Genomic DNA, 72,089 nt, shown 5'->3' on the forward strand with positions numbered 1-72,089 from the left:
AATTACAGTAATGTATTTACTGTGAGCATCCAGCAAGTGACGGCTTAATTCTCAAAATAGTTTTGTTCATTCATCATATTCAGGTCAACTTAATTTTCTTGAAGCTACAGCTTGAAAACTGAGTCTGGTTAACTTAATTCGTTTGTATGTTAGCATGCATTTACAGTGTACAGAGAGAGTGCGGCTCAAACCAAAGTCAAATTCCGTGTATTCTGTGGATACTTGGCCATTAAAAGCTGTTCTGATTCAGATTCTGATAAACCAGAAAATGCTGATGAACCCTGTTTTATTTGAAACTTCAAAGTTGTTGCTTCAGTTCTCCGTCATTCAGTTATCTGTGATTTTCAGGGAACACTTGACATAAAATGCTGATGGCTGATTTTCATATTAAAAGAATAGATGTCTCCCTTTTGGAAAGTCTCCCAAGAAATCTGATCAGAGAATCTTGATGTCTTCAGGGTGTATTAAAAACTAACCTGGAGAAAGCTGCTTTCAAGAACAGTTTCAGTTATTTTTTGACCCACTTCAGATGTTTCTTGGTCAGAATGAGGTGGTAAAGCAGGAACTTGCAGCAATACAAGTGAGCAAAGAAAATGTTTAGATTTAGGACTTAACATCCAAGCTGCTGGCATGTGAACGTTGAATCCCAAAATGTGTAAAATATAATAAGTTGACTTTACAAAAAAAATATGCGAACTTGTTGCCTTAAAAAAGTGGCTTTGAGCAGACTCGCCATAGGGGAGTTGAGTTTATTATACGCAGCTGGAGACACAATAATCATCTATCAGCTAATTTACTGCGACAGCCTGATGGTTACCCTTTAATAAACATGGACGTATGCTTTTTTCTTCATGTAAGTGGACCAAATTTGTGTTTAATAACCATGAATATATGCTTTTTTCTTCAGGTAACTGGAACAAGTACTTTTTCTTGTTTTCCTTCACGTATGCTGTGTTTAATAAACATGAACAATTGCTTTTTTCTGTGTGTGTGACTTTAATGAATGTAATAAACCACATATTCTAAACCTTATACAGCCTGTGTTCTTTCCTATAATATTGTTGAAAAGGGTAAATTGTTTTTCAAACGAGGTTTTTGTGAAAAACACTTACTGGCACCTTTTGCTCTAAAAATACCATCTGGCCTGACACCCAGCCACGCTGTCAGGAGTGACGGAGAAGAAACTTTGTTTTTTCCGCCTTCATCACCTCAGGCGGCATCTCCGATCAGCGGGTGTCCCGCAGTCCCTGATCGACCGGGTAATATCTTAAAAGAAACTGCATCTATCGTGACTAAGAATAAGCTTTGTTTTTCTGTCTTCAAACAAGCCCAGCGAACGACCTGTCATCAGGAAATCGGGTGTAATAAAACATTCAAGCTTCAACCAAAGATTCAAGCTTCTCTACTATGTTATAAAAGACCATCCGGCGTGACACCCCCGCTGCGCAGGTCACACACACACACACGCACACAGCTAGCATCTGCAACAGGTATTGCAGCCGTGGGGTCATGTTTCCGTGAGGAGCTCTATGCGTGGGTATTTGACCGTCTTGCTGCAAAGACTTACAGCCGTTACAGCCGAGAGACGGTTATTTTTAGCCCTTCTTTAAGAATTAAAAAGAGAAAAGGAGACGCATTAATTTAAAAATTAAAAAATATTAAAGGGGTATTAAAATATTCGTGTTTAATCAGTAAATTGAAGAAAACCTCCCATAATTGTGTAAAAGATACGGGTATTTTTTTAATTCTTCTTTAATTGAGGCATTAAAAACCATAAAAGGACACGCTTTAATTTAAGAATTAAAAAATATTAAAGGGGTATTAAATATTAGACACTGATTTATGTTTAATTATTTCAGAATTAGTTAATTCTTTAATACATTAAAAAAGATTTAGGTATTTTTTTAATCGTTCTTTAATTCATGAAATAAAATGACATTAAAATATTAGACCCGGGTGGGAGGGGAGGTAGGGCTTGGAGGCGGAGCTTGGGGCGGGGTTAGGGGAGGTGCTAGGGGCGGGGTTAGTGGTGGAGCTTGGGGGCAGTGTTAGGCGAGGAGCTAGGGGCGGAGCTTGGGGGTGGTGCTAGGGGAAGAGCCAGGTGCGGGGTTAGGGGAGGAGCCAGGGCGGGGCTGGGGGAGGAGCCAGGGGCGGGGCTTGGAGGCGGGACTAGGGGAGGGCTTAGGGGCAGGACATAGTGATGTAATCGATTCTGATTGGATGTGACATCATGGGGGTGGGGCTTAGTGACGTAGTCGATTCTGATTGGCTGACAGGGCCATAAATCACTTTTTGACATAAGGTCGCTCAGCTTACTCTCTTGTACACATTACTTTTCACGCTATTTTATTTTTCTAAAAAAAATGTCCAAGGTCAAACATTTTTTAAGAAATGTAATTTTTTGAAACTTCAAATTGTATTAATTACACGTTTTCGAATGTAAGAAACTTTTTTATTTTCAAAATGGAAAGTTATCAGAAATTCATCTTGAGATACAAAAAAAACATTGGTAAGGATTTTTCTTTTGAAAACTGTTGTGTATAAATTAGCAGCAGCTCTCTGATCTTCTTCTGCCACACAGTTCTGCACTCTATTGTATTCTGTGTTTTCTGCTGATGCCTCATTTCTATTGGATGTGCGAAGATACGTCACAGTACGCAGCGGTGAAAGTTACATTGGTTGACCTTTGACTGTGGTGAGCTTGACGTCAAGCTGCAGTGCGAGTTCACGGCTCAGTGTGTTCCTCCATGGTTTTTGATGCCTCACAGAGCAATGCATCATATGTGCGAAACTTCTCATTGAAACTAATGGGTTTTAGAGCGATGTGTGATGTATTTGAATGCGCGATGTTAAAGGCCCACAAGACAGCAGAGTCAATCGGCTGGAGCTAAAGCCCCCGTCATACATAGCAAGAATGTGCAGGAACCAGGCCAACACAGCAAATATGGTCATAATCTGAACGCAGCTGGGAGGAAAAAAGGTGTGGTCAGCCGTGTCAGAATGCATCCGGACTGCTTCATGCATACCTGTAGGATGCAGCCCAAACATATTTCAGACAACAGTCAGATGACACAGACTGCTGTCAGACGGTACCGACATGCGACTATGTGGCCACATGAAGTGTCCACTCAGCTGCGCACGTGTTCACAATGGCTGAACGAGCCGCTACGTGTGTGTGCACATGAGTAAAACAGGTGATCAAAGCTGTGTGTGAGTGTGTGGCCGAAATGTTTATTCAGCTGCGTGTATGTGTGCTCATAAACGCTGTGCCACCCATGCTGTGTACACATGTGGGGCGCACATGGGTGTGCGTGAGGACAGCAGGTGTCCATCAAGAGCGTGCACAAAAAGGCTGACAACTGTCAGTGATTGCCTGCTTGTGTACAATCCAGTGAAAAATCCCTTAGGTGTTCAGTATATACTTGCATTGCTAGATTTTATTTGTCCAGCTGGACTCCATAACTGCTGTTGAACTGTGCTGTCAGTGCACCAACTTCCCACATATGCACAACATTCTATAGACACAGCCAGTGAACTTTCTCTTCTCTCTTTTTTAAACTTTTATGTTGTTGTCATTTTACTTGATACACATCTTACAGCCCAGTTTCACGTTTTTTTTTTTTTTTTGGTTGTTTGTTTTGTTTATCGTGCTCCTGTCACAAAATGATTCAAATTTCCGTGACGGGGTTTTTTTTAAACTCACTATTACAAACCCTACTCCTACCCCCAACCCTAACCATAACCCCCCCCCCCCCCCCCCCAATTCACTTTTAATTTCATGCAGTGTCACAGAATGTATTTGAATGAATTTGTGCTCCTGTCCTGTTATGTCAGCAGGCTTTGCTGTGACCATCTCAGAGCTCAATCAGCTGCAATCAGATTGTTTCAGATACTGTTTTGATGTTATCAGAATATGTAAATTGCAGCCAGATGGTGCTCAGATTACACATGAACCGACGTCGGGTAGGTGTCCCATCTCGACGGCGTCCGGAGGGTTTTGAAGCTGCCGGCTGATTTTGACCAACTGTGTGGACTCTCACAGATGACTGTCAGAATGTTTTTGAACTGCAAATGGACACTTTTCGGATGAGCGGTGATTCGTCAATCTGATGCCATTCTGCGTAATTCTGGCTCTGTGTGACGGGGGAATAACAGCACATACAGCACTAATTCCCAGCAGGAAACCAATAGAGTAACACAGAGGATACTAATGCGGTCACTGGCAGCTTGATATAGACATAAAAGGAAAAACAGATGGGTCTTTAATCTGGAGTTGAATGACTCCAGAGTCAGAATGTTTTATCTCAGCGAGTAGATTGCGCCACAGAACAGGTGTACAGTAAGAGAAAGATCTGTGGCCTGATGACTTCTGTTTAACAGTAATGCTCCATCTTGATAACGCATAACAGGGGACGGTACTTAAGATTTAATTTGGTCAGCCAGACAGTGGTTGTCCATGAAGGATTTTGTAAGTTAAAAACAAAATCTTAAAATCTGACCTCACAGGGACAGGAAGCCAGTGAATGGAGGCCAAAATCAGGCTAATATGGTCAAACTTTCTGTTTCTAGTCAACATTTCAGCAACAGCATTTTGAATCAAATGCTGACCTCTAATTAAGCCAGAGCTATATTATTATAATTACCCCACAAATGATTAAACCCTGTGGAAAACTGACATTTTTTTTACATTGTGAAATAAAGCATGTTGGGTATAGATACAGGTCTGTACTGTGATGAATATCCTTCCTTAAAAACCCATCACCAATGTTTAGTTTTCTCTCTCTCTCTCTCTCTCTCTCTCTCTCTCTCTCTCTCTCTCTCTCGCTCTCTCTCCCTGAGAATCAACTCTCTGTCAATGCCCGCCATTGGGCCGCACTTCTTCATAATTCTTGACCAGCTGAGAAATCCTGATGACTCTGATGTCTTCTGGTTTCTTATCATAGTCAGACCACAGATACTCTGGAGACAGCACCTTGGTTGGTTTGTTGTATAACAGGTACCTGCATGGCAACCATATATAAAGTACACTTAGTTTCTGGTCTCAGAATCATAGTAAAATGTAAGCAAAAAAACAAAACAAAACAAAAAAAAAACAAGAAAGAGAACAGAAGCCTCATTGTGCATGCACAAAAAGGTACCTTAAAGACAAACATGACAATTTAAATGCATACGTTGTAATTCATAAAAACAAACAAGATGTCGAAATGTGCATATGCAAACTGTGACCCATGCACATGAAAATTTTGGAGAGGGTGAAGGCGCTCACAGCACCTGTGTATAGGCTATGATTTCCAGCAACTTTCTGAGGAGCCCATCAATTCTCAGAAAGTACTTGTGACTGAATCTTGTTCAGAATTATCCTTGCACATAACTTTCCTGACACAGGGAGCAGTGGAATAGTTGGTGCAGTCAGTTTCCACAGAAGGACAAGTCCTTTCTAAAAGTCAGCAGGATTGATAGAGTGCCTCTTTGTGTACCTTCACAGTCATCACACTTCACTTCCTTAGCTCCTTATACTGCCCAGAATTACCACCAAGCCATTCACTACAGCTCCATTTAATGGTATTCATAGTTGTGAACATTGGTGACTTCAATACAATCCCTGGCAACTTTCAGGGCCTGGTCATGGAAGAACTTACATTCAGGTCATTATTGTAGATGCATTCATGTCTGCAAGTCCTCCACCTAGATTGCGTGTACTGTAGAGTGTTGTGAAGCAGTGATCTTGGACTTGGACACTGAGCAGTAGGCAGTCTGTATGTCATAATCTGTGGTCATAGTTCACAAACTGGCCACTTCTATAGACCTTACAATTTGACACAACTCAAAAATCTTTTATTTGAAAACTAGTTCAGAGCCTGTAAGAAGTTTGTGTTCCGATAGAAAATTGGGAGCTTAAGTAGATTTTTCATGGATGGTTGTATGAGGCTGTGTTTGAAGGTGAGATGTACAAAGAGGTGTACTTACTCTTATATAGTTTTAACAGACAAAATGTGAGTTTGTTAATGGCCCCTTCACACATAGTGCGAAGTTTGGATGAAAACAGCACGAAACAGTTAAAATTAGCGCACAAAACATCGCGCTGACAGGCAGGCGTGCACGAACTCTCACACTGGGTTCGTGCACGCCTGCCTGTGCCGGTGTCTGTCGAGCAGGAACAGTGCCAGGTGCACCACATGGCTCCGCTTATGTGGAAGAAATAAAAACCAGCTGTGGAACCACATCGCGCCGCTTATTTGGAATAAATAAGAAATAAAAACCAGCCGGTACCTGTGGGACCACATCGCACCATTTATGTGGAATAATAAAAAAAAAAATACCACCCGGGACATGAACTCATGCCTTTCAAAACCTCTGATTCCCAGTCAGAGACTTTACCACTGAGCTACAGAGCTGTTCTTTGAAAGTTGCGCGAAGCTGCCTCATATCAGGAAGGACATGGAAGTATTACAAAAAATAATAATAAAAAAAAATTAAAATCCCACACCATACAAAAACACAGCATTTATCAAGTGAGCAATACAAATATGGTCCATCTGTTCCTCTGGTGATGACCCATGGTCACAGACATACAGTCATGAAATGACATGAATGAGAAGCAGTGTGCTCTGATCATGTCCACATCTACTGGTCAGGTGCGTCTAGTCGGCTGCGTGCGTGTTCTGCCCGACATGCATGTCTTGTGGATGGCGCACCACAGCACAGACACCGCGTCATGTGTAACAGAGCTCACGTGGGTGAACTGATGGTCAGATTGCCCGCTGTGTGTTCTGTCTGACTTGACGGTCCATTTCAACCTGGGGGGCTGTCAGTGTCCGCTCCGTGCGTATGCTCGGTTGCTGCAGCTTCTCACCACCACGGCGATATATGTTTTTATTTATGTCCATGTAAATACAGTCAGACACACTGCCTCACAGTGGACAGTTGTTAGTCCATGAGTGTCCAGACACAGTAGGTGTTGTCCAGCTGGAGTGTCCAGAATGACAGATGACCACAGCTGCTTCTGTCGGAAGCCACTCCTCCTGTGACTGGAGCGCACACACCCACGTGTCAGTGTGTGTGTTTGCAAAGTCATACTCGTGGGGAACTTAGACAGATTTCACAGCAGTACAACAGTGGTCGCCTGCAGTCTGTTGTCATGTGAAGAGTGCGACTGGCCACACATTTTCTAAGTACCATGCGAGCGGTGTTACATGTTCGTGGGTGGCATCTGGAATTTGTCATCTGGAACCCATTGCACCCCGAAAGGGTGCGATGGGTTCACACAGCCCACACTTTCTCTTTCAGGCGCTTGTGTGCGCAAATAGTTGTAGCAATGGGTGTATGAGGCATTGGAGGAAGGGACGACATTACACGGTTTGCACACGATTCCTGCAACATGTGCACTAAGTGTGCACTTTGTCCAAACTTCGCACTATGTGTGAAGAGGCCCTAAGACATGATTGGCATTGAGATACAAATTCACACAAAAATAGTTATTTTAAGAAAAAGATTGACATTCGTCCAGCATGGTCAGACATATATACACACGGATATATAGGAAGAGTTAGATTTGTGTGTTTAACTCATGTTTAGTTATTTGTTTTCTTTATTTGTTTTGGTATTAAGTAGTTTTGGTATTAAGAAGTTATTTTACTTAAGGAATGTATTCTTAGTTTCACATACTTTTAGTCTGTTACTTGTTAGAATGTACATGTCAAACTGGATTTAACCGATTTTACCACCCAGAACAAAGAGATTAAGGCTACATTATAAATCTCAGAAAGTATGTCCCGTTATCGTGCGGGTCAGTGGCAGGGGGTGGGACCTCCCTCGAATGCCCACGGGGAACAATGGTGGCCGGATCTCATGCGTGAGAGAAGTTCTTCAGAATCCAGGCATGATTTCCACTGTGACTTTGAAGCAATTTAAAAGTGCAGAATAGTTTGAGTTTGTACTTTGTGAGGGACAGCATTACAGTAAGAGCCGGGAGGGAGTAACAATTGGTGCCATGGCCCGGATGTAAAACTGTTCCCGGCGAGGTTTACATGAACCCCACTGGTAAGACGACGGACTTGATTTTTGTACAACCAACTAAAAGGCGCCTTGGTAAGGTGTGCAGAAAACCTGTTGTTGAATTTCTGCATTATTGATTAATGTAAAATTTACGTTGGTTGTATTAAAGTGAGGGTCTGTGTCTGAAATTCCTGTCCCTGTCGATCAACAAGGTTCACCAATTTAAGTGGTAATGAGATAAGTTAAAATAAAATAAAAAGTCAAATAAATTAAAAAATGCACTTGTTCGATGCAGTTGTATGCAAAGGTTTGGGCACCCCTATCATGCTGTGTGGCTGTGTCACCAGTGCAGGTCCTGGGAATCTTGTTAAAGTTGAGGGTCACGTGGATTCCAGTCAATATCAGCAGATTCTTGAGAACAATGTTCATGAATCAGCGACAAAGTTGAAGTTGCGTCGGGGCTGGATCTTTCAACAAGACAACAACCCTAAACAGTGTTCAAAATCAACCAACGCATTCATGCAGAGGAACAAGTACAACAGTCCCCAGACCTGAATATTATTGAAAATCTGTGATGTGATTTTAAGTGGGCTGCCCATGCTCAGAATCCAACAAACCTGAGATGTTTTGTAAAGAAGAATGGTCCAAAATACCTTCAACCTGAATCCAATACTCTCATTGGAAGCTATAGGAAGTGTTTAGGGGCTGTTATATTTATATTTGCCATAGGTATTAAAGGCACTGCGCTGCGGTGGTTTGACTCATATTTATCTAATAGATTACAATTTGTTCATGTAAATGGGGAATCTTCTTCACAGCCTAAGGTTAATTATGGAGTTCCACAAGGTTCTGTGCTAGGACCAATCTTATTCACTTTATACATGTTTCCCTTAGGCAGTATTATTAGACGGCATTGCTTAAATTTTCATTGTTACGCAGATGATACCCAGCTTTATCTATCCATGAAGCCAGAGGACACACACCAATTAGCTAAACTGCAGGATTGTCTTACAGACATAAAGACATGGATGACCTCTAATTTCCTGCTTTTAAACTCAGATAAAACTGAAGTTATTGTACTTGGCCCCACAAATCTTAGAAACATGGTGTCTAACCAGATCCTTACTCTGGATGGCATTACCCTGACCTCTAGTAATACTGTGAGAAATCTTGGAGTCATTTTTGATCAGGATATGTCATTCAATGCACATATTAAACAAATATGTAGGACTGCTTTTTTGCATTTGAGCAATATCTCTAAAATTAGAAAGGTCTTGTGTCAGAGTGATGCTGAAAAACTAATTCATGCATTTATTTCCTCTAGGCTGGACTATTGTAATTCATTATTATCAGGTTGTCCTAAAAGTTCCCTGAAAAGCCTTCAGTTAATTCAAAATGCTGCAGCTAGAGTACTAACAGGGACTAGAAGGAGAGAGCATATCTCACCCATATTGGCCTCTCTTCATTGGCTTCCTGTTAATTCTAGAATAGAATTTAAATTTCTTCTTCTTACTTATAAGGTTTTGAATAATCAGGTCCCATCTTATCTTAGGGACTTCATAGTACCATATCACCCCAATAGAGCGCTTCGCTCTCAGACTGCAGGCTTACTTGTAGTTCCTAGGGTTTGTAAGAGTAGAATGGGAGGCAGAGCCTTCAGCTTTCAGGCTCCTCTCCTGTGGAACCAGCTCCCAATTCAGATCAGGGAGACAGACACCCTCTCTACTTTTAAGATTAGGCTTAAAACTTTCATTTTTGCTAAAGCTTATAGTTAGGGCTGGATCAGGTGACCCTGAACCATCCCTTAGTTATGCTGCTATAGACTTAGACTTCCCATGATGCACTGAGTGTTTCTTTCTCTTTTTGCTCTGTATGCACCACTCTGCATTTAATCATTAGTGATTGATCTCTGCTCCCCTCCACAGCATGTCTTTTTCCTGGTTCTCTCCCTCAGCCCCAACCAGTCCCAGCAGAAGACTGCCCCTCCCTGAGCCTGGTTCTGCTGGAGGTTTCTTCCTGTTAAAAGGGAGTTTTTCCTTCCCACTGTCGCCAAGTGCTTGCTCACAGGGGGTCGTTTTGACCGTTGGGGTTTTTCTGTAATTATTGTATGTCCTTGCCTTACAATATAAAGCGCCTTGGGGCAACTGTTTGTTGTGATTTGGCGCTATATAAATAAAATTGATTTGATTTGATTTATTTCTGCAAACGGAGGATCTACTAAACATTGATGTATTTTTTCTGTTGGGGTGCCCAAATTTATGCACCTGCCTAATTTTGTTTAAAGAATTATTGCATACTTTCTGTAAATCCCATGAACTTCATTTCACTTCTCAAATATCACTGTGTTTGCTATATGATACATTTAACTGAAATTGCGGATCCAAACAACCAGTGATTTATAAAGGAAAATCATGGAAATCCTTAGGGGTGCCCAAACTTTTACATACCACTGTATGTACAGCTTAATGTGATATTGGTCCTGTTTAAGTTTTTACTTCTATCAGAAAAAGAGGGATATTTTCTTTCAGTGGGAGATTAGGAGGGTAAGTGCACTTTTGGTGGGTTAACATGCATATTCTATGGGGTTCCCCTACAAGGACCCAGATGGGGATCCATATGGTTATAATTTCATATGCAGTGTTAACATTGAGTTGGCGGGAACATCCTTGGACAAGTCGTCACTCCCTACATAAAAAATCGGTCCGTGAGAATTTGGTGTTAATGTATAATCAATCCACAGACACTACTTTTTTTGTTTGATCTATGTGATGTATTGGATTGTGAAAATGGGACCTATATTATCGGAGATATGAGTCTACATTGAAAGAGTCATACATAGTTCACAACAGGGCAATTGAAAAATGAACAATGGTGTTCAGGATGGAGTTACCTATGGTGGAATACTGGTCCTAATGGATGGAGATTTGAGGCAAAACAAGACCCCTGGAAACCTTTCCAACAGAATATACAATTGATTCGACTTCAGTGTAACCCCCTAACAACCTGGCAAATATAATCCTTTATCCCTTTCCATTAAAAATCTAAAGGAATCTCCTTGGAAGGAATTTAAAGGGAGTCTATGGGAATTTTCATTAATTTTATGGGTAGATATGTCAGGCAAAGATCCTATGGCTTATTTTACAGTGAAAATAAATCCACAACAAAGACAGTTAAGTGGAAATCCTATAGTTTTTTTTTCAGTTTTTGGATGTTATGATACAACTGGTCAATTTAATTGAGGATTTGGTGTTAAATTGGGAAACCGGTTTTAATTGTTGGAATTCGTGGACTGGATGAAATTGTAATGCTGCACATAGATGGGTGTGTAGTTTGTGCAGGACCGAAACCAGCATTTATAGTTTCCGTTATGGCATACCATGCCAAAATTATAGATAAGGATATCCATTGTCTACTGTGGTTACATATTACTGTGAATCCACACGGCAATTGTATGTATATGGATAAATTATTCCCTTTGGCTTTGTCCAATGTAATTCCCCCAGATTTGTATCTATCTTTAATAAGTATACCTGCATACAATGCATGAATCCTTCATGAGAAAAAATGGAGCATATAAATTTGAGATAGCGCTCATGGATTATTGACATTATTGGGATAGCCATTTCTGCCAAATTTAAATATGCTCGATAGGATGTATACTGGTTTTGTGGGGGGAAAGTGTTGAGGAATATTCTCCCATAAAATTGGGATGGATGCTGTGCTCTTGTTTCTCTTATAGCTCCCCTCGTGACCATTCACATTTCTGTGAATGAACTGACTGTCAGGTTTTGGCCCGGTTCCAGGTTTCGATTCCGTTTTTCCTCCTTTGGTTTGCTCTCCATCTGCCCCAGCTTTGTTTTATTAGTTGTCTATTTTCATCATGTGTTTATTCTATTTTCCATTTTGTTTCTTCCACTGAGCCTGGAATAAGGATCATGTTTTCTCTTACATCTAAGTCTAGTCTCGGAGTCTGCATTGTGGGTCCAGCTGCTGCGGTTGCCGGGCAGCCGGCTGTCCTGACAGTACAAACTGGCCAGTACATAGACTCCGCAGGCTCCACCTCGTCCACTGATGCTTTCTCCATGAATCAGGACATTGGGTAATTAAGAGGATTTTGGATGACCTCTCTTTTTTTTATATGTTTTCGAGACTGCTATTCTCCCAGGGAAAAATTTGATTATCTGGAGCAAACCTAGGAGCTACTTGATTCAAATCCATGGCTGTATGACACTTTCCCAGAGCTCCAGAGCCTAGATGACATTTTTGTGAGAAAAGACTGCCAGATTGGATGAGGTACCCTGAGGCGCACCTTCTGACTGCTGATGACGAGTCAGACTGGATTGACTTGGAAGAGGTTGATTTTTCTGAGTCAGAGCAGACAGCACTCCAGGACACGGCTACGTTATTGCTCAATTTCATGACTTTTTTTGAGTATCAGGACTGCCACAGTCAGCGGAGCAAACAGCACATTATCTCGACTCTCGAACAGATCTTTTTAGCTGGGCCTGAGCTGCTAGCCGCTTTCCCAGAGCTAAAGGACATAAAGACGCAGTTTAAGCAGGGCTAGGTTCCTTCCTGCATCGAGGACCCCATGGACTTTTTGTTTGAGTCTGAGATTAGCGCCACCTGCTGTGATCAACCACATGTAATCATGCTCTCAGAAGACGCCATCGCTCCACCTATGCACGCAGCAGCACAGAAGCTGGCCGCTTACCTCCTGCCTCCTGTTACAGAAATGCCGCCTCTGAGACTGGTCTTGCTCCAGATCCCTCCAAAGCCTGCTCCACAGAGGAACCAAGTGGAGCAGGCTGTAACTCATCCAGATCCAGCAGAACTGCTTATTTCAGGCACAGACTGTTGTGAAAGTGTAGTGACACGGACCCACAACAGGGGGCGCAAATGAACGGACAGTAGGAGAAGTCAAATTTGAACACTTTACTGTTGTGAATGCCACAACTACACACAGCAGATTATAGAATGTATACAAAGTCAATCAATCAAGGTGTCGTGTGGGCAGGCTCGACGATAGGAGACGTCCGTCTGGAGAAGAACCAGAACCACACGATTTCCTCTGCCACCGAACCAGGAGAATACTGGAGCCGCCAGGTTCCGAGTCCCCCAGGTGGCCACCGTCTCCGCGTGTCGAATCTGGTACTGCTGGCGAAGAGCAAAAATAGTCAGGTGTGGGTGTGTGTACACCCCGTAACAAGTATGGTGGTTATTCCACCTCCACCTCTCATCCACACTCGTGCAACTACTGTCAATCACTTATCTGGCGGGATGCAGAGCGAAGCAGTCGTGGCATACGCCGGTTCTTCAGGAAGACAGCTGCAGCAACGTATTTACTGAAAACAACGTTAGTAACACTCAGGCTGAGAAAGTTACCTCCTTGGTAGAACGATATCTCGGCGACGTGGTGGAGGTGACGTCCTGCTTTTATTAGGGGTGAGGCGCAGATGATTGGTGACAGCTGTCATAGCCGATGAGTGACAGCTGTCACCCCGGCCGCTCTTGTGGAGCGGCAGCGCCCTCTCGTGCCTGAAGCCCGCACTTCAGACAGGGCGCCCTCTGGTGGTGGGCCAGCAGTACCTCCTCTTCTGGCGGCCCACACAACAGGACCCCCCCCTCAACGGGCGCCTCCTGGCGCCCGACCAGGCTTGTCCGGGTGGCGATGGTAAAAATCGGCCAGGAGAGCCGGGTCCAGGATGAAGCTCCTCTTCACCCAGGAGCGTTCTTCGGGTCCATACCCCTCCCAGTCCACCAAATACTGGAAACCCCGGCCCATCTGACGGACGTCCAGGAGCTGGCACACAGTCCAAGCCGGCTCCCCGTCGATGATATGTGCAGGAGGCAGCACCAGGCCGGGTGTACAGAGGGGTGAGGTGTGATGTGGTTTTAGTCTCAACACATGAAATACCGGATGGATCCGCAGTGAGGCCGGGAGTTGGAGCCTCACTGCGGCGGGACTGAGCACCTTGAGGATCTTATAGGGCCCGATGTACCGGTCCTTGAGTTTGGGAGAATCGACCTGGAGGGGGATGTCCCTCATAGATAGCCACACCTCCTGCCCGGGCTGATATGCGGGGGCCGGGGACCGTCGACGGTCTGCATGGGTCTTCGCCCTCGTCTGGGCCCTCAACAAGGCCGAACGGGCGGTGCGCCACACCCGACGGGATCTCCGCAGGTGGGCCTGGACCGAGGGCACACCGATCTCTCTCTCCACCACAGGAAACAAAGGGGGCTGGTACCCCAGACACACCTCGAATGGGGAGAGGCCGGTGGCAGAGGACACTTGGCTGTTATGCGCATACTCGATCCAGGCCAGGTGTTCACTCCAAGCCGTCGGGTGCGCGGATGTAGTACAGCGCAGGGCCTGCTCCAGCTCTTGGTTAGCCCGTTCTGCCTGTCCGTTGGTCTGTGGGTGATACCCAGACGAGAGGCTCACGGTGGCCCCCAGCTCCCGGCAGAAACTCCTCCAAACCTGCGAGGAAAACTGGGAACCACGATCTGAGACGATGTCTGTTGGTATCCCATGCAGACGTACGACATGGTGGACCAGGAGGTCCGCTGTCTCCTGGGCCGACGGGAGCTTCGGGAGGGCCACGAAGTGGGCCACCTTGGAGAACCGGTCCACTATCGTGAGGATGGTGGTGTGCCCCCGGGACGACGGGAGGCCCGTGACGAAATCCAGACCAATGTGGGACCAGGGGCGATGAGGCACAGGAAGTGGCTGAAGGAGTCCCTGTGCCTTTTGGTGATCCGCCTTGCCCCTGGCGCAGGTGGTGCAAGCCTGGATGTATTCCCGGACGTCAGCCTCCAGGGACGCCCACCAGAAGCACTGCCGGACCACTGCCACAGTCCTTCGCACCCCTGGGTGGCAGGAGAGCTTGGAACTGTGCCAGAAGTCCAGGATGGCAGCCCTGGCCTCTGGTGGGACGTACAATTTGTTCTTTGGCCCTGTTCCGGGGTCCGGGCTCCGTGCCTGGGCCTCCCGGACGGTCTTCTCCATGTCCCAGGTAAGGGTGGCCACGATAGCGGACTCCGGTACGATGGGTTCCGGTGGATCCGACAGCTCGGTTTTGACTTCATTTTCATGCACCCGGGACAAGGCATCCGACCTCTGGTTCTTGGTCCCTGGGCGGTAGGTGATCTGGAAGTCAAAACGGCCGAAGAACAGTGACCAGCGGGCTTGCCTGGGGTTCAGCCGCCTGGCGGTCCTGATATACTCCAGGTTCTGGTGGTCAGTAAAAACCGTGAATGGCACTGACGCTCCCTCCAACAGATGTCTCCACTCCTCAAGAGCCTCTTTCACCGCTAGGAGTTCTCGATTGCCCACGTCATAGTTCCGTTCTGCTGGGGTCAACTTGCGGGAAAAATAGGCACACGGGTGAAGAACCTTATCGTTCTCTCCACTCTGGGATAGCACGGCTCCTATCCCTGAGTCAGAGGCGTCCACTTCAACCACAAACTGGCGACTGGGATTGGGCTGCACCAAGATGGGTGCAGTCGAGAAGCGCTGTTTCAACTCCCTGAACGTGGCATCGCACCGATCCGACCAGGTGAAGGGAATATTTGGTGAGGTCAGGGCTGTCAGGGGGCTAACTACCTGACTATAGCCCTTAATGAACCTCCTGTAAAAATTTGCGAAGCCGAGGAACTGTTGCAGCTTCCTATGGCTCTCACTGCCGCGACCTTGGCCGGATCCGGGGCGACGGAGTTGGAGGAGATGATAAACCCCAGGAAGGACAAAGAGGTGCGGTGAAACTCACACTTCTTGCCCTTCACAAACAGCCGGTTCTCCAACAACCGCTGCAGGACCTGACGTACATGCCGTACATGAGTCTCAGGGTCCGGAGAAAAAATGAGTATATCGTCCAGATATACGAAGACGAATCGGTGCAGGAAGTCCGCAAGACGTCATTTACCAAAGCTTGGAACGTCGCGGGGGCGTTAGTGAGGCCGAACGGCATGACCAGGTACTCAAAATGACCTAACGGGGTGTTGAATGCCGTCTTCCACTCGTCTCCCTTCCGGACCCGAACCAGGTGATATGCGTTTCTAAGATCCAGCTTTGTGAATATTTTGGCTCCATGGAGGGGGGTGAATACCGAATCTAACAAAGGCAACAGGTATCGGTTGCGAACCGTGATCTCGTTCAGCCCCCGATAATCAATGCATGGACGAAGACCGCCATCTTTCTTGCCCACAAAAAAGAAACCTGCTCCCATCGGGGAGGTGGAGTTCCGGATCAGACCGGCAGCTAAGGAGTCCCGGATGTAGGTCTCAGCCTTGTACAGCCTGCTGGACGGGAACTCCTCGCCTGGAATCAAATCAATGGCACAATCGTACGGACGGTGCGGGGGAAGGGTGAGTGCCAGATCCTTGCTGAAAACGTCAGCAAGATCGTGGTACTCAACCGGCACCGCCGACAGATTGGGAGGGACTTTGACCTGCTCCTTAGCCTGGGAACCGGGAGGAACCGAGGATCCTAAACACACCCGATGGCAGGTCTGAATCACACGGGAGGTAGAGGGAGTCACAAAAAACGATTCCCTGACACCACCAGAGTTACTGGTAGTGTCCTGTGTGTGATTAAAGGGAGTAGGGTGCCATCCAGTGCTCGCACCTGCAATGGCGAAGAAAGCGCCACCAGAGGGAGCCCTACCTCCCTGGCCCATCTGCTGTCTAGCAGATTCCCTTCTGACCCTGTGTCTACCAGTGCTGGGGCCTGAAGGGTTAAATCCCCGCTAAGGATTGTAACTGGGAGTCGTGTGGAAATATGTGTGTGTCCCACGTGAATGTCTTGGCCCACCCTAAGCCCAGTTTCTAGGGGCGGGCGTTGGTGTTTAACCGTTCGGGGCAGTCTCTCAATTGATGCTCAATTGAGCTGCAGACAAAGCACGCCCCGCGGGGAAGCCTCCTCTGTCTATTCGGTGGTCTGAATGTGGCCCTGCTCGTGTCCATAGCTTCGTCAGCAGGGGGAGCTGTAGCCACACGGAGCATAGAGGCCGTGGAGCGTGGGAAGGGCGGACCTTTTTCGGACCTGGAAGGAAGAGGGACGGCGCGTGCCCGGCCACGCCCCTTGTCTCGTCCCGACGGCGTTCCTCCAACCGATTGTCTAACCGTATAACGAGGTCGATAAGCCAATCTAATTCCCGCGGTTCGTCCTTGGCCACAAGGTGTTCCTTCAGGACCGACGACAGTCCGTTTACGAAGGCGGCACAGAGCGCAGCGTTATTCCAACTGGACCTCGCAGCCGCAATGCGGAAGTCGACTGCATAAGCGGCTGCGCTCCGGCGTCCCTGTCTCATTGACAGCAGCACAGTTGAAGCGGTCTCTCCCCTGTTAGGGTGGTCAAACACGGTTTTGAACTCCCTCACAAACCCAGTGTACGTATGAAGGAGCCGTGAATTTTGCTCCCAAAGCGCCGTAGCCCAAGCGCGTGCCTCTCCTCGAAGCAAATTAATCACATAAGCTACTTTACTAGCATCAGACACGTACATGACGGGACGTTGTGCAAAGACGAGCGAACACTGCATAAGAAAGTCTGCGCACGTCTCCACACAACCTCCGTACGGCTCTGGGGGGCTTATGTATGCTTCAGGGGATGGTGGGAGGTGTCGTTGAATGACCAGTGGAACGTTTATATCCTGCACAGGGTCGGCAGGAGGAGGAGCTGCAGCAGCGCCCTGAGCGCTCGCTGCCACCTGCGCGGAGAGAGCCTCCACCCTGCGGTTCAGGAGGATGTTTTGCTCGGCCATCTGATCCAACCGAGCAGTAAAGGCGGTGAGGATGTGCTGCAACTCACCAATCACGCCTCCTGCAGACGCCTGTGCACCCTGCTCTCCCATTGGTTGTTCAACTGCTGAGTGACGCCCCTCGGAGTCCATGACGCTGGCCGAGATATCCTGTTGTGAAAGTGTAGTGACACGGACCCACAACAGGGGGCGCAAATGAACGGACAATAGGAGAAGTCAAATTTGAACACTTAACTGTTGTGAATGCCACAACTACACACAGCAGATTATAGAATGTATACAAAGTCAATCAATCAAGGTGTCGTGTGGGCAGGCTCGACGATAGGAGAAGAACCAGAACCACACGATTTCCTCCGCCACCGAACCAGGAGAATACTGGAGCCGCCAGGTTCCGAGTCCCCCAGGTGGCCACCGTCTCCGCGTGTCGAATCTGGTACTGCTGGCGAAGAGCAAAAATAGTCAGGTGTGGGTGTGTGTACACCCCGTAACAAGTATGGTGGTTATTCCACCTCCACCTCACATCCACACTCATGCAGCTACTGTCAATCACTTATCTGGCGGGATGCAGAGCGAAGCAGTCGCGGCATACGCCGGTTCTTCAGGAAGACAGCTGCAACAACGTATTTACTGAAAACAATGTTAGTAACACTCAGGCTGAGAAAGTTACCTCCTTGGTAGAACGATATCTCGGCGACGTGGTGGAGGTGTCGTCCTGCTTTTATTAGGGGTGAGGCGCAGATGATTGGTGACAGCTGTCATAGCCGATGAGTGACAGCTGTCACCCCGGCCGCTCTTGTGGGGCGGCAGTGCCCTCTCGTGCCTGAAGCCCGCACTTCAGACAGGGCGCCCTCTGGTGGTGGGCCAGCAGTACCTCCTCTTCTGGCGGCCCACACAACACAGACACCCAGCGCATCTGTGCCGGGAAGCTCCGGTGCCAGAGCCCCGGAAACAACGAGCGCCTCAGCCGAAATCACAAGCTCCAGCTTCAGAGATTACTACACCAATGACACTGTTGCTGCTGTTTCACCTGACCACACTTTGGCAGCCATGCCCACCTGTCCTTCTGGGCAGTTTGTGTCCTCGATGACGCCAGTTGAGCCTTCTGGTACAAGCACGTCACCACCGGTGATCCCTTCCAAGTGAGCCTCGACACACTCCTCTGTGGGAATCCCCACCTCCATGGCTGCACCTGCCAGCTCCGCCTCAGCACGCTAAGCGATACTGGCGGCGTTTCCCAGTCCTGAATCATCTATGCCACCCAGCACAGCTCTCTCAGCAGCATCAGCTGATCCTGTCTCTGCGCACTCTACATCCGCTTCATCATCATCATCTACTAAATGATCCACAGCCTGCTCTGCCTCTCTGCTACCTGCCTCCGACCCTGCTTCCATGTGCGACGCGGCCGCACCACTGGTGATATCATGCGAAGCTGCTGCCTTTGTCCCACCGGCTGTGTGTTTACTGGTCCGCTCCGCCTCATTGTCTCCTGCTACTGACTACTTCTCCATGTGCTCCCCCACAAATTTACCCTTGGTGGCCACTGAGGAGTTCTCCTTGCACCCTGCATCATGGCTGGCAGCGGCACCTGTGAGTGCGTTTCACACGCACATGCAGCTGAACAGGGCAGCCGGCCCAGAGGTTTTCCTGGATGCTCCAGCATTCATCCCAAAGACAACTTTTGAGAATAGTAACAGCGGGACGATTAGTGACTTTTATGTTTTCATTGGGTTTTTGCTGATTTGTTTTCATGCCTGTGCATCAGTTTGGAATACATTAAAGGTACCACATCTGAACCTGAGAGGGTTTTCTTTCATATCTGTTAGAAAATTCTTAAAAGCACTATGCCAAAACCTGAGAATGTTTTCTTGTAAATCTGTTGAGAAATTGTTAAAATCATGTCAGAGCTTGAGCTGGGTAACATGTCAGCATCTTGTGAAATTAATAATTGTCATGTGTTTAATGATGAACTGCCAGCTTACTCCCTTCTTTGGGTCCCCTCAGGGGAAAGACTGTCACTTTGTGGGAATTAACTCCTCTTGTACGGTAGCTGAATCCTGTCATTGGTTCTTGACCAATTTTTCTTTGAATTTAACTAGGAAAGACTTTTGTTTTTTGCAATTTTTTGAGAGACTGCGTTTTCCATATTTGCTCATTCACTAATGAAAGTGCTTTTCTTGGGCTGTGTTCCAAATCCTGCAATAGGGTGATGAACGTTTTACGCTATTGGATAAATGACCCGTGTGCTTCATTAGGACCCTCACTGGGTGCTTACTTTTGTGCTTTAATTGCAATTTTGAGGACTTGGATTCCTGCGCTCCCTTGAGTGGGTTTGGGGTCTGGGAACCCATAGTGAATCTCCTGCTCATTGGTTATATGGAACGATCTGGGTTTTGTTACCCTATGCGTTTCTATGGCTTCCCCGCTTAGTGAGCTTCCCATTAATCAAATGGTCCAAAGGTTTCAGCCTTAAGAATGTTCCTCAATGTTCCTCTGACTCCGCCTTAAAGGCCAATGTCCCCAATAGGCGGTTCCCTGATTCAGTCATGCTCTATGATAAGCCCCATGGTCGCCCTCCTGGCCCAGCCTTCAGCCGGGTCCCTGACATATCCGTGCACCAGAGTCCACCCAGTGGCCGTCCTTCTGCTGGGGCTACATGTACTGTTTTCCGTCCTTGGATTCCAGAACCGGTTTTCGGCCATATTGTTGGTTATCCTTGGGGTTCTCGGTCTTATAGACTTTATTTGTCTCATGCCTAAGCTTATTACTTAGTCAGTTCCAGTTTAGTTCTGCTTTAGTTTTTACTTTCCATTTATTCCCTGATCAGTTCCAGGGAATAAATGTCAAGTCAATGAATAAAGGTGTCGTGTGGGCAGGCTCGACGATAGGAGACGTCCGTCTGGAGATGAACCGGAACCACATGATTTCCACCGCCACCGAACCCGAAGGATACTGGAGCCGCCAGGTCCCGAAGTCCCCAGGTGGCCACCGTCTCAGCATGTCGGATCTGGTACTGCTGGCGGAGAGCAAAGACAGTCAAGTGTGGGTGTGTGTACAACCCGTAACAATAACGGTGGGAATTCCACCTCCACCTCTAACACACACTCGTGCAGCGTCTGAGTACCACTTATCTGGTGGGAAGTAGAACGAAACAGTCGCGACCCACGCCGGTCCTCTGGGTAGACAGCTGCAACAAAGTAGCTCTTGCAATCAATCAATATAGTATGCAGGCAGAGAAAGTTACCTCTCAAAGAAGTACGATATCTCGGCGACGTGGTGGAGGTGTCATCCTGCTTTTATCCGGGGTGAAGTGCAGATGATCGGTGACAGCTGTCATAGTTGATGAGTGACAGCTGTCACCTCGGCTGTTCCTGTAAGGCGGCAGCGCCCCCTCATGCCTGAAGCCCGCATTTCAGGCAGGGCGCCCTCTGGTGGTGGGCCAGCAGTACCTCCTCTTCTGGCGGCCCACACAACATTACTTAGAAATACATATGTCATATAATATTACTTACTTCAGACTCTCTAAAACCCATGTTAATACACTGTTGTATTTCTGCTGGGGTTATGTGAGGTTAAGAGCGATAACTGTCAGCAAGTTTGCACTGGGTCAATATGTTCCTGATATCTTCACAGTAAGTTTCTGTACTTTTGTCTGCACCAAAAGTATATCTTGTAAAAGCTAAGCACCTTGCATTAACTTGTGAAAAGACGTGACCAGCAGGCAGTGGTTCCACTAACACTAGGCCCTGCTTTTCATGTCTTTAAAGTTTGACCTAGTTAGCCACATGGCCTAAACATGACATGGCATTTTTTGATCAGTTAAGCACACACATGGGAGGATCATTTCTTTATCAATGATGTCAATTGAAGTATCATTTCAAGTTGACCTGAATTGGAAACCATGCCAAGTAGGCCCAAGGCAAGCTGATAATGATGTGAAGGAGATTTTGCCTATCAAAGGAGAACAAAGGAGAGGACAGTGCAGTGGGTGGACCATGGGAGAAGACCACTGCTGGACCGTGAAGATGGATGGGACTCTGGCCAATCGACAAAGAGCAGATTCTGATTATAAAAATGTAGTGTAGTCAGAGAGTCTTCAGTCTTTTCTTCTCTCTCCCCTGCTGGTAATTTGTTAAGAATTAAATTAGGAGGAGCCAGCCAAACAAATCCACAGAATTCTGTGTCTGGTAAACTTATCTTTACTCACTCTGTTTGTTTGAATAATAATTTGTTTTTAAATTCCCGCATAAGAGGTCTGTCTTCCAGGACAATTTACATTATAAATTGAGACTGACTTCCTTATTTCGCATCAATGGACACGTGGGGTGTGTGACCTAAGGTAAGTAGTTTTGCTGTCCACATGTTGATGTTATGGTTCACAGGTATTTAACAGAAGTAAATAATTCTGTTCCAACCAGGAGGTTGATGTCTTGGGTTTTCAGTTAAGTACCGTGGTAAAAGGTCTGCTCCAACATGTGAAAAGGTAAAAACTCCACAAGTTATTAGGTTTCACACTCCAACAGTACTGTACCTGAGCCTGGAATAAAGAACGTGTTTTCTCTTACACCTACGTCTACACCGGCCATCCTGACACTGACTGATCAAGCAGCAGAATGGAGTGGTCAGAGACGCCCTGCCGGAGTATTGCCAGTTTCAAAACGCATGGCTTTCGACATGTATGCCGATTCCCCCACTTATATAGATGCGATTGGGGTACCTAGAAGGGTTCCAGGTGAATACAAATTAGTTAATCAAATTGCAGCTGGGTTCGAATCTTCATTGTGTTGGTGGTGCACTATAAACAAAAATGTAGATAGAATCAACTATATACATTTCAATGTAGAACGATTGAATAATTTAACTAGAGATGCAGTGACAGAGATTACATGAACAATTGGCCCCCACTTCCTTGATGGTCTACTAAATTCGATTGGCCTTAGATATGGTTTTGGCAGAGAAACAAGGGTGTATGCTACATGTTTAGCCAGGAGTGTTGCACATTTATACCAAACAATACTGCTCCTGATGGCTCAGTGTCAAGAGCCCTCTCAGGGCTGAAAATACTCTCAGCAGAACTGACTGAAAACTCTGGGATCCTTAATGCAATAGGTAATTGGTTTGAATGTCAATTTGGCAAGTGTAAGGGATTAGTAGCCTCGACTTTGATATCGCTTATAGTAGCAATCTCTGAATTGGTACTGTGTTATTGCTGCTGTGTCCCTTGTGTCTCAAGTGCATCACCACTGCTTCGATAAAAAGATGAGGATACCACCTCCCCCCTATCAAATGTCACAATATGTCCCTGAAGAAGTAGTTCCATTGGTCTCCTTTCCTGAGCCAGCAGGACTGGAAGACAAAGATCCAAGACTGATGGAGGAAGATGATGATGAGTTGTTAGATACTTGCGTTTAGACTGCCTAGGCAGAATGTTTAGATGTATGAAGTAGAAGAGTCCAATTAATTAGGTAGTTTTTTCTTTTTATCCTTTTCTTCTTTCTAGTATTAGTGAGTGTTTTATGAATAATGTGTCATGTAACGTCTGACTGGGGCATGGGGTACATACAGGGAACCCCTGTTAGTCCTCCCCAGTGGAGCGATGTCAGTAGACATCCATGCTGTCCAGGAGAGGCATGAGGACCCTGACATAGAATTAGATTATCATGTTTATTTGTGTGATTGTTTAGTGGGGTGGATATTGCTTGTGTAGGATCCGGGTGCTGGAGGGGAACCAGGTGTGTGAGAGGGTTTATCTCCTGTGGCCATGGTTCTCATCCAGTGGACCTTGGAGGTTTACGTTCATGAAGTGAGCATTATGGGTCCAGGTTTTCCCTCCGCTGCAACTGAGATCTCAGGGGGTTGTTTGCAGTCTATCTGGATGTTTGGGGCTGGCATCTGGGATGCCACTCTGAGGTCTTGGAGGCACCGGGATGTTGAATTGACATGACTGTGTCATGTCAAGAGGGGGAGCTGTTAGATATATTTGTGTGGTTAACTAATGTTTAGTTATTTGTTTTCTTTATTTGTTTTGATATTAAGTAGTTATTTTACTTAAAGATTGTATTCTTTGTTTCACATACTTTTAGTCTGTTACTTTTTGGAATGTGCATAGGCAGTCGGTCTGCTCTGTGTAAGTCTGATCCTGTCAGATCTCAGAAACTAAGCAGTGCGGCATCTGGTTAGTACTTGGATGGGAGACCTCTTTGGAACACCAGCGGCTGTGTGTGTTTCTCTGGGTAACAATGGAGTTGCGTCAGGAAGGGCATCTGGTGTGAAACTTGTGGCCAAGTACCAATGCAGATCTATCCGCTGTGGCGACCCCAAACAAAATGGGAGCAGCCGAATGGACAACAACAACTTGTTGGAATGTGAATGTCGAACTGGATTTAACCGGTTTTACCAAACAGAACAAAGAGATTAAGGTTACATTATAAATCATATGTCCCATTATCATGCAGTGGCAGGGGGTGGGACCTCCCTCGAATGACCACGGGGACCAATAAAGGAAGGATTTTGTGAAATAAGGTCCGCCGTTGTTACACCCATGGTGTGTTTTATAAAACTGATTGTGTCCATTGTTCGTGGTTCTGAATGGGCGGCTCTAATGCGTGAGAGAAGTTCTTCAGAATCCAGGGCTGAATTCCACTGTGACTTTGAATAAATTTAAAAGTGCGGAATAGTTTGAGTTTGTACTTTGTGAGGGGCAGCATTACAGTAAGAGCTAGGAGGGAGTAACAGAAGGAATAAACAGTTAGTGTACATGAAGCACAAACATATGGATGTGATTACAGTAGTTATTGATAATGTGAGTCAGGGACATTTAGGTTTGTTGTGAAATGTGTAGACTGATTGATTGATTGATTGATTGATTGATTGATTGATTGATTGATTGATTGATTGATTGATAACTATTGTCCTTTCATATATTTTGGCTTTTAGCAAGGACACTGTAGGGAGTTGAACTCCATTCCACAAATGTGAAAGTACCACTTCCGATGGGTTTTGTTTTTTTGGCCATTGGGGAAAAGCAAAAACAGTAATGCCTGTTGCATTATTTTTGAAAGTGCTGGTTAGATTTCTTTTTTGAGGTAAAGGGTATGTATGGTGGAATACTGTAATAAGTATAAATTTGTTTTGGTGAGCTGCAGACAGTCTGGCAACAGCATTTGTTTGAAATGTAAGCTACATTTTTATTTTTATGGACTTCTTACCAACATGGATGTGCATGTGTTGGCATGTTGTTGCAAAATTGGCAAACTTTAAGAGTGGTATCACTTGTAATGGCCACCCTCTGTGCTGACTATAGTTTACTTCTCACATTCATATACAGTCATATTTCTGCAGTACTTCACTTCCATTTGGCATGCCTTGGAATTCGCTTTGTGTTTGTCAAGCTCATTTTTGTCGTTGCCGATTATGAACCTGAAATGGTGGCCAATAGTAGCTTTAAACATTTTGGGCATTTTCCTGCTAGTGTTGCAATAGAATGGCATTACCGTATCAGGTTTGTTGTCCATTCAGTATGTGAGAGGGGAAGTGGCTGCAGAAGGCTTCTGGGTTTAAGACTGAAGATTCTAGAGGCTCAAGTTCAGGTTACTTTATTAATACTCGTATGTAGATTTGTGTTGCAGTCACAGAAAGTATCTAACTTATTAAACATAAAGGTCAACACTGACATACACAAAGACCTAACACATGCAGTCCCAACCTTGTGATAAACTTTGCCAATATTCTAAAGTGTTTCTCTACTGTAGCTTACAGTCATGTAGGTGGCGGAAGAGTAAATGGACTGCATTTATATAGCGCTTTTCCATCTGCATGAGACGCTCAAAGCGCTTTACAATTATGCCTCACATTCACCCATTCACACAAACACACTCACACACTGATGTCAGGGTGCTGTCATGCAAGGTGGTAACTAAACACCGGGAGCAACTTGGGCATTAAGGACCTTGCCCAAGGGTCCTCTGAACCGAGGATCCTCTGGTCTCAAGCCCATTGCTTAACCACTAGACTACTAGTCTGGCTCTTTTAGTGAAGCTTAGGGCTAGTGGCCAGCGATCACCTTAGTATTTCTTCTGTTTCTCTTGTTGCTTAATGCTGACAAATTATACTGTTATTTTTTTCTCTCTCTCTCTCTGTTTGAGGTGCGGCTCCATAGAGAGATGGGAGTGGTCTCTTTGTCTGCAAGCCACCTGTCCTGGAGTCCCAAAATTTCCTGTATATTTGTATAGTCAATTGTGCCAGTAGTATGGCCCAAGTAGAGGGTAGTCCATTTGAGTCTGGTCCGCTTGAGGTTTCTTCTTCAAATCATCACAGGGAGTTTTTCCTTACCACTGTCACCTGTTTGCTTGCTCTAGGGGTTAGTAAGGTTAGACCTTACTTGTGTGAAGTGCCTTGAGGCAGCTTTGCTGTGATTTGGCGCTATATAAATTAAAATAAATTGAATTGAAATTGACCAAAATTTTCTTACTAAAAGATGCACATCATCATGCTATCTGCAAGCCATATCTGAAAGCTGAGGCCAATCTGAAATGGTCAGAGAGATATGCAAGCCACATACACACAGACAGATGCATCTTGCTTGATAGACAGACAGATCGATCGATGTTAGAAAACCTGGCAGGTTGAATCTGAGTATTGCTTTTAACCTGATATACATACTTGTTGAGATGACTCTCTTCCTGCCATACAGCTTCAGTATTGTTCTTGGAATCCTCCTCTGACTGCTCATAACAGTATCTGAGCAAAGAAAGAATTCTATCTCAGTTTTAACTGAAAGAACAGTAGCAAGAGTATTTAATAAGTTACTAATTATTAATTAGATTACGTTAATGTCACAGAGTTTCTGTGTAGGCTCTCAGTTGTCCAGGTGGTTTCCATAGTAGAAAAAGCTTCAATCTTCGACTGGACTGGGTTGCTTGATGCATGGACATTTCGCTTCAAATCGCAGAAGCTTCCTCAGCTAAAATTCTTGCTCTGGTGGTCTGACTTCTGTCTTGACTCTTGTAGAGAAGAATAATCAAGAAGTCACAAAAGCTGGAGTTTTAAAGCTAACCAGACCCCTCCTACCAAGAGGCAGACTGCTATAGGCCAGTGACTAAACAATAGCTCTAATTTGCACCTACTGTGCTCTAGTTAGCACCCTCCTAATGACAGGGCAGCGGTCCCTCATAATGATGGGAGGGACCCTCTCCTGATGGCTCCCTTGACGACTCTGCTGATGACGTGAATGACTCTACCATGAACAAAAGACTGAAACTGCTTTGACCTGAGTACCCCATTGTAAACAGGGGATAAAGCGTGTCTCAGACCCCCTCCCCGGTTAAGGCTGGGTTTCAAACATTTCACAAAGAATGCCTCCTTGACCCCTCTCTCAAACCATTTCTTCTCTCTGGCTAATATTTTAACTTGCTTGTCCTCAAAAGTTTGAGGACAAGGAAGTTAAAACATCATCAACAGAGTTGTCAAGGGAGCCATCAGGAGAGGGTCCCTCCCATCATTATGAGGGACAGCTGCCCTGTCATTAGGAGGGTGCTAACTAGAGCACAATAGGTGCTAATTAGAGCTATTGTTTAGTCACTGGCCTATAGCAGTCTGCATCTCGGTAGGAGGGGTCTGGTTAGGTTTAAAACTCCAGCTTTTGTGACTTCTTGATTATTCTTCTCTACAAGATTCAAGACAGAAGTCAGACCACCAGAGCAAGAATTTTAGCTGAGGAAGCTTCTGCGATTTGAAGCGAAACGTCCTTGCATCAAGCAACCCAGTCCAGTCGAAGATTCAAGCTTTTTCTACTATAATGTCACAGAGGTTCAAAAATGAATGTGCACGGTCAAACAGAAAAACATGCTAAAGTTCTGGTCATACCAAACAGCTGCTTCAAATAAACACCAAAATGAAAGAAATAACATAACATAGAAGACGTTATTCTTACTTGATTAGTTTGTACATGTCCTCCAAGTATCCACTCCAGACAGCTGCAGTGTAGTAGTAATCTCCTTGTCCAGCTGGAATGTAGGCTCTGGACTCAGGACGACGCTCATATGGAAAGGCATCCCTATTTGTGTTCTGAGTAATAGAAATAATAAATATATAAATAAAACAAGCCATCGTTGGCCACCAAGATCCTCTGATGAGGAACAAAGCTTCATGGGCAAAATGGACTTCCATGTCTTTATTTCATTATTTTTGTTTTATCATGTTAAAATATGCCAATATTTACCAAAACTGAAGGTTCACTGGTCCTCACTTATATCAGTCCGAAGCCAAAATTTCTGAGCTGAATATGTAGTATTTTTTGCTGAATTACCTAGTTATAAAAATGCTGGTAATTTTGTAGACCCACTCACTCACTTGACTCGTTGACTGACAGATTCCTTTATTATGATACTTGCCCTGGTATTCGAACTGAAAAAAAACTGATTAAAGTCAGACCAGAAAATGAGATGATAGAGTAAATATAAAAGCACTGTCATAATCACAATAGTTCATTCATATCATGTATTTTGCCTGTGTACCAACAGGGAAGATACACATGTGATCACCCCATCGGTTTGATTTCAGACACTAAACACAGACGAGGCCGTACAAATTAGTTTGGTCAGGCAATATTAGTTTTATTTAACAAATATAAGTTTGTAACACTGGATTTTAATCCAAAGTTAGGAAGCAGCAAACATCAGCATTATGTAAACAGTCGACAATGTAATTCAGGACCACTGATTGCAAGAAAGTGAAGTGTTTTAAATTTTTGAGTCATTGCAACAATAGGAGTGAGGCAGGCAGACAATATGTTCAACTAATGTTAGAAAATACTGTGGTCCAGTTTAGGGGTATCTCAAATCATATTTCAAGATTCTTTCAGGCATAAATATGGAAATTATGTAATATTTACAATTACTGGTAAGGAGGACATATAAATGTTTTAACTCCAAAACCATTATGTTGAGGAGTGGTAGTGGGGCTTTTAAATAAGTTTTAATTAGTGGGTCAGACCCTCTCCAGTACCCTATGTCATTCTTGTCATGGCTAAAAATACAAAGCTCAGAAAATAGTTTTGGACATTTTGGACAATTTATGGGAATGTCTCAAGTTCAAGAATTTGGATGTTCAGGCAATCCTTTTTTATGGAGATGACACATGAGCACTAGGCAGGAGTGGTGGTCAAGTGGTTAATGCGCTTCGTTTCAGTGCAGAAGGTTCCGGGTTCAAATCCCACCCCTGCCACATTTCTCCATGTATTGTGGAGTTGCATCAGGAAGGGCATCGGGCGTCAAACCTGTGCCAACTCAACATGCAGATCCACCTTGGATTTGCTGTGGCGACCCCGAGTGCAAACAAGGGAGCAGCCGAAGGGACTTACTTTTACACATGAGCACAAGAGTACCTTAATTGAGAGAGTGCCGACATGACAAAGGTAAAAAAAAACAAAAAAAAACAAATGGGCACATGACTCATGGTGCAAAACTCATGGTGAGATTCTGTGGTTCTCAAACCAGATCCCCTCTACACCCTGGCTGCGCCTAGAAATTCTGTCCATAAAGATAATGAACAGAACCATTGACAAAGGGCAGCCCTGGCAGAGGCCAACGTGCACTGGAAAAAGGTTTGACTTACTACCGGCAATGTGAACCAAGCTCCTGCTACAGTCATACAGGGACTGGAGAGCCCTTAACAAAGGACCCCGGATCCCGTACTCCCAGAGCACCCCCCACAAGGTGCCCTGAGGGACACGGTCAAACACCTTCTCCAGATCTACAAAGCACATGTGGACTGGTTGGGCGGACTCCCATGAACCCTCGAGCACCCGATGGAGTGTGTAGAGCTGGTCCAGTGTGCCGCGACCAGGACAAAAACCACACTGCTCCTCCTGAATCCAAGGGTCGACTATCGGTCAAATTCTCCTCTCCAGTACTCTGGAATAGACCTTACTGGGGAGGCCCCCCGCTCCAAAGCCAGAGCGCTCCACGTGACAAGAGCTCCCCCTGCTGACGAAGCTATGGACACGAGCAGGGCCGAAATGAGATCTGATAACAGACAAAGGAGGCTGGCCCGTGGAGAGTGTTTTTACTGCGGCTCGAGTGAGCACATACAGAAAAACTGCCCCAAGCGGTTAAATGCCAACGCTCGCCCCTAGAGACTGGGCTAAGGGTGAGCCATAATACACACGCGGGAACACCACGTAAATCCGCACGACTCCCAGTCACAATCCTCTGTGGGGATTTAACCCTTAATGCCCCAGCACTGATGGACACGGGGTCATAGGGGAATCTACTGGACAGTAGATGGGCTAAGGAGGTAGGGCTCCCCCTGGGGGTCCTTCCTTCACCATTGAGAGTACAGGCACTAGATGGCACCCTTCTTCCAGTAATCACACACCGTGTTCTTAGTAGCACCTTCTACCTCCAGAGTTATTTTGGGTTATCCCTGGATGGTGAAGCACAATCCCCGGATCGATTGGCTGTCTGGGGTTGTGGCTCAATGGAGCGAAACCACCGGGAGTGTCTAAGATCCTTGGTGCCACTCAGTGAGGCGGTTAAAGAGGAGGTCCGAGTCCCCCCCCAATCTTACAACGGTGCTGGCTGAGTACCATGATCTTGCTGACGTTTTCAGCAAAGATCTGGCACTCATGCTACCCCCACACTGACCGTATGATTGTGCCATTGATTTGGTTCCAGGCGCTGAGTATCCGTCCAGCAGGCTGTACAATCTCTCACGTCCTGAGCGCGAATCAATGGAGACCTACATCTGGGACTCTTTAGCTGCCGGGTTAATCCGGAACTCTTCCTCCCCGTTGGGTGAGGGTTTCTTTTTTGTGGGCAAGAAGGACGGCGGACTCCGTCCATGCATTGATTTTAGAGGGCTGAATGCGATCACGGTTCGCAACCGATACCCGTTGCTCTTATTAGATTCAGTGTTCACGCCCTTGCATGGAGCTAAAATCTTCACCAAACTTGATCTATGTAATACTTATCACCTGGTTCGGATCCAGAAGGGAGACGAATGGAAGACGGCATTTAACACCCCCTTAGGTCACTTCGAGTACCTGGTCATGCCGTTCGGCCTCACTAACGCCCCCACGACGTTCCAAGCACTTGTTAACGACCTCTTGCGGGACTTCCTGCATCGATTTGTCTTCATATATCTAGACGATATCCTCATCTTCTCTCCGGACCCTGAGACCCATGTAAAGCATGTACGTCAGGTCCTGCAGCGGTTATTGGAGAACCGGCTGTTTGTGAAGGGCGAGAAGTGCGAGTTCCACCATACTTCTTTGTCCTTCCTGGGGTTCATCATCTCCTCCAACTCCGTCGCACCCGATCTGACTAAGGTAGCAGCGGTGAGAGATTGGCCCCAACTGGCAAGCCATAGGAAACTGCAACAATTCCTCGGCTTTGCAAATTTCTACAGGAGGTTCATCAAGGGCTATAGCCAGGTTGTTGGTCCCCTTACTGCCCTGACCTCCACAAAAGTCCCCTTCACCTGGTCGGATTGGTGCGAGGCTGCGTTTAGGGAGTTGAAACGCCGGTTTTCGACTGCACCAGTTCTGGTGCAGCCCGATCCAAACCGCCAGTTCATTGTTGAAGTGGATGCCTCAGACTCAGGGATAGGAGCCGTGCTGTCCCAGAGTAGGGAGTCCGACAAGGTTCTCCACCCATGTGCCTACTTCTCCCGCAGGTTAACCCCAGCTGAACGGAACTACGACGTTGGCAATCAGGAACTCCTGGCGGTGAAAGAGGCCCTCGAGGAGTGGAGACACTTGCTGGAGGGAGCTGTGGTCCCATTCATTGTTCTCACTGACCATTAGAACCTGGAATACATCCAGACAAGCGTCTGAACCCCAGGCAAGCCCGTTGGTCACTGTTTTTCATTAGGTTCAACTTCAAAATCACCTACCGCCCCAGGACAAAGAACCAACGGTCTGACGCACTGTCCCGGGTGCATGAAGAGGAAGTTGAACCAAAACTGTCGGATCCACCAGAGACCATTCTGCCGGAGTCCACTGTCATCACCACCCTCACGTGGGACATCGAGGAAGTGGTCAGGGAGGCCCTGACCCGACATACTGATCCCGGCAGTGGACCACCAAATCGGCTGTACGTCCCACCAGATGCTCGGACTGCAGTTTTGGACTTCTGTCACGTTTCAAAGCTCTCCTGTCATCCAGGGGTGCACCGAACTATGGCAGTGGTCCAGCAGCGGTTCTGGTGGGTGTCAGTCGAAGCTGACACCCGGGATTACGTCCGGGCCTGTACGACCTGTGCCAGCGGCAAGGCTACCCATAAACCCGAGCAAGGACTCCTCCAGCCGTTTCCTGTGCCTCATCGCCCCTGGTCCCACATCGGCCTGGACTTTGTCACGGGTCTCCCTGTGTCCCAGGGAATGACCACCATCCGGACGATAGTGGCCTGGTTTTCCAAGGCGGCCCACTTCGTGGCCCTCCCGAAGCTCCCGACGGCCCAGGAGACCGCAGACCTCCTGGTCCACCACGTCGTGCGTCTGCATGGTATCCCAACAGACATCGCCTTAGATCATGGTCCCCAGTTCTCCTTGCAAGTCTGGAGGAGTTTCTCTAGAGAACTGGGGGCCACCGTGAGCCTGTCGTCCAGGTACCACCCCCAGACCAACAGCCAAGCAGAGCGGGCAAATCAAGAACTGGAACAGGCACTGAGGTGCATAACCTCCGCGCACCCGATGGCCTGGAGTCAACATCTGGCCTGGATTGAGTATACTCACAACAGTCAGATCTCATCAGCGACCGGCCTCTCCCCCTTCGAAGTCTGTTTGGGGTACCAGCCCCCATTGTTCCCGGCAATAGAGGGAGAGGTCGAGGTCCCCTCGGTCCAGGCCCATCTGAGGAGATGCCGTCGGGTGTGGAAGACTGCCCGCCCTGCTCTCCTCAAGGCCCGGACGCGGGCGAAGAGCCATGCAGATCGCCGACGAGCCCTGGCCCCAGCTTACCAGCTTGGGCAGGAGGTGTGGCTCTCCACCAAAAACATCCCTCTGCAAACCAACTCGCCTAAATTAACAGACCGGTACACTGGACCATTCCCAATCATCAAGATCATCAGTCCCGCCGCAGTGAAGCTTCAACTCCCAGCTTCACTGCGGATACACCCGGTCTTTCATGTCTCCAGGATCAAACCACACCACATCTCGGACCTCTGCCCCCCCGGACCAGTGCCGCCTCCTGCCCACATCACTGACGGCGAGCCGGCCTGGACTGTCAAGAAACTGCTGTACGTGCATCGGCAGGGTCCGGGCTTCCAGTATCTGGTGGACTGGGAGAGTTATGGACCAGAAGAATGCTCCTGGGTGAAGCGGAGCTTCATCTTGGATCCCGCCCTCCTGGCAGACTTCTACCAGCGACACCCCGACAAGCCGGGTCGGGTGCCAGGAGGCACCCGTTGAGGGGGGGGTCCTGTTGTGTGGGCCGCCCGAAAAGGAGGTATTGCTGGCTCACCACCAGAGGGCGTCCTGCCTGTTGTCAGGTTTCAGGCACCAGAGGGCGCAGTTGCCGCAGGAAGTCCACCAGGAGCCCGGAGCTGACAGCTGTCATTCATCATTCATCACCACCACCCATAAAAGCCTGGGAGAGACATCAGAACTCTGCCGAGTTAACAGTTTACCACACAGGTAAATCGTGGGTCCCGGCTCTTCTCTGGTTATGCATCTCCTATCCTCGGGCCTGCCCACGCGTCACCTTTTGTTAGACTGCTATTGACGGACTAAAAAGCATATTTTGACCTGTTGTGCACATTTGCAGTAATAAATTGTATTAATTCGATTCTCTATTGGCCGTTCATTTACGCCCCCTGGCGTGCATTTCACTTTCCCCAACACATCCATTTCAAAATGAACAAATATTTGCACAAAAACAACAAAGTTTATCAGTTTGAACATTAACTATCTTGTCTTTGTGGTGTATTCCAGTGAATATATGTTTAAGGATTTGCAAATCATTGTATTCTGTTTTAATTTACATTTTACAGAGCGTCCCAACTTCATTGGAATTGGGGTTGTATTTTCCATGTAATAAACACCACATATAATGGATTTTTTACAACAGAGTTTTGCTCACATCGGATTGAATTTCCTGTCTGATCACTATGTATTTCCATTACACCCCTCACAAATGGGACCAGAGTCATTTCTGTGATTAAAAGCCTGATCATTTATTTTTTTTCACACCATGCTCAGACTCCGAGCACGGCTCCGAGTCAGAATTGCTGGCAGCCTGATGTGCGCCTTTTAAATCAGACACAGCAAAGGCTGTGATTTGACACTTTTCTGCTTTCACTGCTTCATCTGCCATCATATTTTAATAGTTTTTGCAGTGTGCATGCTGATTACAAATGGAACAGAAAAGTCCGCAACTCTACAGCACGAAGTCGGAAAAAGAGGAAATTGTACTGCTTACCTTTGAATTGGAGGTGATGATTGTCAGAGGTGGGACGAAGTCACCATCAAGTCACTCTCAAATCATGAATAAGCAAGTCCCAAATCAAGTCTGAAGTCATAATGACCACCAATTGTTTGCAAGCAGACTTGAGACTTGACTTGGACATGCAGATTGATGACTTGAGAATAACTTGACAGTGACTTCGTCACACCTCTGATAATTGTAGAAAGAAATGCTTGTTGAGGGTCAAATTAGTCCATAATAACTTTAAAACTGTCATTTGTGTCATTGTATGACACGGAGTGACAGAGCTGCAGAAGCATAAATCAGGCTTTAAATTAATTAAATAAATGATCATAAATAGTAAATTTATGTAAATTTGATAGCTTAACTATTTTTATATTTATTTTGATAGCACCTGTACCTGGATGTGATGCTGTATGTGGTTAAATTATTTAAAAAAGGCTGAAAACATAAAAGGTTCATTCAATAGTTCAGCGCAGTTAGAACCAAAATGACACCATGTTCTGAGTTGACGCCACTCTCTCAAATGAGGCACTCCGTTTCCATCCGTTTCCACCCTCACGTGGTTTTGAGCTGGGGAATAATTTTACAGTGTCCAGAGTGCTAATCCTGTAGCCTACAGAAAATGGTTGGCCATTATGACCCCGACAGAGGTACTGTATGTTCTTTACCAGTGTAACTCATTTTTCCATTCTTCCATTCAAAGAATATTATTATTGTTAGAAAGAGAGAAAAACCTTGTAGTAGCCACGGTGAAGTACAGCAGACAGTTGGCTTAGAGACTCGGCTCCAAAGCGATTGTAGAAGATGCTATCGATGTCCATCATAAACAGGTAGTCTGCTTCATTTCTGATCTGAAAATATTATAGATCAATTATAAGACTGATAGTATTAACAAGATATGTTTTACACAGTATAATTTAAAATTTGACATAAATATTGACACATCTGCAGCCATGGTTACTAAATATTAATCTCACAAAAATGAGCCATCTAAACTTAAAGACGAATGCAGCAATATACAGAGACATCCTGGATGAAAACCTGCTCCAGAGCGCTCTTGAGCTCAGACTGGAGCATCGGTGAAAAGCCATTTTCAGATCTCTCCAGAGATGTTCAATTGGATTCAGGTCTGGGCTCTGCCTGGGCCACTCAAGGACATTCACAGAGTTGTCCGGAAGCCAGTCCCTTGATAACTTGACTGTGTGCTTAGAGTCACTGTCCTGCTGAAAGATGAACCATCGCCACAGTCTGACGACAAGAGCTGGCCACCTGTCTAAACTGAGCGATCAGGGGAGAAGGGCCTTAGTCATGGAGGTGACCACAAACCTGATGGTCACTCTGTCAGAGCTCCAGCATTCCTCTGTGGACAGAGAAGAACCTTCCAGAAGGACAACCATCTCTGCAGCAATCCACCAATCAGGCCTGTATGGTAGAGTGGCTAGACAGAAGCTCCTCCTTAGTAAAAGGTACATGGTAGCCAGCCTGAAGTTGGCCAAAAGGCACCCGAAGGACTCTCAGACCATGAGAAACAAAAATCTCTGGTCTGATGAGACAAAGATTGAACTCTTTGGTGTGAATGCCAGGAGTCATGTTTGGAGGAAACCAGGCACCATCCCTGAAGCATGGTGGTGGAAGCATCATACTGTGGGGATGGTTTTCAGTGACAGGAACTGGGAGACTAGTCAGGATCGAGGAAAAGGTGAATGCAGCAATTTACAAATACATCCTTGATGAAAACCTGCTCCAGAGTGCTCTTGACCTCAGACTGGGGCGACAGTGCATCTTTCAGAAACATAAATAAAGTGTCCAGACTGGCAGACAGATGTGCCGAGTGCTGTAACTCACTCACTCACCCATTCATACACTGATTTGCTCATCCACTCGCTCTCATGCATGCACTGACCTCTGAGCAGGACATAGCAGGACATGTGTGGAAGACACATGTCCCTCCTGGCGGCAGGAGGGACATGTGTCTTCCACACATGACAGACTGTCAGCACCATGGTCACTGACACAGCACGGCACGGTGATGTGTTGAGCATACAGAGTATACACGGGAGAGCTGTGCTCCACACTGACACAACACAACATCCACACAACATCCCAACTTCATTGGAATTGAGGTTGTAAATAGCAATGCATGATGAGGAGATGAGTGACAAGTGCTGTGATTTTGATGTGGAACAGCTGTGAAAAACAGAGTGACAGGACCATGCCAACAAAACACAGAAATCGACAAAAAGTGACATATCAAACAGTAAGGAACCCAGAGTGAATATAACTTCAAATAAACTATGAATAAGATGCTAAGACAAAGACCAGTGCATGAAACTAAAGGAGAACTCAAAAAATGGTGAAAATATAAAACAAAGGAACAGTGAGCACAAAACCGCAAAAATCAAAAGACAAGAAGTGCCAAACTGTAACATTACCCATCACCCCCCCCCCACCACCACCACCAACTGAAGGGGAGTCACCAGAAGACCCAAAACACAGAGGAGAGACACCATGGTGATGATAAGTGGGGAAGAAGGGAGAAGGAAAGAAGGAATACCAAAACAACAATTGAGAGGACCAGCCAGTCTGCCAGGCCTGAACAAATTAGGAGACAGGAGGATGGCACAAGAAAGTCATAGGGGATGTCAGACTGGAAGCAACAAGGTGGAATGTCAGGTGATGGTCGTACAGCTATACTCAGAATTGCTGGCGGTGCTTAAACTCAAAACTTGCATGTCAGTAGCTGATAGTGTACTAGAGTCAATACTGAAAGTTAGCAGTTAGCTGTAGCTTCTGCAAAATTTTTTAGTGGTTTATCGGTTTAAAAGTTAACTTTTCAGTTTGCGGTTTCGCGGTTATCGAAGCTAACTTTTTCGCTAGCTGTGCACACCACTGGAATCCACTTATACTATAAGGAAGTCCAGACTGTTGCAATCTCTGTACAGTGCAAGACAGTGCAGGATTTTAGATGTGGTTTTTAACTGACTAAAACACAAACACTCTGTGGTGATGGGCGATATCAGTGCACCAGTGGTGTGCCCAACCTCAGCTCACTTTGAGACCAACATGTCCACAAGAGCACAAATGGACTGTGATTTAGAGGACGCAGGTGTAAATATGACAACTGCGGTGGGCTTTGCGCCCGGTGTATGAGGGTACCTAATGTTAGCACTCACACACAGTTTTTTAAGGAGTTTGCTGTAAATCAGTCACATATGAACAACTTTTAAAATTTAATTGTTTTGAGAATACATTGGCAGAGGTGTTTAATTTGTCATTGTTAGCAATTTGTCAACGATGAGCAAACATTGTGTGATGAATATTTAAAAGTTTAAGCTTCTTTCTTTCATGTCCATAAAAAGATGATCATTTTAATTTTGTATATGATCCGTTTGTTAGTGGCAGTGACAGTGACACTTACCTGTTTGTCAATCAGAATGGCTGCCCATTTCATCCTACCAAGAACTACATCCTGCCAGCGAACAGCAGAAGGAACAGAGATGACTGTGATGTTCCGACCCTCACCCAGTGCCACCTGACCAGCCAAAAAACAAATAAAATAAAAACTAATTTTAATGATACACTATATGACTGTAACTATAACTTCTGAAGCCACTGGAAAAGAGTTGAATAATGGTGTATTCTTTCATTTAAGTAAGACCCTTTGACTGCTCCTTTGTTTTCATTCAGGGTCACCACAGCAGATCCAAGGTGGATCTGCATGTTGATTTTACACTGGATAGCCTTCCTGATGAAACTCAACATTATATGGAGAAATGTGACAGAGGTGGTTTGAACAGGGAAGCTTCTGCACTGAAACCACGTTCAATAACCACTTGGCCACCACCCGTGCCTGATGGTGTATTTGTAACATTGATGTATGTAAAGGAAGTAGGCCATAATTACAGTTAGCCCGTTTAATTCAGCAATGTTTAGGAAAACTTCAACACAATGTTTTATAAGCGATACAGCTGCAGTATTACTCTGTCACCATCTTGGATTTCTTCTTCACTCCGAATTCCTGTGTTCCAAGTCAAAGCTTTTCTAGAAGCACCATCTAGCAATGCTCTGATCCTGATACCAGTATCAGGTATCGCCCTGATCTCGTATTCATTTACTCATACTTGTAATCATAAAATGTTTCCGATACTACGTCACCCAATATGCCTTTACAGCAGTGTGATGTCAACCTCTCAATGGGGATTTTCATGCACATTTTTTTTCATTTGATTTCAGGACTATAAGTCGCTACCATTTTCATACGTTTTGAACACGGCAGCTTAAACAATGATGCGTCTAATTTATGGATTTTGTACAGGCTTTCATGTAAATTACTCTTAAGTCGAAATATGTCAGTCAGTGCTGTCCATTTATTGGCTGAAAGCTGCAGTCCATCATGCGGCGTAAATTCACACACAGAGTAAATAATAAAGTCTTACCTGTTTCAGTGGAATTCATAATCATACGATCCTGAAGAAAAATAATCTACACAAAGCTTCCTGAGTTTGGAAAACAACATCTGAAAATAATTTAATTCTTGTGGATGAAAAATGTTCCTTTGTGACTTTAGCACATTGCGCCAGTTCCTCCGTCAGAACTCAGATCACAGTTTCAGCGGCGGAGATTGTCCATCAGATTGGTGAGTTGCAGCCCTTGGTGTGGGTGTTCAGGCCGATGGGAGACTGGCTCCGTCCGCTACAGGTGTAACCCATTTGTTGAATGTCTGCGGTGCTGCATTCGGACACTCTGCTCGCCTCCACGAGCTGCACTTTGCACCAGAAGCTGAGTCAATGCTCCTCGTTAATGGCTCATTTTCCACAGGCTTCAGGCTATTCTGTCTGAATGCGAGAAAATTATCCCATGAGCGACAAAGAAAAAATAAAATAATGTTAAAATTACTCCGTTTTGCCTCTGTGTGTTGTGGAGATGCCGTGCGACACTATCTGGGTGTGTCCTCTCTACGTAATTAAATACATTCTCCATAAGAGTCAGTAACAAAGCACAAATTACAAGTTATGAATCCTTCTACAGTGACAGATCTTGGCTGTTCCAACAAACCCAAATGCGCACTCTTGCTGTAAATCAACACATAATATTTATTTATTTATTTATTTATTTATTTTGCCTCCTTGCTCTCAACCGAGACGGTTGCATTTTTCTCTTCTCCCTCCCTCCTTATCTTTCCTGCTTCTGTGGCAGTAGTCTGTGAGGCTGCCAGCTTTGCTCTTTGGAAACAGCAAAAATGGATCTGTTAAAGTGGTCTCTGAATGCAATTGACACTATTTTTTCTACAAGACACTCGGGAGCGGAGGACCCGACCTGTCCTGCCGGGACACATGTGATGGGTTACATGATGGACAGTTGGAGGAAATGGCAGGTCATGTGCCTTTACACGCTGTCTGAGGAGGACGTCGAAGATGTGTATATATTTGGCACGGTGGTGACCGGGTTCCTGCTGTGGGGAGTGGGCATAGCGCTGGTTTACCAGAAAATTAAGAAAGTGGAAGCGGCAATAATTGGCCCGTCCAGGCTGCCCCACATGATTGATTCGATTGGAAGGGCAGTGTCAGCTCAGTCGGCGGGTGTTAACCGCGCGTTGGATACCATCTCGGGAAGAATGGCTGCACTGGAAAACCGCATTGATCGTCAGTAATGACCACATCTCCTCTCCTAATTCAGATGTATTGAAAGCCACTCTGTCTCAGACTGTGGAATCTTTCAGGTGTCTGCTAATCTGGATTTTCATTCGGCTTCCCAAAACACAGCTGCACTTCAAGGCCGCTGTGATAAAAACCTCCTGGAAGAAGAACAACGCTCATGCCTCACTCCCCTGGTCTCCCCCCGCCCTCAGCTTCTCCAGCTCTGACGTTGACTGTGGACAGTGCACTGTTCAAGGCTGGGCCCCTCCTCCCTCCAGAATGGACGAACAAGGCCGTTGATGGCGCCTAAAGGCGGCCTCCAGGTGTTCTGTCTGATAACTGGACTCTTACAAATCTCGGTCGTCGTCTCTCGTCCTGTTGTTGTGTGTGATCATTGTTCATTGTGCTGATAAAATGATCTTCTTATGGCCTCAGACAGTGGACTCATCTCTTCTGTTAGACCTCAGTTCTGCTTTTGATACTGTTGACCATAAAATTTTATTACAGAGACTAGAGCATGCCATAGGTATTAAAGGCACTGCGCTGCGGTGGTTTGAATCATATTTATCTAATAGATTACAATTTGTTCATGTAAATGGGGAATCTTCTTCACAGACTAAGGTTAATTATGGAGTTTCACAAGGTTCTGTGCTAGGACCAATCTTATTCACTTTATACATGTTTCCCTTAGGCAGTATTATTATCAGCTTTAAGGACTTCCCACAGCGCGGGATGTCACGCAGCGCTCCCAGGCGCCGTCGTCAGCCTGTTTCAAGCTGAAAACCTCCACATTTCAGGCTCTATTGATCCAGGACGTCGTGAGAGAACAGAGAAGTTTCAGAAGAAGTCGGTTTCAGCATTTTATCCGGATATTCCACTGTTAAAGGAGATTTTTTTTAATGAAAGACGTGCGGGCAGAACCCGTGTCAACAATCAGTTCATGCTCTTTGCTGAGAGAAACAGGTGTACTGATATTAATTTTGCACTTAAGTGTTTCACAAGCTTGGTGAGGGTAGCTTCAGTAAAATAGTTAGTTTAGGCAACTGTATCTCTTTTATATCTGTAGTCTTAGATGAACGGCAGACACAGACAAAATGTCCAACTTTAAACTTTATGTTTTCTCTGTCTGAAGACATGCCTTTCTACAGCAACATTAACTTTAGATGTAAAATGTCTCTCAAACGCAACAACCGCTGAAGCAAATGTGTCACCTGTATCCAGCAGTGAGTAGAAAAGTCGTCGTCCCTCGGATCCAAGGCAATGAAGTAAAGTAGCTCCCTTACGGGCTTCTGGCCAAGTATTTCCAGTTGCATTCATAACAAGATGGTGTGGTCAAGATGGCGCACGGGTGGTAAAGATGGTGCACGTTCTGCTGCGACAGCACTGACTGTACTCCGGGTTTCCTTGTGTTTAATGTGTTTGCGTAAAGTCTAAATGCTCAATGTGCACTATATGTGGGCTAATTCAGACTGATCAGCCATGACAACAAGCTATAAGGTGATCACCAGTTTCCTCACAATCATATGGCTAGTCTGCGATAGCTTCGCACTTCAGCCTGACACCGGCAATAAGCTACTCACCTACGGCTGAGGTGAACTCCTGCTATACCGGGCCTCACTGTGGAGCAACATCAAGCCTGCTGTGGTTCTACCGCCAGAGCTTAAGCCAAGGAAAAGGGGGAGATGTGGAGGTATCCGATGCCAGGTGAGGAGACGTCCCTACAACCCCCACCCGCCCCCTTCCCACCATCATCATGTCCGATGTTTGGTCACTCCGTAACAAGATGGATCTATTACAGGCAAGGTGCCAATTTGAAAGAGCCTTCAAGGACACGTGTATCATTGCTCTCTCTGAGACTTGGCTAGAGGAGTCGGTTCCCGACTCCGAGGTCAGCCTGGATAACTTCACCATCATCAGGTCCGATAGGACGAGGCACTCTGGGAAAACGCGAGGTGGTGGGGTCTGCTTTTACATCAACAGCAGGTGGTGTAATAACATCAAAGTGCACCGTAAAGTATATACACCTAACCTGGAGCTGCTGATCCTGTCCCTCCGTCCCTTTTTATCTCCCCCTGGAATTCCCCACTGTTGTTGTAAGCTGTGTCTACGTAGCCCCCAGTGCTAACATCAACATGGCAGCGGAGCTAATAGCCGAGGATGCTAATGCAACTACAAGGCTCCCTGGCCTTCACTGACTGGGACATTTTTGATGGAGATTTGAATGACAGGGTTTCTGTCATTACAGACTACATCAAATTCTGCATAAGCTCCATTATTCCAATTAAAACAATAAAAACATATCCCAATTCTAAACCATAGATCACTCCACAAATTAAACAGAGCCTGAAAGAAAATCACAAATCCTTCAGGCACAAGGACTGGATCAGCCTCAAGGCAATAAACAGGAACATAAGGAACAAGGTTTTTAAAGCTAAATTGGACTACAAAAACAAACTTGAGTTAGAATTTAGTAATATGAACACTAAGCAAGCTTTCCAGAAGGTGAAAACCCTGACAGGATGTGAACCCAAGGTCACATGTACAGTCAGTGACCCAGAAACCCTCACTAAAGACCTGAACACATTCTACACCTGTTTTGACAACCAGGACTTCTTATCTGAGTGTCAGGCCTTGTTGAGAACCCTACCACCACTAGACCCTGAAGAACCAGTCCCCTTCACAGAAGAGGAGGTATGAGGCCAGCTGAGCCGCTGCAAGCCTGGCAAGGCTCCAGGCCTGATGGCATCCCAGCTAGGGTGCTTAAGACCTGTGCCATGGAGCTCTCCTCAATTCTGCACTCACTTTTTGTCAATCTTATCGGACTGTCACAATACCCACACTATGGAAAACTGCCACCGTAATTCCAGTACCAAAAAAAACCTAAACCTACTGAACTTAATCAATACCGCCCCATAGCTTAAACATCCTTAATCATGAAATGCCTAGAGAAACTGCTCCTGAACATCATTCTTCCACTTGTCACCCCACACTTGGATCCCCTCCAATTTGCCTATAAGGCAAAAGGAGGTACAGAGGATGCTGTGGCCTGCCTGCTGCACCTCCTCCTTCAGCACCTAGACTCCTCAGGCAACTTCGCCAGGATACTATTTGTAGACTTCAGTTCCGCCTTCAATTCCCTACAGAAACATCTGCTGATCCAGAAGCTTTACCATCTCAACATTCCTCCCCATCTGATCCACCTTACCCATAACTTCCTCACAGACAGACTACAAGCAGTAAGGGTGGGCTCAACCACATCCCCTGTACTTACCATTAACACCGGGGTCCCACAAGGATGTGTGTTGAGCCCATTCCTGTACATTCTTTATACCAATGACTGTCTAAGCATCTCACCAACCATATCATATCTCAAATATTCAGACGACACAGCTATCCTTGCACTCTTCTCAGAAAACCAATCCACCTTGGACTACCACAACACAATCACTCACTTCACCAAAAGGTGCATGGATAACCATCTCCAAATAGATGTCAATAAAACAAAGGAATTTCTGGTCAGCCTGCCCTCACCCCAGCTCCCTACTATCATAAACACACAAATAGTTAAGGCAGTGGACACTTTCAAATACTTAGGAATAACTCTGGACAATAAATTCACCTTTGATCAACACATTAAGGACATTCAAAAAAGAAGCCAACAAAGACTATCAGCCATCCGCAAACTCAAAGGACTACATGTTGCACCCCACCTGCTGTTGTTACTTTATCAAAGCATCATTCAACCCATCATTCTGTACTGTTCCTCATGTTTCTTAACCATGCTTTCTCTCACAAACCGGGCCAAACTCACACGCATCACAAACACAGCTGACAAAATCATTGGACTCCTCACACCCAACCTCACAGAACTAAACAACAGATCCATTGTTTGCATAGCATACTCTCTAGTACAAGACACCACTCACCCACTTCACCAACTCATTATTCCACTTCCTTCAGGGTGCAGATACAGAAGCATTAAGTTTAGGAGGGCTCGCCTCGGGAGGAGCCTGATCCCCGCAGCTATAGCGGCCCTTAACAGCAAGCCCCACTGACCAGTCTGTCTGCCATTGTATTGCTGCTTGTTATTATTGTTACTAGTGCTATTGTAGATGTCTGTGCTGTCTATCTTGTGCTGTGCTACTGTGATATTGTTGCTGTCTGTCCTGTGATGTGTTTTTGTGTTTATTGCATTGTCTGTCTTGTTATGTACAATGTATTGTACAGTCGGTGAAGACTAATTTCCCTCCGGGGACCAATAAATCTAATCTAATCTAAATCTAATCTAATAACAAGCATGTAGTTGTTGAAAAACCTCATTTACATGTCGAATAGTGCCAATGGTTCACCCAGGAACTGCAAAAGCATTGGAGGCAGGGGCACATTTCCAGCCATGATGTGGTAGCGATAAGGCATGTAGGTTTAATCCTTGTTGCCAAAACGTAACAGTGATGCATGTAAATGAGGTAGGCCATAATTACAGCTAACGCGGTTAATTCAACATTGTTTAGGAAATCTTCAACACAATATTTAAGAAGTTATACAGCCGCGGTATTACTCTGTCACGAACTTGGATTTCCTCCTCACTCCGAATTCCTGTGTTCTTCCAAGTCCAACTTTTTCTAGAAGCACCATCTACTGGTGTAAACTAGATACTGCAAAAGAGTGAACACAACAGTATTCTTTCATTAATTTATGTTTCTCTGTGAAACAGATTGTTATTGTGGACATCAAGTGTACATAATGTGAACAATTTTAAAATCTGTAGTGGTAAGAAATTATGGATTCTTATCCAATTTTGTTGTCCCCTAAAAGCCTGACTAAAGTATCAATGTGGGAGAGTCACTCCCATCCATCAGAAGATTTGCATTGATATCTCTATGGCCCGTGTGCCCAAAATAGCAAAACTTGCAATGTGTCATGCAAGTGATGGGACCTATTATTATTACCTCTGCCAAGGAGGTTATGTTTTCAGTTGCGTCCGTTTGTTTGTTTGTTGGTTGGTTGTTAGCAGGATTACTCAAAAAATCCTCAATGGATTTCAATGAAATTTTTACCAGGGGTGTATCTTGGCCTAACTTAGAAGTCTTTAAATTTTGGTAATGATCCGGAACACAATCCAGATCCAGTAATTTTTTTAATGATTCTTTATCATTGCAGGATAGGGCCAATTTTAACATTTTTGCATCTAACTTCATGAAGACGGGTCACAAAGACTGAACAAAAATTAAGTTACGACACAACAATAATTTAGCATTTGTTCCTCCTCATTGAATAAACTTATTAGAAAAAAAAACTTGTGTAGTTCATGCAGTTTCTCTTTATAAATACATCTGCTGAAGATCTAAGGGTTTAACCCTCTGGGGCCGACGCCCTTGTATACGACGGCTGAGACCAAGCTTTACTAAATTATAAATAACTTTTTAATGATATGAGATAGAAACTTACTTTTTTTATGCTGAAAAGTTAACTCTGCGGGCTTTCGAGCCACCGTCCACCATCTTTGTACTCCTCATAGAAGCTGTGTGATGACGTGAGCAATGTGAGTGTCCAATCGGAATTGGTTCACCGTCACATGGTTTTCCAAAATCCAATCATAGGGCAGATTCACTTCACGTGATACACCAAAGATTGTTTTTAGGAGTGATGTGTTACTAGTTTATTATAGTTTGCTGTGTGTTTTGAATAAATGTGTGTGGAAAATTATTTTCCCGCTTTACTTTTTCCTTTCTTATTTCTGATTGTAAACCTTTATTACACTTATAAAACACAACTATAGCATATATATTTTGAAAGTACAGGTTGTTCTGAAAAAAAGAGACATAAAACCTGGTTGTGGGATGCAGGGAGAGCTGTTAACAGCAATAATAAAACATTTATGCCAGGCGAGTGAACTGTCCAAAAAAATGCCCTCAGACCCCAGAGGGTTAACCACTGAATCTGAAACATGACGGTAGATGCGTGAAACGATGTGGAATAAGTCTCTTTACCAAAGGGTATTCCATGTGATGTCAGTGACCCTATGGCCTTGGCGGAGGTTTGCACTCTCCGAGTGCTTCTAGTTATCATTATTATTATTATTGACTGGGCAGTATGGTGGCTTAGTAATTAGTTGGCACACAGCAAAAAGGTCCTAGGTTTGCATCTGACCTGATCCTTTCTTAGTGGAGTTTGCATGTTTTCCCTGTGTTTGCATGACTTCATTGTGGGTGCTCCAGGTTCGTCCCTCTTCCAAAGACATGCAGGTTAGATGAATTGGTGACTGTAACTTGTCCTTAGGTGTGAGTAAGATTGTTAATGTGTTTGTCTGTCTATATGCGTTGGCTCTGCGATAGATTGGTAACCTGTCCAGGGTGTCCACCCCCCCACCTCCTTGCCCAACGATTGCTGGATCCCACCCCCACAACCCATAATTGGAATAGGTGGGCATAGAAAAGGAATTAATTATTATTGACTACAGCTCAAATTTTCAAGCACTTGCCCACAAAAGGGATGATGTTCACCTCCAGCTGGGTGCCAAAATGTATTTATTTATTTATTTTTTAGTATCATAAAAATAGTCAACTACCTGTTTCAGACAAGCCATGCAGTTGGCTTGGACAAAAAAGTCACTTGATTTAAGAAACAACAACTCACTTTGGGAACGTCTTGTTTACTGTCAGTGAAGATGTAGTAAGTGACCCTGACGTCAATCAGAAAATACTTTTCTCCCGACTCTAGAAAGCCCTTCAGGAATCTTGTGTACCTGGACCAAAAAATAGAGTTTAGAAAGACACAATAATATATGGAAAACCAACACCATTAACCACCCATTCCCAAACTTAAGAACAATGAGGGCCACTTTGAAATCTGATAATTGACCTTTTTGATCAATACAAGACAAAGATGAAATATTTCTATTCACATCATTTTGCAGTACAGTCATGTGAAAACATTAGTGCACCCTTGAGCTTTTACATGTTCAAATATCTCTATGAAATCAAAAAAAAAAAAAAAATCTTGCTTCTTTGTTAGAAAATTTATTTAGGGCCCCTTTACACATAGTACGAATAAGTACAACTTAGAGCGACTAACGGCTGAACAGGTCAAATGAGCAAACCATGAAAACATAGAGCCGACGGGCAGGCATGCATGATGCTGCTCTGATGGTTCATGCACGTGGGAACACAGTGCAAGCAACTGCGCGATGTGTAACCACATCGCGCAGTTGCTGTGAAGAAAAATAAATAAAAAATACATACTGCAACAGTTTCGTGCATGCGGAAACACATTGCAAGCAGCTGCGCCCTGTCAGTTCAGCACACACACCAATGTGTCACTGTGTCTGTTTGCAAAGCCACACTCGTGGGGCACTTAGACAAATTTCACATCCAGCTCAACAGTGATCATCTGCTGACTGTTTTCGTGCTAATAGTGCGAATGGCCACACATTTTCTAAGTGCCAAGCGTGCGGTGTTACATGTTTGTGTGTCAGCTGGAATTTGGCCGACACCTGCCGCGAGAGGGATCGATGGGCTCTCACAGTGCACACTCCATCTCTCAGCCACTGGTGAGCGCAAATAGTTGTAGCAACATGTGTACGAGGCATTGGGGGCAGCTACAATTTTACACGTATTGCATACGATTCCTGCTTCATGCACACTTCACGTGCAATTCGACCAAATTCGCACTATATGTGAAGGGGCCCGTAATGACGTCCTTCAAACTCACATTGAAAACCAATTACATAAAACTGTGACATCAGTTAAATAAAAAATATGGCAAAAGAATGGTGTGCAACAGAGAAAGATTTTATTTCAAGAAATCAGATCTAAGCTTTAGTCCACGATGTAGCAAGCTGCGATGCAACAGTCCAAAATCTTATTTTATTTCTTCTCTCAGAGCCACAGAAACCTTTAACTTTTTCAGAGTTTTGGGGAGTCTTGGCCACTTTCCGTACTCACAGTGCCTTGCAAAAGTATTCGGCCCATTGGTATTTCACACATTTTAATTTGTTTATGCCGTATCAAATAGAAAAAGTAAATCAAGCTTCTTAATATAAAAAAATTCTAAAATTATCTTCCTTAAACTCAAACTCAAAGCAAATCTCTGCAATTTGACCGAAAATAATTAAAAATATAAAAGCGAAGATGATGGGTTGCATAAGTAAACAACCCCTTTGGTATAATACCTGTATCTATGAAGGTGGGCTTCATAGATAATTGGCAAAGCTACTGGGGAAAACCTGGTCTTGTTAGGAGAGACGGCATCCATCCCACTTTGGATGGAGCAGCTCTCATTTCTAGAAATCTGTCCAATTTTCTTAAATCCTCCAAACCGTGACTATCCAGGGTTGGGACCAGGAAGCAGAGTTGTAGTCTTACACACCTCTCTGCAGCTTCTCTCCCCCTGCCATCCCCTCATTACCCCATCCCCGTAGAGACGGTGCCTGCTCCCAGACTACCAATAACCAGCAAAAATCTATTTAAGCATAAAAATTCAAAAAGAAAAAATAATATAGCACCTTCAACTGCACCACAGACTAAAACAGTTAAATGTGGTCTATTAAACATTAGGTCTCTCTCTTCTAAGTCCCTGTTGGTAAATGATATAATAATTGATCAACATATTGATTTATTCTGCCTAACAGAAACCTGGTTACAGCAGGATGAATATGTTAGTTTAAATGAGTCAACACCCCCGAGTCACACTAACTGTCAGAATGCTCGTAGCACGGGCCGGGGCGGAGGATTAGCAGCAATCTTCCATTCCAGCTTATTAATTAATCAAAAACCCAGACAGAGCTTTAATTCATTTGAAAGCTTGTCTCTTAGTCTTGTCCATCCAAATTGGAAGTCCCAAAAACCAGTTTTATTTGTTATTATCTATCGTCCACCTGGTCGTTACTGTGAGTTTCTCTGTGAATTTTCAGACCTTTTGTCTGACTTAGTGCTTAGCTCAGATAAGATAATTATAGTGGGCGATTTTAACATCCACACAGATGCTGAGAATGACAGCCTCAACACTGCATTTAATCTATTATTAGACTCTATTGGCTTTGCTCAAAAAGTAAATGAGTCCACCCACCACTTTAATCATATCTTAGATCTTGTTCTGACTTATGGTATGGAAATAGAAGACTTAACAGTATTCCCTGAAAACTCCCTTCTGTCTGATCATTTCTTAATAACATTTACATTTACTCTGATGGACTACCCAGCAGTAGGGAATAAGTTTCATTACACTAGAAGTCTTTCAGAAAGCGCTGTAACTAGGTTTAAGGATATGATTCCTTCTTTATGTTCTCTAATGCCATATACCAACACAGTGCAGAGTAGCTACCTAAACTCTGTAAGGGAGATAGAGTATCTCGTCAATAGTTTTACATCCTCATTGAAGACAACTTTGGATGCTGTAGCTCCTCTGAAAAAGAGAGCTTTAAATCAGAAGTGTCTGACTCCGTGGTATAACTCGCAAACTCGTAGCTTAAAGCAGATAACCCGTAGGTTAGAGAGGAAATGGCGTCTCACTAATTTAGAAGATCTTCACTTAGCCTGGAAAAAGAGTCTGTTGCTCTATAAAAAAGCCCTCCGTAAAGCTAGGACATCTTTCTACTCATCACTAATTGAAGAAAATAAGAACAACCCCAGGTTTCTTTTCAGCACTGTAGCCAGGCTGACAAAGAGTCAGAGCTCTATTGAGCTGAGTATTCCATTAACGTTAACTAGTAATGACTTCATGACTTTCTTTGCTAACAAAATTTTAACTATTAGAGAAAAAATTACTCATAACCATCCCAAAGACGTATCGTTATCTTTGGCTGCTTTCAGTGATGCCGGTATTTGGTTAGACTCTTTCTCTCTGATTGTTCTGTCTGAGTTATTTTCATTAGTTACTTCATCCAAACCATCAACATGTTTATTAGACACCATTCCTACCAGGCTGCTCAAGGAAGCCCTACCATTATTTAATGCTTCGATCTTAAATATGATCAATCTATCTTTGTTAGTTGGCTATGTACCACAGGCTTTTAAGGTGGCAGTAATTAAACCATTACTTAAAAAGCCATCACTTGACCCAGCTATCTTAGCTAATTATAGGCCAATCTCCAACCTTCCTTTTCTCTCAAAAATTCTTGAAAGGGTAGTTGTAAAACAGCTAACTGATCATCTGCAGAGGAATGGCATATTTGAAGAGTTTCAGTCAGGTTTTAGAATTCATCATAGTACAGAAACAGCATTAGTGAAGGTTACAAATGATCTTCTTATGGCCTCGGACAGTGGACTCATCTCTGTGCTTGTTCTGTTAGACCTCAGTGCTGCTTTTGATACTGTTGACCATAAAATTTTATTACAGAGATTAGAGCATGCCATAGGTATTAAAGGCACTGCGCTGCGGTGGTTTGAATCATATTTGTCTAATAGATTACATGTAAATGGGGAATCTTCTTCACAGACTAAAGTTAATTATGGAGTTCCACAAGGTTCTGTGCTAGGACCAATTTTATTCACTTTATACATGCTTCCCTTAGGCAGTATTATTAGACGGTATTGCTTAAATTTTCATTGTTACGCAGATGATACCCAGCTTTATCTATCCATGAAGCCAGAGGACACACACCAATTAGCTAAACTGCAGGATTGTCTTACAGACATAAAGACATGGATGACCTCTAATTTCCTGCTTTTAAACACAGATAAAACTGAAGTTATTGTACTTGGCCCCACAAATCTTAGAAACATGGTGTCTAACCAGATCCTTACTCTGGATGGCATTACCCTGACCTCTAGTAATACTGTGAGAAATCTTGGAGTCATTTTTGATCAGGATATGTCATTCAAAGCGCATATTAAACAAATATGTAGGACTGCTTTTTTGCATTTACGCAATATCTCTAAAATCAGAAAGGTCTTGTCTCAGAGTGATGCTGAAAAACTAATTCATGCATTTATTTCCTCTAGGCTGGACTATTGTAATTCATTATTATCAGGTTGTCCTAAACGTTCCCTAAAAAGCCTTCAGTTAATTCAAAATGCTGCAGCTAGAGTACTGACGGGGACTAGAAGGAGAGAGCATATCTCACCCATATTGGCCTCTCTTCATTGGCTTCCTGTTAATTCTAGAATAGAATTTAAAATTCTTCTTCTTACTTATAAGGTTTTGAATAATCAGGTCCCATCTTATCTTAGGGACCTCGTAGTACCATATCACCCCAATAGAGTGCTTCGCTCTCAGACTGCAGGCTTGCTTGTAGTTCCTAGGGTTTGTAGGAGTAGAATGGGAGGCAGAGCCTTCAGCTTTCAGGCTCCTCTCCTGTGGAACCAGCTCCCAATTCAGATCAGGGAGACAGACACCCTCTCTACTTTTAAGATTAGGCTTAAAACTTTCCTTTTTGCTAAAGCTTATAGTTAGGGCTGGATCAGGTGACCCTGAACCATCCCTTAGTTATGCTGCTATAGACGTAGACTGCTGGGGGGTTCCCATGATGCACTGTTTCTTTCTCTTTTTGCTCTGTATGCACCACTCTGCATTTAATCATTAGTGATCGATCTCTGCTCCCCTCCACAGCATGTCTTTTTCCTGGTTCTCTCCCTCAGCCCCAACCAGTCCCAGCAGAAGACTGCCCCTCCCTGAGCCTGGTTCTGCTGGAGGTTTCTTCCTGTTAAAAGGGAGTTTTTCCTTCCCACTGTAGCCAAGTGCTTGCTCACAGGGGGTCGTTTTGACCGTTGGGGTTTTACATAATTATTGTATGGCCTTGCCTTACAATATAAAGCGCCTTGGGGCAACTGTTTGTTGTGATTTGGCGCTATATAAAAAAATTGATTGATTGATTGAAATAATCCGTTTTATAGATTGTTTCGCGGATACCTCCAATTTGGATTTGGCGGGATGCACGCCAGGATTGCTTGGGGACATCCTGCATCGTCCGCCTATTTGAACGTGTTGTAGAAGTTGTGATACAGTATGTGAGTCATAAAATCCTGATAAATGAGTATGATGATTAGATTCAGCAGGGTAGATTTCATTTGTCCCGGCCACTATGAGATTGTTTAACACCTCTTGTTAATGTCATGTAATGTTAATTTTTACTTTTAATGTGTGTGTTGTTTTTTTTTATATTCATCTTATTTATTGGATGGTTGCATTGTGTATGTATGCATGCTCTCAGGCAGATGAATTTCCACTAAGGGGGATGAATAAAGTATCGATGTATGTTTGTATGTATGTATGTACAGTAGTGTTCAGAATAATAGTAGTGCTATGTGACTAAAAAGATTAATCCAGGTTTTGAGTATATTTCTTATTGTTACATGGGAAACAAGGTACCAGTAGATTCAGTAGATTCTCACAAATCCAACAAGACCAAATATTCATGATATGCACACACTTAAGGCTATGACATTGGGCTATTAGTAAAAAAAGTAGAAAAGGGGGGTGTTCACAATAATAGTAGTGTGGCATTCAGTCAGGTGTGAATCAGGTGTCCCCTATGTAAGGATGAAGCCAGCACCTGTTGAACATGCTTTTCTCTTTGAAAGCCTGAGGAAAATGGGACGTTCAAGACATTTTTCAGAAGAACAGCATAGTTTGATTAAAAAGTTGATTGGAGAGGGGAAAACTTATATGCAGGTGCAAAAGATTATAGGCTGTTCATCTACACTGATCTCCAATGCTTTAAAATGGACAAAAAAAACCAGAGACGTGTGGAAGAAAACGGAAAACAACCATCAAAATGGATAGAAGAATAACCAGAATGGCAAAGGCTCACCCATTGATCAGCTCCAGGATGATCAAAGACAGTCTGGAGTTACCTGTAAGTGCTGTGACAGTTAGAAGATGCCTGTATGAAGCTAATTTATTTGCAAGAATCCCCCGCAAAGTCCCTCTGTTAAATAAAAGACACGTGCAGAAGAGGTTACAATTTGCCAAAGAACACATCAACTGGCCTAAAGAGAAATGGAGGAATATTTTGTGGACTGATGAGAGTAAAATTGTTCTTTTTGGGTCCAAGGGCCGCAGACAGTTTGTGAGACGACCCCCAAACTCTGAATTCAAGCCACAGTTCACAGTGAAGACAGTGAAGCATGGTGCTGCAAGCATCATGATATGGGCATGTTTCTCCTACTATGGTGTTGGGCCTATATATCACATACCAGGCATTATGGATCAGTTTGGATATGTCAAAATACTTGAAGAGGTCATGTTGCCTTATGCTGAAGAGGACATGCTCTTGAAATGGGTGTTTCAACAAGACAATGACCCCAAGCACAATAGTAAACCAGCAAAATCTTGGTTCCAAACCAACAAAATTAATGCCTCGCTGATGTGAAGAAATCATGAAAAACTGTGGTTATACAACTAAATACTAGTTTAGTGATTCACAGGATTGCTAAAAAAGCAGTTTGAACATAATAGTTTTGAGTTTGTAGCGTCAACAGCAGATGCTACTATTATTGTGAACACCCCCTTTTTTACTTTTTTAACTAATAGCCCAATTTCATAGCCTCAAGAGTGTGCATATCATGAATGCTTGGTCTTGTTGGATTTGTGAGAATCTACTGAATCTACTGGTACCTTGTTCCCCATGTAACAATAAGAAATATACTCAAAACCTGGATTAATCTATTTAGTCACATAGCACTACTATTATTCTGAACACTACTGTATGTTACTTTCCTTGTGTGTGCTTTTATGTGTGTTTATGTACTGGACCGGCTTATGTGTGTTGTTGTTTGTTAAGTGTGCCATGAAGCACACACTTGAAAAAGATGAAATAAGAAATATTGTAAAAAAAACTGTGTAAGCAAAAGATCAACTGACCATGAAGATTTAGACATGATGACTGTAAAAAGTATAATAGAAATTGTTATTGAACCATTTACTTATATTTGTAATCTGTCTCTGTCAACTGGGGTTTTTCCAGATGAAATGAAAATTGCTAAGGTAGTCCCATTATATAAAAATGGAGACAAACATAATTTTTCTAATTACAGGCCAGTATCATTGCTTCCACAGTTTTCTAAAATTGTGGAAAAAGTTTTTGTAACAAGATTGGATAAATTTATTGAGAAACATCATATTTTAAATAATGCTCAGTATGGATTCAGAACAAAACATTCGACAGCTATGGCAATTATGGAACTAATAGAGAAAATATCAACAACAATAGATAATAAGGATTATTTTGTAAGTATTTTTATTGACCTGAAAAAGGCTTTTGATGTTATAGACCACTCAAGATTGCTCCACAAGTTACAACAATATGGAATAAGAGGTGTTGCACATCAGTGGGTAAAAAGCTACTTAGAAAATAGAAAACAGTTTGTTCAGATAAATAATACCAAATCAGAATTGTGTAACATTATTTATGGAGTACCACAAGGATCGGTACTTGGACCCAAACTGTTTATTTTGTATATCAATGATTTTGTGAATGTATCCAATGTGCTTGGCAGCATTTTATTTGCTGATGATACAACGCTGTTTTACTCTGGATCAGATATACAGGAAGTAGCACAAGTGATAAATACAGAGTTGGAAAAAGTTAAACATTGGTTTGATATAAACAGATTGTCACTAAATATTAATAAGACAAATTTCATATTGTTTAATGATAGAGCGAAAGAAAATAATGTGTCATTACAAATAGATGGAATGGATATACAAAGGGTAAAAGAAATGAAATTTTTAGGAGTCATGATTGATGAAGATCTTACATGGAAGTCACACATAAATTACATAAAAGGAAAAATAGCGAAAGCCATTGCTGTTTTGCATAAAGTAAAATATTCATTAAATAGTTATGGTTTATTAACATTGTACAATTCATTGATTGTCCCATATTTAACTTACTGTGTAGAAATCTGGGGATCAACATATACAACCTATATACAACCTTTATTTATTTTGCAGAAAAGAGCTTTAAAAGTGATTAGTAACAGTGGTTTTAGAGATCCATCTAATCCATTGTTTATTAAGTATAGGGTACTTAAATTTCATGATTTAGTTGATTTGAAAATATTACAAACGATGTACCAAGTTAATAAAAATACTTTACCAACAAACATTCAAAATATGTTTGAAAAAAGAGTAAGTAGTTATAAATTGAAAGGAATAGAAGTCTTTAAAAAACCAAGATTTAGAACCAAAGTAAAGGAAAGGAGTATTGCAGTAAATGGTGTCAAATTATGGAACAATCTTAATAAAGAAATTAAAGAATTAAGGTCGCTTAAATTATTTAAAAAACATATTAAATTAGATGTATTAAGTAAGTATGAAACTATGAAGTAAGTCAGTGGGCTGCAAGAAAGTCAAAAAAAAAAAAAAAGTAAACTGTTAATAATGTTTGGAGTGTCTTAAGTTTAAATGTAACCTGTCAGTGATGTAATCTATTAATTAATGGTCATAATTATGAAATGGGTCAGTGGTATGTGACAAGTTAAAGAAATGCAATCTGTTAAATAATGTTGACTATGATGCTGTATATTGAAAGATTGTATTGTTAAAAGGGGCAGAAATCATAAGACTTGTTCTTCTTTCTGCTCCTTTTCATTCTGGTATTGTGGTGCTTTTGTTTTTTGCTTTTCTGTTTTTGTTTTAAATGAATGAAATAAATATAAAAAAAAAAAGAAAAAAAAAAAAGAAAAGAAAAGAAGCCGGTCAAGGTTTGCTCAGCCCTGCTCGTGACTCAGGGCAGGGACATACATCTAGAGCTGGGTCCCCGGGCGCCGTAAAAGCGACCTCTGCTCCTAACTGGCAATTAGGATGAGTTAAATGCAGTAAACACATTTCATTGTGCAGGGAACATGTTCCTATGTGCATATGACAATAAACTCCTTTGAATCCTTAAATCCTTGCATGTTAGTTGTGGGATTGCTGGATTTAGGAACTGGGACCACAACAGCATCTTTCCACATTTTGGGAACATGCTGTGTTTCCAAGGACTGGTTAAAAATATGATTTAAAAAAAAAAAACTGGGCTCAGCTCTTTTGCACAACATTTGAGTAAGTGGCCACAGATATTGTCTGGACCATGACGCTTGTTTACTTTTGTGCTCAGGAAGGCTTTTTCAGTAACCCATTGGTTAAAGGAAAAAGCTGGGGATCACAGAGCTTGAGACCAAGTTCCTGGGTTTCCTTGCTAAAATTGGATGTGTTAAAACGATTATAAAAACGATTAAGAGCATTTGGTAGTTCAATATCTGAGTTGAAACTATTTAAAATGATGTCACACCATGGGTTACAAAGGAGGTGGAATCTGAAATATGTTTGCCCACAATCCTTGTAAAATTCAGGCAAAAACAAGTAGTGCACCCCCTATGGCCATGCATAATTACCTATATGCTCTTGGCTGAATTGATGTGGCAGACCAGCTCCTTCCAGTGATCTCGGACCCAACCCCTGTCAGTGAGTGTATTATGAGACTCAGACTCAAATATTCACTGGGTGTTGTGTCTGCAGTCTCAGTTTATGCTCGAACTGCAGTGAGCAATGTCTCTTTGAGGGAGACCTTTGATTCACAGCTTCACTCTGCGATTGATGAAAAGCCCCAGAGGTGACACTTCATTGGTCATGAGTGATTTTATTACAACCATAGGTACTGACAGGACTGCAATGGTGCATGGACCTGTTAACCGTGGTGAATATTGATGCAGTGCTCCTTGACTTTGCAAAGCACTCAGAGCTATACATTGCTGGATCCTGGTTTTAACATCCAGATGTACACCACTGGACATGGTGTTCTAATACCTGTGGTGGGAAAATGGTGGAGAATTGTGGGAAAACACAAGAAAAATCTGCAGAACAGTAGGGTCTACAGACATGTCCAGTTTGTGGATTCTAACCCCAGACCTGGCCAGACTTCAAGATCTGTCTGTTTTTCAGGAATTTGCTTGCAATTTGCCTGGTGGTGCTCTGAATGGATTGTGGGAGTTCTTCTGCAACCAGACCCTGAAAGTTCCTGAGGATTTTATTAGAGTTGCAAGTGCCCATAAGATTCAGTATTTTACATCTGAGGACACTCCAAATATCGCCCAGAGGAATCAGAGTGCACGGGTGATGGAAATTGTAGACTGTGCAGGGAGCTAAGAAAGCAGGTTGTGATGGCCACGAGAATGGACAAGGAGGCATTTGTTGGAGGAATCTGTGATCAGGTGACATGCCATCTGTGGTCTAGTAGTGACCATTGACCTGCTTAGAGAGGAGTCACAGCACTTTGTTCCACCAAAACCTACACCTTGTCCCACTGCAGTTATGGCAGAAGATGGTTCAGTCCTGACAGATGCTTCTGCTGAACTGTCATGTTGGGCTGGCAACTATGAGCAGTTATGTAAGGCTGATCGTCCTGCTGGGATGTTGGATAGCTCTGGTACCATGGTTGTGGGTGAGTCGCTGATTCTCCAGGCAATTATGAACCTCCAAATGTTGGCTGTGGGACAGGTGGGGGTAGGGAAAGCCCCAGGGATCAGTGACATTGGAGCTGAGCTCCTCCTGACAGGTGGAGATGCTGTTGTCCTGGCCTTGGGCATCACTGGAATAACTTTTTGTCAAACAAGCAGTTACTTGAAGAGACTAAGATAAAGACAATTACTCACACTGTGAGGGACCATCAGCTTTGACATTTTGGCCATGTGGCATGTTTCTTTGTGCATGTCCCAGCATGCAGATGCCTGAGTGTTGAGGACCCCAATAGCTGGAGAAGGCCAAGGGGATGCCCACGTTTCACCTAGCTGCAGCAGATGCATGTTTATTTTCAGGATATGAGGATGGACCGGCTGTCTTCCTGGGTGATTGCCACCCAGGACCAAAGACGGTGCCATGGATGTGGCTAAGCACAGCACAGCACATGCTCCCAGACGTAATAATAATAATGCATTTTACTTATAGGTACATTTCTCAGCACTGAAGGACATCGTACAGGAATAAAAACAACTGAATCAACAATAATAATAAAAAAACCTAATTAAAATACATAAGAAATAAAAATAGATTAAAATTAGAGAGTGCAGTCTTAGATTAGAGTAGATTTGATTAGATAGAAGTTTACTGATTACTGGAAAATTGGGGTGCCAGCAGCATTGTATAGCAGCAGACAGGGTAAGAAGCATACAGAGTATCAAAAGTGAAAGTAAAAAAAAAAAAAACAGTTTGCAAATACAAATATAAATACACAACTTGACTACATTGGAAAGATTAGTTTTCACTCTGAATGTAAAGGACATTCAATCATTTTCTTATTCCAATTAAGGATCAAAGGTCACATACGTATGGACAGACAAAGGGATTCACACTGTCACTCACACCCCTACAGTCAATTTAAAATGTCTATTTCACCGTGACCCCCTTTAACACCGGGGCCAACGTAGAGTTGCGTATTGCAGCGTACCGACTACACCAAGTTATGCAGCTATATGCAGAGTTTAAGCAGCCTCACCCCAAATTTAAGCCTCTCTAGGCCAGGTTTTTGCTCTCCTACATAGCAGTATACTGAGGGGTACGTGAGACAGACGTAAGAAATTAAACATGTTTAGTTTTTTATGCATAGAGCACTGTACGCAGAAGGTATGCAGTTTTTAAGCAAGTCTGCACAACACTGCGCTACCGTATGCAAATCTACACAACACTGCACAGCTGTACACATCCAGAGTGAATCAGGAGGAGAACAGGTGTAGCACGTGTGCGGCTCCATGATCCACGCAGCACCTGTGCGTGCTTACAACAGGTGATCAAACTGGTGGACATGTGTGTGCCCAAAGAGGTCGTCGGACTGGCGCGCGTGCATGTGATTGCATGATCCACACATGACTGCGTGATCCACACAGCCCGCAGTGTCTGTACGTGTTTACAACAGGTGATCGAACGGATGCGCAAATGTGTAGTGATATGATCCGTGCAGCCTGCAGCGCCTGTGAGTGCTTACAACAGGTGATCGAACTGGCTGAACAAGCCGTTGTGTGTGTGCATGAGCCAGTCTATGGCAGGAATGCATCCGTGTGTGTATGCACTTCAGTAATCTGACAATCAGAAAACATGGTTACAGTCTTTCTCTTCATAAATTAGATTTCTTTAAAAATCCAGAGAACAGAAACAGCGGGTCTTGACAAAAGAGCAGAGAGAGAGCCCGGCAGCAGTGTCTCACTGTACATCTGGAAATTTAAGTGCTCTTTACTTTTCATGTACTGTTTTGCGAACAGAGTGTATTTAAACAATGCCCCCCAAAAAACAAAAAGTAGGCAGGAGTGGACTGTGAGAGGCACAAAAATAGCGGTGAGGGCTAAATAAGTGGCGGTAAGCATACAGTAAGCAACCATAAGCAACTGTAAGCAAGACTAGGAACGCAACCATACGCCATCACACACCAGCCTACACAGGGACTACACCAAATGTGTGCAATTTTCCAACGTACTCCATACGCATCACAACAAACCCAGTGTGAAAGGGGCTTTAAAGTGGATATGACACCTAAAAAATTAGGTAAAACTGATATAAATATCAAAATATACATACAGTATAGTAAGTTGAAAGTGCTTTGAATCGTTATCACTGAGAAATAAAGTTTGTACAGTTTCTCAAAAGTGTGTTTCTTGGAAAGCGCGCTGGCAGAGTTCCATCAGCGGTCACGTGATGCCGTGACGTCACAGCGTGTAGAGTCCCATCTTTGTCTGTTAGATTGACAACAGGAACAGATAGGCCTCAGCATGGACAGTGACGAGATCGAGAACTTTTCTGACTCTTCAAGTGTGAATTATTTCTGACTCGGATCCTGAGGATGTCGCAGCAGTGATTAGACCCTACAGACTGGAGCTGTATCTTTCGGACAAACATTAAAACCAGGAGCATTCTGGCAGAGAAAATAATGCCGATGGTGTTTATGGCGGAGCCGAAGCAGAGGCAAAAGACGTGCCAATTCTGATGGATTTTGAAAGGCTGCAGAATATGAAATGATAAGGGAGGCTTTGATATTTGTTGCTGCTGTTTATAACACTATAATTATAGCATTTTCGATTCTAGCGTCTGTTTACTGCCTTTGTTATTTTTTCTGCCGCGATAGTGTAGCTACTACTTGCGGACCACCATCATTACCTTCGGGTTTTTGCCTTTTTCAAGTGCCAGGCATTGCATTCATCGGTGTTTAGTTACGTTATTTTCATGAAAGAATAGGAAATAAATGGCGAAAGTTTCGAAAAAGATCGCCAAAAACAACAGTGAACATGCCGCCGCCGTGTTTACTACGTACTGCACTGATATTTTTACAAGTTCCTTGACCATTTCAAGATTATTGTGAACATATTATTTGTGGTTGACATTTTAGGTGTTCCTGTGAGCAGTGCAAGAACATGGAGATGGTACAGGAAAGTGTCTGCTGGCGGGAGCAAATGCGTGTTGCGAGCGGAGGGAGCAGCAGCCGGACATTATATGCATCACACAACACCTCGGCTTTTGATCAATCTGCCTGGACTTGAAAAAGCTAAAACCTTTCGCCCTGTGTTTGTGCAATATGCTGCGACACACTGGTCAGGCATATCGACAAACAAGTCCCAGAGAGCTGTGTTTAATCAAAGTTTCTGCCGCTAAAAAAAGTGGAAACAACGGCCGCCAGGCGTGCAAGCCGATACGGTCTACACGTAATGATGTATTTCAGGCTTGGTGCTTAGTGGGAAGCTGGTCACGGGGCGTGCAGATTTTTCAGTGGCAGGACGTTCAAATGTTGTATATAACGGGAGAACCGCATCCATTTTCCCAAAACGCTTAGGTTGACCGAATTATATAACCTTTGTTACATGTAATAAGACGATGTTGTCTTTAAGTTTCATATCCACTTTAACATGCATGTGTTTGGAAGAAGGAGGAAGCCGGAGCACCCGGAGGGAACCCAGAGAAACATAGAGAGAACATGCGAACTCCACTACGAAGGGACCAGGTCAGAAAGGTAACAGTGCTAAACTGTGAGGTAACAGTGCTAACCACCACCAATTTTCAAAAGACTTGTACTAAGTAGCCTTTTTTTAAATTTCATGTCATAAAAATTCTAACATTTAAATGCTCAAGGGTGTAGCAACTTTTTCACATGATGAAAGGTCAGATGAAAAACATAATTTAAATCCTGCAGTTTTGCTGTGGGGTTTTTTTTCAGCATTTGGCCACATTTTTAACATAATTAAATATTTTTGGTTATTTTATGCTTCATTACAAAACTGAAAAATCAAAGACTAAAAATAAAAAAAATAATCTAATGACATCTCATGACCTTCTTGCAGTACATTCATCACCCACCAGTGAACTGGGGCCAATCTGGTGTCTGTGACCTATACCTATACTGCGATAAGTAATACCATACATTCCATCCATCCAGCCATCCATTTTCTTCCGCTTTATCCGGAGTCGGGTCGCGGGGGCAGCAGCTCAAGCAAAGCCGCCCAGACCTCCCGATCCACATACACCTCCCCCAGCTTCTCCGGGGGAACCCCAAGGCGTTCCCAAGCCAGCCGAGAGATGTAGTCCCTCCAGCGTGTCCTGGGTCTTCCCCGGGGCCTCCTCCCAGTGGGACGTGCCCGGAACACCTCTCCAGCAAGGCGTCCAGGGGGCATCCGAAAAAGATGCCCGAGCTACCTCAACTGACTCCTTTCGATGTGGAGGAGCAGCAGCTCTCCCCCTCTAGCTGCCAGCTTATCGTGGTGGGGGAATTTGCGTACCGGATGATCCTAGGAGCTATGTTGTCGGGGGCTTTGTGCTCCTTGTAGGGTCTCTCTAGGTGACGGGTCAGACTAAGGGCAGTTCAGAACCTCCATGACCAGTAAAAGATCAAGGACCGAGACGTCGTCCGGTATGGCGGAGCCGGGGTCCCACCCTGGAGCCAGGCCTGGGGTTGGGGCTCGCGCGCGAGCGCCTGGTGGTCGGGCCTTAGCCCATGGGGCCCGGCCGGGCTCAGCCCGAAAGAGTGACGTGGGCCGGCCCTCCTGTGGGTTCACCACCTGCAGAGGGGGCCATGGGGGTCGGGTGCAGAGAGGATTGGGTGGCGGTCGAGGGCGGGTGGCCCGGCGGCCCGGTCCATGCTCACAGCCCCTGGCTGTTGGGTCGTGGAATACCATACATTTTTTCTTATTATTATTAAATTTACATTTTAGTTTGAAGCTGAGAGTCAGACATAAGGGCAATTTTATTTTAGATGAACATATTCTCTGTACCTACACTGTCTGCACTTACTTGCCAACAGCAAACAGCACGACAGCAACTCTGGGATCCATTTTCTTATAGATTGCATCAATAACCACTGGATCAAAGGTTCCCTCCCAAACCAATGGAGCATTCCAGTTTGTCACGGAGTTCACATCAGTACGTCTAGAGAAATCAAAGAGAGTGAGAGTGGATATTGAAAAAACCTCATAATGCAATACACATCACAGTACACGGGACGGTACATGATTGCATTGTAATACACTGCAGCATGATGCAAACTGTGACACACTGCAATCCTCTACATGTACTGCACATTCAAAAGCAGAGATGAGAATACAACGTGTGTGCTAACTGGGTAGCCTAATATTTGCTGTCATGTTTTAGCCCCTGTCTCATCTGCTTCCCTCTCTTTGTTCTACTGTCTGGCCCTGATGTTTGATTTTCTGTTTTTAGCACTTTAGTCATTGGTTGTATTATGTATTATACTTTAGCCACATAATGACTTTCATTCTAGTTTACTCTCTGCCTTTTATTATTGTTGGATGCATCAGGGATGACAGAGAGGAGGCATATAGGAGCCTAGTGACGAACTTGACTGGACAACCCACACCAGCCACCTGTACAGGAAGGGACAGAACAGGGTGTACTTTCTGAGGAGGTTGCATTCGTTTAACATCTGCAGGAAACTCCTGTGGATGATCTACCAGTCCATAGTAGCCAGTGTCCTCTTTTACACCGTGGTGTGCTAGGGGGAGGGGGGAGCAGCACATCCAAGACAGTGATGCCGGTAACGCGTTACTTAGTAACGCGTTACTCTAATCTGACCACTTTTTTTAGTAACGAGTAATCTAACGCGTTAATCTTTCCAAATCAGTAATCAGATTAAAGTTACTTCTCCATGTCACTGTGCGTTACTATTATTTTTCACTGTGGGTCGATAGCAGCATTAAACTTGGTCCGTGGGCAGGAGGTCGGGGTTCGACTGAACTGCCCACTTTAAGTGAGCTGTGAGCTTTTCATCTGCGTTTTTTTGCAGCTGCTCGACTCGTCCTCACCTCTTAAAGCGCGGTGATCAGCACACCTGCACTGAGCTTTACGAAGACATTTTTATACTTTTTTCCTCCTTTATTTAGAATTCTGAGCTGAGCTGCTCCGTATCGTCTCGTTAAAAACAGCTGATCCTCCGCGACGCGTCAACAACTAACACTGTTTTCCACTCAAATGCACCTAAACTCTCTTTCTGAGGACCACATGATGTGAAAACGCAATAAAACTTTCTTACCTGTAAATCTGGTCCTGTTTTCTGCATAAATAAATGTTATCCATTCTTTGTGCTCAAACGCCAAAGCAGGGGCGAATCCAGATGGGATGTGGGCGTGGGGGAGGGATGTGCCCCCCACAACACCCCTAGATTAAAGGTCCAGTTTTGAAGCCGTTTTGTACTACAACTACTAATACTACTTAAAATGATAATAATTTCGACAAGTAAAATGTTTAGAGAATTTAAATGTTAGAAAAATGTTAGAATTTAATAGTTACATTTATAAACAATGTAGGTTTGAAATTGCAAGTTTTACTGTTACAGTGCTGTCAACAGTTAAATATGAGGTCAAGAAAGAGGTCTTTATTTTACTTTTTATAAAACAAGTATTTGTTTTCATTGAAGTCAAGAAAGGGTGACTATAAAGTGAGTTTTGGCAAAACAGGTATCATTGTCGGCAGCTGGGGAAAGTAACTAAAAAAGTAACTAGTAATCTAACTTAGTTACTTATACAATTGAGTAATCAGTAAAGTAACTAAGTTACTTTTTCAAGGAGTAATCAGTAATCAGTAATTGGATTACTTTTTCAAAGTAACTGTGGCAACAATGATCCAAGAACACATCCAGGCTGGACAAACTGATCAGGCGGGCTAGCTCTGTGGTTGGCATGAAGCTGGACTCTGACGGTGGCAGAGATGAGAACACTGGACAAACTGCTGGACATTATGGATGATGCCAGTGACCCTCTGCACACTGTCATCAGCAACCAGAGGAGCCTCTTCAACCATAGACTGCTCCTTCCCAAGTGCAGGACCAACAGACTGAAAAACTCCTTTGTACCTCAGGCCATCAGACTGTACAGCTCCTCACTCAGGGGGAGGAGGAATAACATGAAGACAGAGGTCAGGAAGGAGAATGAGAGGAACAGTAGTAGCCAGTAAACCAGTATTGATCATTATTATCACTTACTGAGGCGTTGCTGGGCCGGTAGCATACACTGTAAAAAAAATCTAGTCAAATTTATGGTGAAAAAATGGCAGCTGTGGTTGCCATTTTTTCACCATAAAAAATACAGTGATATTGTATATGGCTTCACTGTAAGGTATATTAACACTTGTAAAAACAACAGTTTGAAAATGTTCCAATAAAGATGAGTTACTGTTAAAATAACGGTGAAAGTGTATATAGGCTCATGGTATAGCTGTACAATTCACAATGTAACCCTGTTGCTTTTTAAGTGAAATACTATCCATTCCACGGCATTTATTGTCTTATTTTATAGTCAATTTCTGTTAAAACAACAGCACAATTATTTATGCCTTGATGGTATGACTGTTCAATTCAGAGTATAAACCTTTTAAGGTGAATTTCTATCCATTCCACATAATTTATTACCCTATTTTATGGTTTATTCCTGCTAAAAACAACAGCACAAAAATGTATCGGAAATTACAGATAATCGATAAATTCCAGTGTTTTTTCTGGTACATTTGCAATTGCTAAGAAGCTGAAATTGACTTTTAACACGATCGCTTTTGAAAGCATCAAAAGCGACAAAAGACCCAAAGAATGAGCCAGTATTTCCAAGTTTGACCATACTGCCCCCTGTAGGAAGCTGCACAGACACATCCTGAGCGCACCCACAACATCAGCTCTCTACTAATCATAATGCTCCGGTCAGGCGGAGGTCTTGAAAAATAAAGTCATACTAACTTATGGTTTTGTGAAAACACTGATAGAATAACTCCATTAATGTCAATTCTGTCATTTGTACAAAGTTAAAATATTATATCTTTTAATGTTGAATAATGCACTAATTCTGAGGTTTTGTAACAAACACAGACCGCAAAGCATTCTGGGTAAAAGTGCCTCTGCTAAACACTGATTGGTTCTTAAAAATTAGCACATTACTTTAAAACGAAAACACATATCTGATACTTTCACTTTATAAAACTTCAGACATGACAGTAATTTTAAATAACTTGTCCAAAATGAGTAGGTTAAAATTTGAACCATAAGTTAAAAATGTATGCCTTTGGATGACTTGGGTGATATTCTGTGAATAATACAGTAACGTGCTATTTTTAATATGACTGTCCAATGCTGTCACCATTTCAGCTTTTCACCATATATTTCACATGTTAAAACAATTAAAAATAACATTTTTGACAGTTTTTAAATTTATGGTAATTCAATGTTTATTCTACAACAATAAGCTTCTTCTTGCTTTATGGTTTATTCCTGTTGCCATTTCACAGTTTTTCACTGTAATTTTCATGGACATTTTTTACAGTGTAGATTTACATTTACGCTACCTGTCCATACCTGCCTGCAGTAGCGGGGGTTATCCCAATACCTGCCCGCTGTGCATAAAGTGATGACGTCATAGCATGTGCAACCCAAGAACTGTCCGCAGACGATAACATGAAAAGGCGAGAAGTGTGTGTTGGTCCCAATATGGATATTCTGGATGATTTTCTCATGGATAGTACGACAATGAACAGCAGCTAAAGCAGCCAGCTTGATGAGGACGCACTGCCGAATGTGCATTTTTAGCCCAATGTCATAGCCTTAAGAGTGTGTATATCATGAATATTTGGTCTTGTTGGATTTGTTAGAATCTGCTGAATCTACTGGTACCTTGTTTCCCATGTAACAATAAGAAATATACTCAAAACCTGGATTAATCTTTTTAGTCACATAGTCACATCTTCTTACCCTGTGTGCTGCTGCTATACAATGCTGCTGGAACCTCAGTTTCCCTGAGGGAGTCTTCTCAAGGGTTCATTAAAGTTCTATCTAATCTAATATAATCTTGTTCTTTCTTTGTTCTTTTCATGATGGCCTTTAATTGGCCTTTGGTTTTTGGTTCATCTTCCTTTTATGTATTTTTATCACTATTGGTTTTGGGTGGTGTTACTTGCAATTAGTTGAATCTGCTTCTGTCTGTCACGCCCACCTGTAACTTTACTCTTTGTCTTCTGTGTCTTGTCCGACCATGCCCTCTTCCTGAACTTTCTCCACACTTGATTCACATAACTCCCTGACTACCCTCCCTGTGTTTAAGCCTCTGGTGTCATGTTTTACTCTGCCAGTTCGTGGAGCTTCCTGCCTGTGCATTTGCCCTTGTTCCAGCCTTTTTCAGTTTTGCCATTGCTCTGTTGTCTATCTGTGTATGAACCTTGCTTGTTTTTTGACCTCACTTTTTGTCACCGCCTGTGAACCCGCCTCTCCGTGTCTGAACTCTGCTTGCTTCATCTCTGCCTCACAGCTGTCTGTACCTCCGCCAGTTTGATTGTCGTCCTGTGTAATGAACCTCAGCCCGTTTCTGATAAAGCCTTTTTATTACTGGCTCTGTGAGTCTGCATATGTGTTCACCTGCTGTCTGTACCACGCCACCTCGGATCGTGGCATTTACATATTATACTGATAACTTTGTGGGCAAATTCATTCAAAGCAATGAAATTATTAATATCCATTCCAGTTTACTGCAACATGATTTGCATTGTCACTGAATGTGTTGTGCTTTGATACAAGAGACTTCTAGTGAAAGCTTATGAACTTGTGAGGTCACTGGACACAGGTAGTTTGTGATACTATCTTTGCATGAGACAGAACATCTAAGTCTTTAGGGTCCTTTTTTGCTTCCTATCTTACTGTATGGTTGTGAATCTTGTACACTAACAGTGAGCTAAGGTGATGACTGAATGTCCTTGGTACTTGGTCTCTTTAGAGCATAGGTGTCAAACTAATTCCAGAAAGGGTTAAGAGGGTGCAGGTTTTCTTTGCAACTACCCACTCCACCAGGTGATTTCACTGATTAATATCACTTTGAGCAGATGGAATCAGTTAATCAGTGAAATCAGTAGGTAGTTGCGAAGAAAACCTGCATGGTCTTGGTCCTTTCTGGAATCAGTTTGAGACCTCTGGAGGATCCTTGAGTACTGCCAGAATATATGTCCATCAAAGGGTTCCTTAAGCCCCAGTCACACGGCACTAACAAAGGACACCGAAGCCAAAACAAAAAAGAAATCTGAACTTACGTTGACATCATTTGTCCAGCTTTGTTCCTGTAGCTGGCGCTTCGTCAGAATTTTCAAACTGTTAAAAAATGTGAATGAATCGAAACGTCAACCTCAATTCATCCATATTTCGTTTTGCTTTCTGCCTTGACGGTTCCTCGTCATTTGCATAGTTTCCTCCCAAGTCCAATGTCTTGCACAAACGTTGATGATATCTGATAGGATCAATAACTAAAGTTCCGATGAGCTGCACATAACATCCTTGTACTGCTGATGACCCCTCCATGTGTAGGATGAAAAGCAACATTGTCATACAGAATCAACAGTGGTAAGAATGTTTTATCAGTTACTTTAACTAAGCACGTTCCAGCCATTTGTGGCTGGCCTGCATGTGCGCACATGCTGATGCCAAGACAACCTGATCCCGCTCCTGCAGGTGCTGCTGATGTGAGCACAGACTGGCTGCACTCAGTCTCATACCTGCTGTCAGTCACGTCATCATGAATGTTTCGTTTTGATTTAATTTAAAGTGTCAAGGTCAACGTTTGTGTTATGTGTCGGACGCAGCCCGGAGAACCGACCAGCGTTTGAAGGACCCAGTATAAAATAAGCAGAGCACGGTACAAAGGATAACAGAGTTTAATGAACATAACAGTGCTGTGAAAAAATATAAAAGTGCGCGGTCTGGCGTGGTGGTTTTGCGGTGCGCTCCCAGCAGCGCTAACGGTCCGGAGCCAGAACCAATTCGGACCCAAGGACCCCGCCGACACCCCCAGGTGGCCGCGACAAACCGAGTCTGTGAAAGAAGGAATCATTATGTGAGTCCACACTCAACACACAGAGAGAACGCTCAAAGGTGCACAAACAGCAAACACTTCCTGGCTTAATTACTAATCAGCTTCCCACCCTGCAGGCATGGAACATCCAGTTCACAAAACTCCACTGTAGTGGAAGCTGATTACACGACCAACATACAGCTCAATATAATAAGGTGTGAGGGACACCACATTTACTGACTGTATAAATGTTAGTCACAAAATCTAACGTACCTCAGGAAGTGTGCTGACGAGCGTGAGACCTCACCCCCTCCTCTTTCACAGACCATGCATCAAACCTGGATGTTCTCTGCATCCACTGATGATGAGATGGCTCCCGAGACGAAGATCTCACCCGTCTGGTCACAAGGTCGAGTCTCTGGCAAATACACACTGTGTACTCCAGTCTTAAATGCCACCATGTTCCAATCCATTGTAGATGCACCACAGCTGTGAGTCCTGACGAGCTGCAGGTGATCAGCCTCAGGTGATCAGGGTGAGGTCCTGATAAACTCAGCTACACAGCCACTCAGTCCCAAATGCAAGCCACCTGGAAGGAAAAACAAAAGACAGAAACAAAAAGGCAGCCAGGCCCCCCCAGCCATACAACAGTACCCCACCCTCACGGGAAGCCTCCCGGCGACCACACAAACCTGGCCCAGGAGAAACACCCCCCCTCCAGGGACCATGGCTGGAAACCGTATCCGCATTCATCTTCCAACAGAATCTTCATCTAACAGAACGGTAGATGTCTTCTCCTCTGGCTGCATCTTTGCCCTTGTTTCTATCAGTCAATTAGCACAGGTGTGGCCAGGAGTTCTTGAACCTGTGCGGTCAGCCTTTGTCCAACCATGTTCACAGTCTGATTAGTCATAAAACAAAAAAGACAAACACAAACAACCAAAACACCCCCCCCTCCCCAGGGGACCGTCCCATCAAACCCCGGGAAGAGGAGAAAAGAAAAACACAACCCAAACTTAAGCTTACAAATAAAAACAACCCCCCCCCCCCCCCCCCCTCCCCAGAGGACCATTCCATCAAACCCCGGGAAGGGAAGAAAAGAAAAACAACCCAAACTTAAGCTAGCAAATAAAAACACTAACACCCCCCCCCCAACGACATGTAGAGACCAACACCCCCCAGAGGACATCCCGCCAGCTCCAGGAGTAATAACCACAGCCGAGGTCCCTCTGGGATCCAACGTCACCTACGGGGACTCCCAGCGCCTCCCAGAGGACCATTCCATCAACCCCAGGAGACGCCTCCCCTCATGACCAACGGACCCAGCCCCGGCCGTCCATGGCTAGATGGACCCACAGCCCTTTCCCCCCCAGAGGACACTACAGTCACACCCTGAGGGCGGAAACTGGGGGGAAAAACAAAAGGAAAGAAAAAAAACATACAAACAAAACAACCCCAACCCCACCCCCTTGGTGCAGTGGAAACTGGAAGCACGTCCAGCGTCACCAACCGTGACTATACCCCAGAAGCCAACCGGGAGGAGTGGAACAGCGGTTATGGCAGACGGCACAAAACGGCGCCACTCCTCCCAAACCAGCCACCAGCTGCGGGTATATCCCACTGCCCCAAACCTCAGCCACGCCGATGGCAGATGGCTCAAAGGCGCGCTGAAGCCGGAGGTGGAACAGGGAATCAACAAACAAACCCCCCCCCCCCCCAGGTGCAGAGGTTACCTGGGAAACGCCCAGCATAACCAAACTGCATCACTCCAGCAACGCCGACACTACGGCTCACACGGCTGGAGCCAGAGGAGAAGAGAGGGAACAAAAAGAAAATACCCCAAACCCCCCCCTCCCCTCCCGGGTGCAGAGGTTACCTGGGAAACGCCCAGCATAACCAAACTGCACCACTCCAGCAACGCCGACTCTACGGCTCACCCGGCTGGAGTCAGAGGAGAAGAGAGGGCATAACAAAAAACAAAACAAAAAAAAAGAAAAAAGAAAAAACAACCCAATTACCCCCCATCACCCCCCAGGGGACCGTCCCATCAAACCCTGGGGAGGTGAAACTAAAAGAAATAAAAAGAAAGACTAACAGACTAACATAAAGTTGCTTGGGTCCTTTTTTGTTGCTCCAAACAGGCTGCAGGGTCACAACCCCAGACACTAATAGTGGAAAACAAAAAATAAAATCCCACACAAAAACCAACTCAAAAAACACCCACAAGAAACGAACCAACACAAAACTAATCAGTGGTTTATACCGTCAAGCTCAAACAAATCGAACACACCTGTTCCAATTTAAGAGCTTAACGGTAATGTGACTCAGTCACCACAAGAGGGAGCCAGAGTGCTAAAAATGAAAAACCCTCTTTGGTGACAGAGAAAACAAACGAGCTGCTTTTCTGTGCGCAGCTGTGAGCAACACACAACCAAAAATGTGATTCAACTAAATAACACCGGAGCTGACACAACAGACGCAGTAGCTATCATTACCCGGGGAAACGGGGCTACGACTGTAACACAGGAAGCACCGCGACCCGTGCCACAGAGCTCCACCGTGCGCGTTCACCCATTACAGACCCACTCCTGCAGCTCCCGTGTAAACCTCTTATCCGGTCGAAGTGCGACGCGAAGCCGTCACCAGTCACACTCCACCACGACCCACGGATAAGGCACAAACACAGGAACACGGCTGCACGAGCGCTCAAATCAGTATTCAGTAATGGGTTCTCCAACGCGCACCATCCGGGCGGAGAGCACCCGCAACTGATCCGGATAACTTCTGAACGTCTGCTGCCGCCTTCTCGGCGCGTTACCGTCTCTGCTACCGCTGGGTCCGCGATGTTTGGCCAGAGACTACTGTTATGTGTCGGACGCAGCCCGGAGAACCGACCAGCGTTTGAAGGACCCAGTATAAAATAAGCAGAGCACGGTACAAAGGATAACAGAGTTTAATGAACATAACAGTGATGTGAAAAAATATAAAAGTGCACGGTCTGGCGTGGTGGTTTTGCGGTGTGCTCCCAGCAGCGCTAACGGTCCGGAACCAGAACCAATTCGGACCCAAGGACCCCGCCAACACCCCCCAGGTGGCCGCGACAAACCGAGTCTGTGAAAGAAGGAATCATTATGTGAGTCCACACTCAACACACAGAGAGAACGCTCAAAGGTGCACAAACAGCAAACACTTCCTGGCTTAATTACTAATCAGCTTCCCACCCTGCAGGCATGGAACATCCAGTTCACAAAACTCCACTGCAGTGGAAGCTGATTACACGACCAACATACAGCTCAATATAATAAGGTGTGAGGGACACCACATTTACTGACTGTATAAATGTTAGTCACAAAATCTAACGTACCTCAGGAAGTGTGCTGACGAGCGTGAGACCTCACCCCCTCCTCTTTCACAGACCATGCATCAAACCTGGACGTTCTCTGCATCCACTGATGATGAGATGGCTCCCGAGACGACGATCTCACCCGTCTGGTCACAAGGTCGAGTCTCTGGCAAATACACACTGTGTACTCCAGTCTTAAATGCCACCATGTTTCAATCCATTGTAAATGCACCACAGCTGTGAGTCCTGACGAGCCGCAGGTGATCAGCCTCAGGTGATCAGGGTGAGGTCCTGATAAACTCAGCTACACAGCCACTCAGTCCCAAATGCAAGCCACCTGGAAGGAAAAACAAAAGACAGAAACAAAAAGGCAGCCAGGCCCCCCCCCCCCCCCAGCCATACAACAGTACCCCACCCTCACGGGAAGCCTCCCGGCGACCACACAAACCTGGCCCAGGAGAAACACCCCCGCTCCAGGGACCATGGCTGGAAACCGTATCCGCATTCATCTTCCAACAGAATCTTCATCTAACAGAACGGTAGATGTCTTCTCCTCTGGCTGCATCTTTGCCCTTGTTTCTATCAGTCAATTAGCACAGGTGTGGCCAGGAGTTCTTGAACCTGTGCGGTCAGCCTTTGTCCAACCATGTTCACAGTCTGATTAGTCATAAAACAAAAAAGACAAACACAAACAACCAAACCCCCCCCCCCCCCCCCAGG

At 44.4% G+C, this 72,089-nt stretch overlaps 1 protein-coding gene across 1 annotated transcript; it reads right to left on the reverse strand.

Moving 5' to 3' along the window:
• Nucleotides 1-4,852: 4,852 nt before the first annotated feature.
• LOC117503826 (globoside alpha-1,3-N-acetylgalactosaminyltransferase 1-like) lies at nt 4,853-41,567 on the reverse strand. The gene is made up of 6 exons (XM_034163091.1): nt 41,559-41,567; nt 37,595-37,708; nt 34,911-35,027; nt 27,682-27,815; nt 26,412-26,489; nt 4,853-5,000 (listed from the first exon to the last, which is right to left on the reverse strand). The coding sequence occupies exons 1-6, from the start codon at nt 41,565-41,567 to the stop codon at nt 4,853-4,855; spliced, it is 600 nt and encodes a 199-aa protein (XP_034018982.1).
• Between the last annotated feature and the right edge of the window lie 30,522 nt (nt 41,568-72,089).

The sequence above is a fragment of the Thalassophryne amazonica genome, chromosome 2 (assembly GCF_902500255.1).
Source record: "Thalassophryne amazonica chromosome 2, fThaAma1.1, whole genome shotgun sequence".
Lineage (NCBI taxonomy): Eukaryota > Metazoa > Chordata > Actinopteri > Batrachoidiformes > Batrachoididae > Thalassophryne > Thalassophryne amazonica.

Excerpts from the sequence above, each read along its gene's own strand:
- LOC117503826 (XM_034163091.1), bottom strand. Across the intron at positions 35,028-37,594 it reads CCATTCTGATTGACAAACAG|ATCAGAAATGAAGCAGACTA; the intron begins GTAAGTGTCACT and ends TAATATTTTCAG. Across the intron at positions 27,816-34,910 it reads TTCACCGTGGCTACTACAAG|AACACAAATAGGGATGCCTT; the intron begins GTTTTTCTCTCT and ends TCTATTACTCAG.